Genomic DNA, 72,089 nt, shown 5'->3' with positions numbered 1-72,089 from the left:
AATGTGTCAGTCTTAATCTATCTAAAAAGGTGCTGAAGTCTGTTCAATTCTCTGTGCTATGATTCATGTTTCCAAGTTATATCTTTTAGGAATCTTTTGATTTTAAATGTCAGAAGACTCAACTCAAACCAACTTAAACCACAAGAGAACTGGCTCACATAACTGAAAAAAAAAGTTGAGCAGAAATGTTGGCTTCAGGCACAGTTTGACCCAGCAGCACAAAAATCGTGCTACCGAAAACCTGGTTTCTCTTCATCTCTTTTCTCTGTATTATTCCATTTTGACTACAATTACACATGGTGGCCCCCCCTTGCCCAAGGTACCTCATTATGATAACCAAATGCTACCCAGCACCAGATCTTAAAGCACGTTCACATCACACTACCCAGGGGCTTTCTCAGAAGTCCCACCAAATTGCTTCTCACAATTGACCCCAACCCTGAGTGTGGAGGGGAGGTCTACCTCCACAAACCATACTGGAAAATGGGGAAGCAATCCCCTAGGGGAAAAATCACGATGATTTTTCTTGCAAGGGTTGAGAAAAGCTGGAGAAAAAAACCCAAGCTGGTGTATTAGTGCATTCTCACACTGCTATAAAGACATACCGAGACTGGGTAATTTATAAAGAAAAGGCATTTAATGGGCTCATGATTCCACAGGATGTACAGGATGCATGCCTTGGGAGGCCTCAGGAAACTTACAATTATGGCAGAAGGCGAATGGGAAGAAGGCACATCTACATGGCAGGAGCAGGAGGAAGAGAGTGAAGGGGGAAGTGCTATACACTTTCAAACAACCAGATCTTGTGAGAACTCACTCACTATCACACTGACATGAGAACTTCAAGGGGGAAATCCACCCCCTTGATCCAATCAGTCACCTCCCACCGGTTTCCTCCCCCAACATTAGTGAATACAATTCAACATGAGATTTGGGTGGGGACACCGAGCCAAACTATACTGGCTGGATTGTCCCACAGGAAGCCTAAGAACGTGCCCAGATCACAAACAAAGCAGCAGAAACAAAGATGATTTTTAAAAGAAGCAATTTTATTTTTAATATATATATTTAAAAAGCAGTGACGTTATCATAATGGGAAAACTTGGAACATTATTTTCATTGTAATTGTTTCATAGTTGAGCACTATTTCTATTGTGAATAGCACATGGGATTGTGTACAGCACACTATAATCATTTCAGTGCTTGAAGGTCCCTAAAATCTTAATACAACCTTCTGGGCAATCAACAAAGTACACCTCCTCCAGCTGCAGCCATGACTTCCAGCATAGTGTTCTGTGTTCCTTGAGGGCAGAATCACTGGAAAGGGGTAGGAATGAGTAAAGTGGTCTTTGATTTTATCTATGGTCTTTGATTTTATCTATCTGCAGGTTCTTACGAGTTTGGTTAATGTGGGTCAGTCCTGCCGAGGCTGATGATCCGTGTGAGAACTGAAAGTGTTGATTTCTGGGCCAGCCAGGATGAGGCCCAGACCTCCACCAAGGGTATCACAGGCAGACAGAGACCCTGAGAGAGCTGCCCCTCGCTCTCTCCTCAGCACTCTCTTGATGGCCACAGGACTCCTACTTCAGTCAAAATAAGGCTCAATAGAAGAAAGTCTAGAAGGAAATACAACCAGCCATTAGCAATGGTTATCTTTGAGTGCAGAGATATAGTGATTTTTAGTCATTTATTCTGCAAATATCTATTGACAGCCTACATTGTACCAGGCACTTTTCTAGACACTGTGAGTATAGCAGAGTACAAAGCATAAATAAACCACCTGCCTTCACAGAGCTCACATTTGAGTGAAAGAAGACAGATAAACAAATAAATAAGCAAAATCTATAGTATGACAGAGATAAGACTAGGAAGAAAAAGAGATCTGGGGAAATGAATGGGGAATTGGGAGAGGAATGAGATTGCAAATTTAATTAAGTGTCCAGTGAAGACTTCACCAGGAAGGTGGCATTTGAATAAAGGTATGAAAAACACTCAGGAGTGGGCTATGTGGCTGTTTAAGGGAAGAGTGCTCCAGTCAGGGGAGAGGACCAGTGCAAAGGCCTTGAGGCAGGCTATGCCAGGCATGGTCCAGGGGCAGCAAAGAGACCAGTGCAGCTGGGACAGACCTTTGGTGGGAGCGGGAGAGTAATAGATGAAGCCAGAGGTGAGGAAGAGTGGGGCAGACTGTGAGACTGCACAGGACCTCGTAAGGACTTCAGCTTTTGCACCGAGACGGGGAGTATTGGAGAGTTATGGGCAAGGAGTGCCTCTATCTGGTTTAGGGTTTAAAGAATCCCTCTGGCTCCTCTGTTGAGAATGGACTATGTATCAGCAAGGGAGGAACAGGAAGACTGATTGGGCCATTGTAAAAGCAGGTACAATGACAGTTTGACTAGGGTGGCAGTGGTGGAGTTGGCAAGAAGGAGTCATGTTCTGGATAGATTTCCTTTGTTCATGTTTCACTATTTTCTACAGTTCCCCCAATGAAAGTATAGGAAAGAAGACAAGTCAAAGCTACATGCATTAATTAATTGGGGTGCACGGTGAGTTGCTGATATGGTTTGGCTCTATGTCCCCACACAAATCTCATGTTGAATTGTAATTCCCAATGTTGGAGGTGGGGCCTGGTGGGAGGTGATTGAATTATGGGAGTTGTTTCTAATGGTTTAGCACCATCCCCCTAGTGCTGTCTTGAGACAGAGTGCTCATAAGATCTGGTTGTTTAAAAGTGTGTAGCATTTCTCCCTTCTGTTGCTCTCTCCTGTACCGCCATGTGAAGATGTGCCTGCTTTCCCTTTTTCCCCTTTGCCTTCTGCCATGACTGTAAGTTTCCTGAGGCCTCCCCAGCCATGCTTCCTGTATAGCCTGCAGAGCTGTGGTCAATTAACCCTCTTTTCTTCATAAATCACCCAGTCTCAGGTAGTTCTTTTATTTTGTTTTATTTTTATTTATTTAGTTTTATGACAGAGTCTTGCTGTGTCGCCAGGCTGGAGTGCAGTGGTGCGACCTCGGCTCGCTGCAACTTCCATCTCCCGGGTTCAAGCCATTCCCCTGCCTCAGCCTATCGAGTAGCTGGGACTACAGCTGCGTACCACCATGCCCAGCTAATTTTTTGTATCTTAGTAGAGATGGGGTTTCAGCATGTTGGCCAAGACGGTCTTGAGCTCCTGACCTCTTGATCCACCTGCCTCAGTCTCCCAAAGTGCTGGGATTACAGGGATGAGCCACTGAGCCTGGCCTCAGGTAGTTCTTCATAGCAATGAGAGAATGGACTAATGCAGTTGCTATAAGTCTCATTGTTGTTGTGAGCATGGAGACAGCTCTATCCTGGAGACCTGGGCTTGGGGCACCCAGAGAAGACAAGAGGGCTTCATACCAAGGGTGGCCTTCCCAGCACCACATCCAGCCCTCCTGCTCACTGCAGGGCAGCTGTGACACATTCATCCAATGAAAGGGTCACCAGGGGAAGGTCACCATTGAGCAGAAGGTGAGATGGGGGCTGGGTCTCTCACAGTGCCTCCTTTCTCCAGCCTCCTCGGCAGAGACCATAGGGACAGGAGGAGGTGATGTGGTGGCAATTCCAAACTAGTCCCACTGATCACATGATGCTGGGGCACACTGAACGGTTGTGGGAGCATCTGGACCTATGACAGGGCCCTATGACTTAGCCCTAGGAGGGCTGTGCCCATGCTTCTGCCCCTTTGCCTGTCGATGATGGAGAACTGTCCAGTGATCGCCTGCACAGAGGTCGGTCTGCCATCCTCTTGCAAGGTTAACGCCTGTAGTCCCACTCTCTGCTGGAGGTGCTGTCCTCTATAGGAGCCACTAGCCACATATGGCTTTTTAAATCGAAATATAAATTAAAAGTAAATAGGCCCAAACAATCAGTTTCTCAGTCCTACTGGCCACATTTCAAGTGTTCAGTAGGGACCTGCGGCTGGGAGGCCACTATATTGAATAGCACAGATCTAGACCATTTCCATCATCATAGAAAGTTTTGTTGTATAGTGCTGAGTTGGAGGATGGGACAGGCTGTTTGACATTTACTTGCTGATGCTCACAGTAAACTGGCCACCCCAGGGGTAAGGTTTGTGGGGTGGGGCAGTGTGCCATCAGGGAATTCTACTCGATGCCTGCCTCTTCATTCCTCCACAGCCTTCACGGTTCAACTCAAATGTCACTTCCTCTGTGAATGACTCACTTCATTCCTGGGCTCCCATGACACTCACAAATACAAATAAGATACTATTCCATGCTTGGAATTATGTAGAATCATGTATGTTGCAGTCTGCCCCCATGTGACTGTCAAGTCTTTCGATGGCAGTGACTGTGCCTTATTTAGCTGTGTATAGCCAAAGCTTGTGGATGCTCAATAAATGTCTGTCGCATTACACGTCACAGAGCCCATTCTCCCTGCATGAGTGTGTGTTCGCACAGGTCACGTAACCTCTCTGAGCTCCAGCTGTATCGGCGTTAAAATGTAGGTGCCTGGGACTGGTTATATTATTGAGACATGCAGTGAAAACCATGCATAAGATTGGCAGAAGCTTCTTTGGGTGTGATGTAGTAGAAAATAGATCTTGGTAGCAGGCATGTTTCTTTCACTCACCAGCTGTGTGACCTTGACCAATGTACCCAACAGCTCTGAGCCTTTCAATTCCCACTTGTGACGAGGAAGTGAGGAGAGTTATTGTGGAAGTGGTGCTGGGAACAGGGCCTGGAATATCATGGGGGCTTACTACCCATTAAAACCTAACCTATTTGCAGATAAAACCACAAAGTCTCTGAAAACACGGGTTGGTGGTCCTGGGACAGCCCAAGGCAGGGCTTGGAGCTGGAACTCCCCCCAGTACATGGCAGTCTGCCTCCGCGAGTTGTTCTTCTCAATGCACCTGATGGTGGTGGTGAGCATAATTCATCCCTGCTCACGGTTAATGGCTGGTGACATTTTGAAGACGGCTGCCTGGCTTTGGCTTTGCGGGCAGCAGGGGGATTTAAAAATGCCCAATTGATGTCAGCTTCCAAGAAATACAAAATAGAATTGCACACAGCACCTGAGAGCAGACACAAAGTCACAAGAGTGAGATGAAGGCTCTCAGATTCCCCCGCAACCCCCTGACCTTGCCCCCAGTGACTGAGAGGTGGTGGCCAGAGGGGGTCATCTGTCCTACCTGTTCGGACATGCTGAAATGGTGGACCAATTTACCATGGACAGAAGCATTTCGTGGGAACTTGGGGATTAAAATTCCACATGTCTGGAATCGATATTCTATGCTGGTGTTATAATTCACTTTTCGAGAGAGAGGACGTAGCTCTCTGAATTCTTGGGTGAAGTAAATCACATATCTATGGGATTAAGGGGATTTCCCTGCTTATAAATCGCACCCAGCAGTGGGCTGGTAGAGGGTGTGGAGGAGGATGGTGGGTGGGGGGGCAGAGGAATGGAGGCTCTGAGTCCCACTGGAGACCCTCGATCACAGCATTTCACGGGAGGCCAGCACGCCAGAGTGAGCATCAGACCGGTGTGATTTTTCTGATGAGAATGACACAAAAAGGTGGCCTGGAGTACTTGGGTTGGCAGAAGCAGCCAGAAATGACTCTAAAGTCAGGCAGGCTGTTTAGGTAAGCACCATAAACAGCTGGGCCCCCTTTCTGACACCAACATTAGCTACTGCATCTTAAAAGGAAACAAAATGGACAGATTTACAGGATATTTTTTTTCCCCTTAGACTTGCTACCGAGTGTGAGTCTCTGCTCATTTTGTTCTGCTTTGCGGGGACAAATTTGGATCAATGACCTTGAATGTATCAGGCTCTTTCACACGGGGCAGAGCCAATTTGGACTGACTCCCAGCTAGTGTCCTTCACCCTTTCCCCTTCCTCACGGGCCCTCACAGACACTTTTTCCTTTGGGGAGAGAAACCCTGGCAGAAGCTCTTAAGAGCTGGCAGGAGGCCCGTGTCCCCGGCAGGATCACTGGAGCTTCCCTGGACTACAAGTCCAGGGAGGGCCAAGACTGGAAGTGAAATGCATTTCTTGTTGTCAGCCTGTTCCCTAATGGGTAACAGTTGATGTCGCAGAATCAGCCTGATGATTTGGCATGATTAGAAGGCGCCGCTTCTTAGGCGGGCCTGGGGATCATGGCTTGAGTGTGGAATTAGCTCTCAGCCCTCCAGGGAGGGAGCCAAACCCCGCTAGAGAGAAGCCCCCACTCCCGCTAAGGAAGCAGAGGTAATAACTAATAACCTTCCCTCCGCCCCGCCTTCCCCTAACCTTGTCGTGAACCGTGGTTGTTTTGTTCAAAGAAGTGCTCGTGCAACCAGGCTCACTTTAATGAAAAGCAGACCCTTGCTCACCGTTGCCCCTCCTTGGGCAACAGAGATAAAAACCTAATGGCATGTCAGATCCTTGATGGCAAACTCGCCAGGAAAACAAAATTATCAGGGTAGAGCGGAGGCAGCGGACCGTATCTGCTTTTGTACCATAAAATAACATAACCCGATGACCCCCTCATTTGCTGAAGGGGCACCCGGCTGGAAACAGGGAGGCCTCTCACAAAAGTTCCCACTGCCTGTCAGGGCCACAAGTCGGCTTCGAAACAACCTTGCTCCCAGCTCTCTTTTCTTCCCCTCCCCTCAGGCATCTCGGCCCTCATTTCGAATTTCCAAGGCACAAGCCCTTGATGACAACACGTTTATTACCACACAAATTGTGACACTCTTGACAGGAAAAAGTCCTCAGAAGGTTTCCTGTGCAGACACACACACCCACTCACACACACTCTACTCCACACTGAAAAACAAAATTCCCAAACTATCTCTATCAGATAACAAAGTCAAAGAGTCCCTTACCTATCAGGTCACTGAAAGACTCTCTTGACAATTCACACAGTGATGTTTAATTGCATCCAAGAGATGTTTTGAAACAATGTCAGAAGTTGAAGAATGGTGAAAGTCCTTTAAGAACAACGCTCTTGTCAGAAGAGCATAGTGACCGCAAGAAAAGTTTCCTGAGTCATGAGGCTGGCTGCCATGGCTACTTCTCTCTTTCTTCTGCTCTCCCTCCTTCCATCTGTCACAAACATTTATAGAGCACATATCATGAGCCAAGGTCCAAGATAGATTCTGGAGAAACATCCTTAAGCAAGACAGGAATGATCCCTGACTAATTTCTGACCACTCATCTGTAGCAGAGCTGCTTCTTGCCCCCCAACATCCAATATCACTTTCTTTCTCAATAATAAGATCCCCAATTTTTAGCTAGGCATGTGAGTCTCCATCACAAAAAATACATGTCCCAGCCTCCCTTTCAGCAAGGTGCAATCATGAGACTAAGTTCTAACTAATGGGATGTAAGCAGAAGTATTGTGTGACATTTCCAGGAAGTGTTATTAAAGCGAGGGAAGTGTATAATTTCCTCCATCTTCCTCCTTGTGGGTTGGAATGTGGATATGATGGCTGGAATTCAAGCAGCCGTATTTTACCATGAGGTAGAAGTCATGAATGGCTAATGGTAGAAGAGCAAGATAGAGCCTTCAATTGTAGAATCACTTTGGAAAACCGGCAATCTCCTACAAAATTAAACATGTACCTATGCTATACTCAGCAATTCTACGCCCAGTCATTACCCAAGAGAAATGAAAACCTATCTCCACACACAGATTTGCACACAAATGTTGGTATCAAATTTTTTTCATAATAATCCCAAACTGGATAAAACCTAAATGTCCATCAACAGGTGAATAAACAAATTATGGTGTATTCATACCATGGAAGACTAATAAGCAATAAAAGAACTACTGGTACAGCAACATCAGTGAATCCCAAAAGCATTATATTGAGTGAAAGAAGCCAGAAACAAAGGAGTAGCTACTGTATGACTCCATTTATATGGAATTCTAGAGCAGGCAAATCCATTCCTTGGTGATAAATGTCAAATCACCTGGAGAGAGGCACAAGGAAACTTCTGAGCCTATGGAAATGTTCTCTTTTGGTTGGGCAGTTAATTACATGGTGCAAACATTTGTCAAAATTCATCAGGATCTGTGTATTTCACCGCATGCAAATTATACAATAGTAATGACAATGATATTGATAACAATAATAGCCTGGTCCTTTTGACTTTGTCGTGCCACCTTTTCAGCCCTCAACCGTCCACCTCTGAACCTGATTTATTATGAGAGAAAGAAACTTCAGCCAGTCTTCTTTGGCATTTTCTATCACTTTTAGCTAATCCTGTCTTGACAGCACTACATCTTCTCCACGCCAGTCACTGGTCATGCAGCTGACTCCTCTCTCTGCTCTGAGTGGTAAAGTCCACAAGGGAGTAGGTCCCAGGAGCTATGACACAGGTGGAATTTGACAGCAAGGTTAATCCAAGTGCCACAGTTTTGAAAAGTCTCACTCCAGCCCTTGTTCCAGGATTTCCCCAGCCTGAACACACAGCCAAGTCTCCTCACTCATTCTCAGCCCACCCAGGAGAGTAGAGCATTGCAGACTCCGTGCCCTCACACCTGGCAGCCCATTTGGCAAGCAGGATCCCACCTTGTGAGGTTCACTTTGGTCAGCCGATTATTCTTGAATGCCGGTACCAGGACTATTCTTAGCACACCGTCAATCCCCAGGAGACTCTGAAGATGCACGCGGCTGAGTAACAGCTGCATCGCAGCTATTACCAATGCCATTGTCATCATCATTATTCAGAGATTCAGCTTTTGTGGTATGCCAATCAGGGGATGTTTGGGGGCCTTTTCCATAATTGGAAGAACCAGTCCAGGGCACATGTGGGTTTCCATTCAGAGTGGGTGTGACCTCACGGGAAGCATATTTTCTTGTACATAGCTGGGGCTGGCATTTCTGGTCCAGTAGGCAACGCCTGTGTGGAGGAATTTCAGGTTGATCTTCTGTCCTCTCCTATCTTGCCCAGTCCTGCCACCTCTGTCCCATCAAGTAGTCCCCTCACCAGCAACCACAAATCCTACAATTAGGGATTCATTCCTTTGACTTTACATTTTCTCTGCCATTAAAATGCAAATCCTCCTGCTAGCTTTCCAAGAGTTGTATTTTCTTTCTTTCTTTTTTCATTTTTCCCTTTTAAAATAAGGAGGTAGAATACATAAAGGGCCTCATGAGAGGGTATTATTGTGGAAGGAAGAGCATGAAGAAAAGGGAGATGGGGCAAGGTCAGTGAGCACAAAACAGCAAGAATGGCGAGCACTTCCTGTGTTTCCAGCATGGCCTGGGTGTCGGCTCACATGATGTTATGAGAGTGACCCTCTTCCTGAAGTTTTCTTTAACAAACGCTTGGTGCATACTATACACCCAGGCACTGTTGCAACAGCTGTATGAAACTTAACTCATTTCATTCTCATGTTAACCCCAAGAGGTGAGTTTATTAGTATCCACAGATTACAGAGAAGGAAACCAAGGCACAGAGAGATTAAGTAACTTGTTCAAGGTCACATGGCTGGTATGTAGCAGAGCTGGGATCCCAATCCCTGCCAACTTGCTGCAGAGGCTGTGCTCATAAGAATTTTTATGTAACTATAAAAGAGCAGGTTATTGCTCTGCCATCATTGGATGATCTCAATTGCCCAGATATCTCGCTTTTTTTTTTTTTTTTGAGACAGGGTCTCACTCTGTCACCCAGGCTGGAGTGCAGTGGCATGATCTTGGCTCACTACAACCTCCACCTCCCGGGCTCAGGGCTCAGCCTCCCGAGTGGCTGGGATTATAGGTGCACACCACCACACCTGGCTAATTTTTGTAGTTTTAGTAGAGATGAGTTTTCACCATGTGGGCCAGGCTGGTCTCAAACTCTTGACCTCAAATGATCCACCCGCCTCAGCCTCCTAAAGTGCTGGGATTACAGGTGTGAGCCACTGCGCCAGCCGATATCTTGCTTTTTTACTCATACAATATTTCTTTCAAATAGATACTATTATAACTTTTTTACAATGAGATGTTTTCATTGTAAGAGAGCACCCACATATTCCCAGCATTTCACTTTCCTCCCAATATACTTTTCCAAAGGAAAAAGATGTGGTATCTCTTTCCCTTTAAAAAAAAAATGTATACAAACAAAACACCAGGAAAATAACAACAAACCCAACTAGTGGATGCTGTGCCATCAGCTCAGAGACAACCGGAACCCAGGGCGCATCCCCTCAGGCCTCTGAGATACATTTTCTGAGATTTTAGGGTGAGGGTTCTTAAACAACAAGAGGGGAGAAACCTAAAAATATTGTTCAACCTGGAGATGCCACAGGTGAAGAAAGGAGACACCACCCCGAGGAGCAGAGAGGACCAATATTGGAGTGTTTCTGATGGGAGAAAAGCCAATGTGTAGAACGGGTCTCTTGTGTTAGCTGTGGCAGCTGTGGAAGGTGCTGGAAGCTGTCGGCTCCAGCACTGGCACTTCTATAGGCCTAGGCAGTTGGGAGCCTGCCAAGGCTGGGAGTGGGGGGTGACATTTTGGAGAACAACACCTGGAGCCTTTTTTCCCCAAGAAATAAAAACCATATGTGTAACCAAGGGGAAGCAGACCATTCCACAGATAATTTCCTATTCATACCTGGGTGGAATTGGAATCTTCTGTGAACTTTGTTCCTGCCTCTGTATCCTTATGCTAATGACACTGGTGTTTCGTTGTTTGCAGAGGCCACAGGAAGGAATGGTTCATGCTTTGGAAAGATGGACCAGGTTTAGGCAGGGGTGAGACAGAAGCAAAAGGACACAAGCTCCTGGTGGGTGCAGGGAAAAGGCAGGACTCTGAACTGAATACAGGCCCTACTCCAGTGATAGGAGTTCTGATGACCTCCATGGCTTCCTGCCCCTCTAGCCCTCTGCTCCCTTACAAACTGGGGCTGCCAATCTCTGACTTGACAGCCTGGCCTTTCTTCTGGGCCAGGGATCAGTCGAGGCCAATGTATCACTTGATCCTTCCCTGAAATGCCTCTGCCAATCTATAGCCACATCAGTTTAGCCTAGAGTCCCTCAGAACTTGCTACCAACAAAAACCTCTTTCCACCACGACCCTGTTACCCCTTCACACTCCCCCATTTTCAAGGCCTCTGCTCTCTGTTGCCACTCTCAGAATTCAGAGGGACTTTCTACTCCTTTTTGTAGGTGTTCTACTGCCCAGAGCCTGCCCAATCCAGTGTGTAAATCTCCTGTGGCCCAGATCCAACCTATCCCATGCTACGGGAGCCCTCTTTCTAATTGAGGTCCCAGATGAACTGAACTCATGAGTGAATAGGCATCTATGTGCACTTTATCTCATGTCAGACCCCCTAACCATCCTCTGAGATAGATACCATTGTTCCTGTCCAAATAACCTGGATACCTAGGCCTCAGAGATGTTAGGGCACTTGGTCATGAGCTATAGCAACCTTTCTCAAAGTGGGTTCGGTGGAACACTAATAGCATGGTGAAAAAGAATCAGAAAACATCATTTCACATACTATGCATCCCAACTGTATTCAAGATGGACATACTCACTAAAGGCTCTGAGATCTGTCTCACATGTTTAAAAAGATTAATTGACATCCCCCGGCCACCTCCAACATCCCAACTCTTTTTCATCTTATTTTAAAAACGCAGCATTTCCCTAACTTATTTGACCATAGAACATTTTCCCCATGTAGCTTGTAGATTAAATTACCATACCACAAAAAATTCACTCCATCTCTCTAAATCTTCATGGGAAGAGTAAACTTCCTTGTCTCATAGATGAAAGGCTTGGCCATGTGACTTGCTTTGCCCAGTGGGATGAAGGTGGGGATGATTGTGTGCCAGTTTCAAGCCTAGGCTTTAAAAAATATTGCATGCTTCCATTTGCCCTTTTGTGACTTTCTGTGCTCAATGAGAGAAGCACACCCCGGGGGCTGCTGCCCCACCATCCTGAGCCCTGGAAAGAGACACATGGAATATAGCTGTCCCAGACAACCTGCAGATGCACAAGTGAAGAATAAATGCTGATCATTGTATGCCACTGAGGTTTGGGATTGTTTGTTACACAGCATCATTATCAATGATGCTGATGCACCAATATACCAGTCCTATTTAATATGCTATAGAATTATAGCACTCAATGGAATCCTCTTTGGAAAATGCTGAGTTGAAGTCAGTAAATGGCCAATCCAGAGTTTCACTCAAGGCTTCTAAAGCCAAAATTCTAAGGCCTGCTTTTCTCACTGCATCAAGCTGACAGAGATGAGCAACATCTGCCTCCAAGGTTGAAAAAGCTGCCCTGAGACAGTGTGATTTTGGGGATTTTTTAATGAAACAAGAAATACAGGGGATGGGGCAGCTGATGTTCATGGAGTCTCCAGGCTGGCACTCTGAGGCAGGTCTAGAGCCCTCAGGAAGGTGTACCAGAGGCAGGAAACATGTGCAGCTGTAGTCCCTCCCAGGCCAAATCCTTGGAAGCACTGCATCACAGAGGTTCTCATCTCAGACTCTTAGCACTGCTTTTGAGTTCTTTCTTTCCTTAAACCTGCAGAAGCCACATTATTTTCTGAGGTCCTTGTCAGTAGCCTAAATTCATACCAACTTGCTGAGTTCGTACAAAGTGCAGAATTGATGGTACAGAAAGACATTAAACAACCTACAACCCTTTAGACCATGTCAACAGATCATCCATAGCCTCCACTGAAGAAACATTTCATTAAATCCTTGCAATTTCTCCCCAAAGAGTAGGAATGCCCTTCTATTTTTTAAAAACAGATGGAGGCCTGGCATGATTTTCATTCCAGCTGGGACGGTGGATTCACCTGAGCTAAACTCTAGAGAGGGTCAGTTAATCTTCATTCAAGAAATACATCTTGAGTACGCTAGGCCATGGAGAAGCTGGAATACATCATGTCTGCAGGGAGTGGGTACAATCCGAGCCCAGAGGGGAGAGAGGCAGACCAATGACAACTACAGTGCAATGTGCTGAAGGAGTGTGTGAGTCTGAAGGTTCTTTGTAGGCAGAAAAGTACCTATCAGGGGCCGTCCATATATGAAGGCAATTGTGAAGCCCCCCTCCACCCTAACAAATAGTGGCTATTTTACCCAGGTAAACTGGTACAATGTGCATAGAATGGGACTGATTCATAATATATGGGGTGAAGCTTCACCCTGTGATGGTGATTGGCTGACAGAAGAGTGAATGAGCTCCAAAATGCCAGCTTAAGCTGAATAGGGGTGTGCCCTTGGAGGCAGCCCTGGAATGAGATAGGAAATTAGGAAATGCTAAGTTAACAAATCAAATCCCTTGTCTCATGCTCTGTTTGGAAAGACACTGTGAAAAGAAAGAGGCTAATCAGCCGTGGAGGATTCCAGAAAAGTGAGACCTAGAGGCAGAGGTCGGAGGGACCCACTGAATAACTCCGGGGGAAAGAGTGCCTTGGCTCAGGATCCTTGAGTGTGTTAGTTTCCTTGGTCCCTTAGCTAAGATCAGGGCTCTGGGACTCGGGTGACTTGAGGAAGGTAACCAGGGCACAGCGTGTTGAGGAGGCAACTCACTGTCAGGGTTGTAGAAGTTCAGTGTTAGCACTTGAGAGTGAGTGCTTTCTTAAGTTTTGTGCCCTGGCTGTCTCACTGTCTCACCTGAGCCCTAGCCCTGGCAAAGAGGCTCAAAGCAGCAGATTCATGAGTGGAAGGTGTGTTTTGAATCTTGCCTCTGCCACTTATTATTTCTGTAATCTTGAGCCAGTTCCTTAACTCTCTCAGCTCCAGCTTCCCCTTCTGTGAAATAGGGATACAGTTTCAGTCTCACAAGGGGATGTAGGAGGATGATGCTTGCGGAGTACTAAATGTGCAGCCTCCAGTAAATAATTATTATTGGCTTGGAAAGATATCCTCTCCATGAGGGGATAGTCCTTATTCAGCATTATCTGAGAGATGTCTCTTAATGTCATTGTAGTGGAGGCTGTGATGTGTCACCCGGGTTTCCCTTCGGGACCACAGGACTGCTTCCTCCAGCTGCTGAGAGAGCCACTTGGCATAAAGGCCTCAGCAGTCTACCTCCTGCAGGAATTGCCTCAGCTGAAGAGAGCTACTTTGTCCAAGGTCCACTCACTTCCTGGGGCAGCCTACATCCAATGACTGGCCATGTAGGGGTATAAAGGCCCTGACCTCTTGCCCCAACTTGGGACTACTCTGAAGGGCCATCTCAGCTCCAAAGCCCCCAGGGTGTCAGCTGAGGCCTCTCAGTGGAGGGATTGTAGCCCAAGGTCCTCCTCTCCTCTGCTTTGCTTCCCTCACTCCCCTGAAGGCTCTCCTCCACAAACTTCTTGCATGTCATGTGGTAACTCATCTGGGGAGTCCACTCATGGGGGAGCACAGCCTGAGATAATCATTCCACCCCCTCCTTGTATTTCTGTGCTCACCTTATTAGTCAGGATTGTTTTGGTTGTAAACTTAGGCAAAAAACACCAATGCACCAGATCACAGAATCCCAGGAAAGTTGAAAGTTGGAGAGAGCAGGGAAACCATTGGTCTCCTTTCCACTATGACTCTTTCTCTGTGTGCATGTTACTCTCGCTCACCTGTAGACTGCTTCTACTACATGGTGAAATATGTGCCTGCTTAGAGCTTCCCAATTCTGCACCTTAAATTCCAGACCACTTGAGAAACACTGACTCATTTCTAGTTTAGAAAACTCCAGAGAAGACTTGTGATTGGCCCATCTTGGGTCAGGGGTCATCCTGAACCAATTAACAGAGCCCAGTACCATGTTAAAAAATACTCACTCCCAAGGGAACTACCATGTTTTGGCAGTTAACAGACGAAGAAAAAAATAAGAGTTTGGCCGATAAAGAGAAAAGCACCCGCTAGTAGAAACTGTTGTCAGATTTTTGGTTGCCTGGCATCTGAACCCCTTCTCTCTGAATCTAGGTGGGAGGTAGAGCCCACCTGTCACTTGAGCAGCTAAAAATGCATGGTACTTATTGTAGCAGGCACTGTTGTGCCCACGAATAAATGCTTGGCACTCACCACTTCTGTATATGCCAATATAAGCACGTGTAACTCTTGATACAGACAAGGTTAGATGGCAGGGAAGTTGACTTCACTCAGGAGTTAATGCCACCCTCAATCAATGACGGGTGGGAACTGGTCAATCAAAACTCCAGTTTCCCTGCCCCTCAGGTAGGATAACTCCAAGAGAATCTATACTATCTCCCAGAGGTCCCCAACAAGAATGAGCCCCAGTTGCCCTCAGTGGTGACACGCCTACAGTTTCATGACCTGTCCTTTATCAGCATCTCTCTTTTCCTATCTCAATACCCCACTTCCTACTGGTTCTTCCTGGAATCATTCCCAAGTAAATTATCCTTACCTCAGGATTTTTACCTGGAGAAACCCAAACTAAGACACTTGCCTTTTCAATTTTCCTGGTGGTCAGGCCACGCGTGTGTGATGTAGACTCAGCCAGTCAGATATACCTGCCATAGATTGGAATCGGCAGCTAGGAACAGTGGGAAATCCTTTCTGGCAGTAGCCATGGTGGCTATAACATCCAGATCCCAGCAGGCACCAGTGAACAAAGGAGTCATGTCTGTCAGACATTGGCAGTACATGCTGGTGTTCTCACTGGCTTGGGTCTGCCTCCCCAGCTGCTCTCTGACCTCTACCTGCTTTTCAAGGCTAGTTCAGCAGTTTTACCAGCAACTTGGCAAATCACCTAATATTGCTTCAACAATTCCTTCAATGCTCCAATTAAGCCAGACTTTGTTCTAAAACCCAAGCTGCCATCAGCAAATATGGCCACCCATATCACTTGTTCATAGGCAGAGAATGCGATGTCAGGCTGGTGAGAAGGTCTGGCATCACTCTGCCATTAGTCTGATTAGTCATCATGGCTTCCATATTTAAGTCTCTGTTGAGCTGGATGAGTGAGTTGATCCATTCTTGGGGTGCTGAGAGCATCCGGTTTCCGAGGCTGCCTGGCTGAAGATCTGACTGCCACCCACGGTGGGTTCACCAAAATGCCACCTCAGAGGAGAATGAGCAGGTTTCAGCCTGAGTGACCATCACATTCTTCCCAGACATCACTTTCCTGCATTCCTCAGAATCAAGGCCCTTCTTATTTGAAAGAGCAGCTCCAAGATTCCCCCCACCATCACCGAATCAGAGCCACTCACAGGTGAGGTTCCCTTTTCAGAGCAACACAACAAGTGCAGAGAGCTGGGGAAAGGGCCAGTAGGAAAATCTGTGGATACTCTGTCCAGAGGAGAATAAGCACAGAAAGCCAATGTGCAGCTTTGAGCTACCACTAAAACCTCAGTGTGGAGAAGAGAGAAAAAAAAGGCAGATTTTTTCTTACTTTTCTGCCTTCTTCCTGGCCTTGATCAAATTAACATTGCTAAGTGCCAGTCTTGTCTGAACATATGCAGAAGAAACATTAGAATAGAACAGAGTAAGAATAGAATAGAATAGAATAGAATAGAATAGAATAGAATAGAATAGAATAGAATAGAATAGAATAGAAAGAATAGAAACAAGCTGAGTTCATGATACAGGCAAACAATACCATCTTGCTGCTTCATGATTCCTGCTTCAGTCTTCCCTTTCTTCCATGAAACAAATGCCCTGTAACTTTACCACCAGCAAAGAGGGTGAAAATAAGCAAAAAAAAGTTCCCTTGTTGCCTCCAGGTGACTGTGGGAGGTAGGTCAGAAAGACCCGCTTACGCTGAAGCACGCTGAAGCCGCATTTACACACTGACACACTCCTCTCTTGTTAATATTTGCATTGAACAAGCCATTTTCTGTGCTGACATTTTGCATCTAGTTAAATGCCAGCAAATCCAGAGAGATGTGGCTTTGACCTGTGGTTCTGCCCTTTTGGACAAGCGTCTGATGCTATGGTACTTTCATTCTGATTTCTTATATTCCACATTTTGACTTATTTCATCTCTAATATTTTTAACTGGATGAAATGCTTCAGACTTAATATTATCTCTGCTGAATACTTAATTGAGAAATGTTGTTAAAAAGGCATTTGGCTTAAATGATCTAAGTGTATGCATAGATATTTCTTTTCTGACAGTAAAGTGGCTTTGAATGATTTTTGTTATTATTAGGAAATTAAAGAAAAATTTGCCTTAAAATGTTTAGTGTAGTTTTTTTTTTTTTTTTTTTTTTTGAGTGCATGGCTTTGCTAACCATGAGGGAGAAATTGCTATTGAGGATTTCAAAAGTCTAGGGAGATAGCAGGGTGTAGCGATGGAATTGTATGGGCTCTGGAAGAAAGAAATCTTCAAACCAGGCACCCTCTACTCACTACATCTTGGATATGAGGAAATGAGGTGCAGAGAAGTTAGGGGGCTTTCTACCTCTCACGGTGGTCCAAGGTTTTCAATGCCAGGTCTAATTCCATGGCTTCTCCATGGCTTTGAGGTGGGGATGGGGCGAGGACGCACTCCTCTTCCAGTTTACTCCACAAGCCCTGCTCTGTAGTTCTGAGACCACATTCTGTGGCCACAGCTGAGGGCGAGGAGGCATGGACAGTCAGCCAAGCTAAGTTCCTTCTAACACTTTGGCATTGGGACACAATTAGTTTAGTTGGTCTCCTTAGTCGGATGCTTGCTCCGGGCAGCAATGAACTACTAGTCTTATGCAGGAGTGTGTGTAGAAGCCCCAAGCCTGTAACCTGGTAGGTTAGGAGGCCCTGACCTCAGCTCTTACCCTTCCAGCTCTTGGCTGCCATTTCTTCTGAGATCTGCTTGTGCTGCATGACCTTGGGGCCTATGCCCAGCCTCAGCTTCTTTACCTAAAGGCTCTTTCCTTTAGCTAGCTCTGAGTTTTTTATTTTCTGAAATCAAGCAATCTCTGAATAAATAGTGTAGTCCTCTGAATTCCAGGAGAGTTACAAACCAAATTGCTCTAAAGCAGTTCTATTTTCTTAGCGACTTTCATCCTAAAAGATATGTTTTCATCAAAAGAAGAAAAGGGTTTTTTAATAGATAAAGTTTCATGTGTTTTGGTTCACGAAACTTTAAAATTTTGGTCAGGCCGTAGAATTCAGGCTTTCAAAACCCAAGAACAATGTGGAAATTCTCCTTTAAATCTCTTTTATGTTCCTTTTCCTTTCTTGGTTCTGAAGAATTTCTCCCGTGCTTACATTCTGGTAACTCCAAATTCATAAGGTCTGTACCTTGGCTTCCTATTCCATACATTCAATCATTCAATCAATAATTTATTCATTCAACAAACCCTCATTACCTACTAAGCACCTGGTATTGTATTATATGCTGTGAATTCAGAGATTAGTAGGAAAATTTCTTCAGGGTACTCAGTTATTAGGGGAAGCAGACACGAAATTGCTGAGTATAGCAGAATAAAAGTGCTCTGGTGGAGGTGGTTACAAGGTTGTCTGGAAGCACACAGAAGGGGCCTGAGACATGGCAGTTACCTCACTTATCTGAGTAGAGCTGGGGGAAGGTAGGAAACACCTCCAAGAAGTGAAGCTTGAGCTGAGGCTTGATGGTTAAGTATGTCAGTTCTTTGGAATGTCAGTATGGGAAGCAGACACCTAGATGGAATTAGACACCTGTGAGGGATACATGAGGGAAGCAGGAGGAGGTGAGGAGGGCCTTCAGACAGAGAGGCAGGTGTAACCCTGTGGAAGGAGAGGGGAAGGAAGAAGGGGTGGTTTGGGAGAGCCTCAGCTGGCAGCACAACTCTGAGAAAGTCTCAGCCAGGTTGATGGGAATCCCCAGAGCACAGACTGCCCATCAGAGAGGTCCCATGTAAGACAGGAATGACCCAGGACTAGTCCTGACCACCTCTCCTCCCTGTGCTTTGTCATGGGTGGGAACAGCCTGGAGAGAGGGTTGCCCCGGCAGGAATTCTTCAGTGGATCCTGAAGGTGTGGCACTCGGAGGCTGTCAGACAATTACATTACTCCCAAGGCATTTTCCGCTGAAGGGAGGTCTGGGCAGTGCCTTCCCATGGCTGCCACACTAAATGAAGCCTACCCTGGTGGAGAAGATGGAGAAAGATGTTTCCATCAGGAATGAATAGCATGAGCAAAGGCCTGATGGCAAGAGTGAGCACGACAAAAGAATACACAAAGGAGAAAGGACAATCTTTTTAATAAGTGATGCTGTGAAGACTGGATATCCACATGCAGAAGAGTGAAATTAGACCCTTATCTCACACTATACACAAAAATCAACTCAAAATGGATGGATGAAAGGTTCCAGTGTAAAACCTGAAACTGTAAAACTACTAGAAGAAAATATAGGGGGAAAGCTTCATGACATTAGTCTGGGCAAAGATTTTTTCAGTATGACCCCAAAAGCACAGGTAACAAAAACAAAAATAGACAAATGACATTGCATCAAACTAAAAAGCTTCTGCACAGCAAAGGAAACAATTAACAGGGTGAAGGGAGAAAATATTTGCAAACCATAATCTAATAAGGAGTTAATATTCAAAATACATAAAAATGCAAACAACTTAATAGCATGAAAACGAATACCTCTATTAAAAATGAGCAAAACAGCTGGGTGCGGTGGCTCACGCCTGTAATCCCAGCACTTTGGGAGGCTGAGGCAGGTGGATCATTTGAGGTCAGGAGGTTGAGACCAGCCTGACCAACATGGTGAAACCCTGTCTCTACTAAAAACACAAAAATTAGCCTGGTGTTGTGGTACACGCCTGTAATCCCAGCTACTCGGGAGCCTGAGGCAGGAGACTTGCTTGAACATGACAGGCAGAGGTTGCAGTGAGCTGAGATCGTGCCACTGCACTCCACCTGGGCGACAGAGTGAGACTCCGTCTCAGAAAAAAAAGAAAAAAAAGGGCAAAATGCCTGTATAGACATTTATTAAAAGAAGACATACAAATGACCAATAGGTAGATGATAAAATGTTCAACACCACTGATCATCAGAGAAATGAAAAATCAAAACTGCAATGAGATATAATCTTACAGCTGTTAGAATGGCTACTATCAGAATACCCAAATATAACAAATGTTGCAGAGGATGTGGAGAAAAGGGAACCATCTTACACTGCTGGGGGGAATGTAAATTAGTACAGCCATTATGGAAAACAGTATGGAGTTTCCTCAAAAAAACTAAAATAGAATTACCATATGATCCGGCAATCCCACTGCTGGGTATATATCCCAAGGAAATGATATCAGCGTATCAAAGAGATGTCTGAACTTCCATGTTTATTGCAGTGCTATTCACAATAGCCACGTATGGAATCAACCTTAGTGTCCATCAACAGATGAATGGATAAAAGAAATATGGTATACATACACAATGGAATACTATCCAGCCTTAGAAAAGAAAGGAATCTTGTCATTTGTGACAACATAGATGAAACTGGAAGACATTATGCTAAGTGAAATAAGTCAGTCACAGAAAGACTGCATGATCTCACTTACATGTGGAATCTAAAAAAGTTGAACTCCTAGAAGCAAAGAGTAGAATGGTGGTTACTGGGGGCTGTGGGATTGGGGAAATGGGGAGATGTTGGTCAAAGGGTACAAAGTTTCAGTTAGACAGGAGGAATAAGTTCTGGAAACCCAATGTACAGCATAGGGACTATAGTTAGCAATATTGTATTGTATACTTGAAATTTGCTAAGAGAGTAGAACTCAATTATTCTCACCCAAAAAAGGCAACTGTGTGAGATGATGGATATGTTAATTAGTTTGATTGTGGTAATTATTTCATAATGTATACATGTATCAGAACATCACATTGTACACATTAAGCATATACAATTTTTATTTGTCAATTATACCTCATTACAGCTAGAAAAAAGAAAAAAAAAAGACTGAGTGTGGCAAGCTTGGGAGAATCACAGGTAGTTCAGTGGACCAGAGGGAAGTTTGACTTTAAGCTTAATATAAAGGGATTAACTGAAAGCTTAAAAGAAGGAGAATGATAGAGTCAAATCTCCTTGACTGGAAGTTTATAATGTCCATTGAAGCTGGGTTGTGCGATGGACACTTTCAGCCCCCAAATGTACCATCTCTTCCTTAGGACTAAAGGTGTCTGCCAACTGGATGGGGAGACTCACACACTACCATCGTATATTGAGTACCCAATTTGTACCTGGCACTATGAAGCCCCAGTCCTATAGTAACTCATTTAACCCTTTCAACAATCCTGTAGAGAAGGTCCTGTTATGTCCTCATTCACAATTGTGGAAACTGAGGCACAGAGCGATGTAGTAACTTGCCCAAGGGCACACAGCTGAGAATCCTGGGACTGAACACACTCTGTCCCCAAGCCTCCACTCTCAACCAACATACTCATCTTTTTTCAAAATGTTGTCTCTCTAGAGAGGCACACAAGTGAAAAATTGTCCCATAAGCATCTCCCACTCACTCCCATCAGCCTATGTAAGAAGGCTGCTTAGAAATGTGAGGGGGTTATACAGATGTGTGTAGGGGTGGGGGGGTCATCTGGAGGGAAACATAGTGTTTTTTCTCCTCCTACGTTCCACTTCCCACAACACCTCTGCCACCAACCAATTGAGGGTCTTCAGAAGAAGTGTTCTTATCTGTGCAATAGAACCCGCCAGAAGGGGCACCTGGCCACCCTCTTCAGAGGCCTGATCCTGTGCTGCAGAAACCTATGGACCTGCTCAACCTGTGCACTGGAATTCTAGGGATAGCCTGAGCTCTCCCTAGGAGGCTGGGAGCATTCTCCAGCAGAGACCAGCAACTGCCTCCTGCCTGGAGAATCTGGAAGGAGGAAGGGCGGCTGGAATCACTTGTGATGGCAAGTGAGGGAGAGATGGCAGAAAAGGGTAGCAAAACTGCACTCCTAGGACTTGGAATGGCAAGGGTGAGTGAGCTTCCAGAGACCAAGTGACTTCTGTAGAAGGTAACTGGGCTGGCACTGTTTCAAAGAGTCCCTACCCAAGAGAGCTGCCTGCTAGAGTGAGGGGTCCCAGCAGAGAGAGGTTGTGGGGGTGAACCCAGACTGGGCAGGAGTTGAGAGGGTGCCTTGTTACTGTACAGTCCTATAGTAACTTATGTAAACCTCACAACAATCCTATAGGGAAGCTCCTGTTAGGCCCGCAACAGAGACAGTGCAGTGCTAAGGATGTTTCAAGGCTTCCCAAACACCTGTGGAAATGCCCCAGGAGGGGGCATCATTTGGGAGTCTTCCTAGAGACAGCCAATGATGGGATTATTACAGAGTGGACAGGGAAGTATGACTGTACTCTTCCCCCACCTCTCTGCTCAGACTCCAATGTGTCAGAGAAGACAGGAAGACCAAGAAACAGCCAAGGAGAGGGGCTGAGGAATGAGAGATGGAGGAGGCAACAGATTGTCCTTCCCATTGCCAAACCTTAGGCCGGGGCTGAGGGGATCGGACTGGGCAATTGAATTCGCAGAGGTTCCTGGAAGGTATGGGCGCTGAGTAAGATGTCAAGGGATAGCGAAGGGGGAGCTGATGGTGACAGGTGCAAATGCAGGTGTTGGAGCAACAGTCTGTTTCCTATTACTACCCCATCAACTTCAGTCCATGGAACAGGCTAGTTTTACATGCATCTACGGACCAGCCACATATACATTTAGTCCTTTGAGGACACTGAAGCTCAGAGAATTTAGGGTACTTGCCCCAAATCTTTAAATTCAAATCACTTCCTTATTGGTTAACTTCATAAATTTAGGATTTTTTTATGTCATAAAATAGGAAATGACCACACTTACGGTGTCAGTGCAAAGTCTAGTGAGGCTCTGAGCAGGAGTGGGAAGGGACATCTGGCCATGGGCCCCTCCTGTGGCAGGGGGGCTGTAAGGTTGGAGACAGTCTAATTGCCACCCTGATGACTTAACCTCAGCTGAGGAGGGCATGTGGACACATAGAATGATTTCACCTCTTATTTTCGTGGCGACTGATGCCAGTGAGCAGTCAGTTGTGGGAGAGGCACGGCAGGGAGGGTGCTGTGTAGAATTCACAGCATGCCTGGAAGCTACCCACTCTCCCACCCACCTTAGCAGGCTCCAGGGAGAACAGCCTTTGCCTTCCCACATTCCCTTTAGGTTCCTCTGTGATCTGTTATGATCCACAGATGTGCACACACACACATATGCACACAAATGCTAACACGTGCACATGCATGTACAACCATGAATACATGAACACACATGTACATGTGCACGCACATGAGCACAAACACATGCACACATAAATGTCTACAAACTGGCGTGCACACATGCAAATGCAGACCCACATGCCCGTATACATGCACACACATATGCACGCAGACACATGTGCATACAGCACACCCCAAAGACAGACACACACACGTGCCCCCACACCCAGGAATGCACATACATGCACAAGCATACATGCATGCATGCAAGATGCTTTTTGTAGCAATCTAGAAATCAGTTTCACGACCCTGTAGACGTACCTCCTCTATGAGTCAAGGTGGCATAGTAAGCTCAGAAGGAACATTTTCCTTCTTGAGATAGGTGGGTTTCCCCTGAGGAAATGATTCAGAACAATGTTTCCTTCCCAAATCAGAACAAATCAGAAGGGAAATTTTATGCCAAAATACTTGTTTTCTTGACATGGAGACAAGTGAAGCAGACCCCTCATCCCTTTGTGCCTTTGGCTTCTCTACCTCATAGTGCCTGATGCGTGCAGCTGCATGGCTCCAGGCCCCGGCTGGATGGGTGCCCTCTCACAGGGCTCCATCATGAGCCAGACTGGGTGGCCACCCTGCAGAGAAAGACCTGGACAAATGTGTATCCTTACTGAGCATGGTTATTTGATCCCTGTTCTAGCTCATTCCTTCTCCTGTTCTTAGGACTACTTAGGAATTGAATGTGCTGAGACTTCCTCTCAAAGGAGCTCCTCTTTCTTAAATGAATCCAGGAGAGAAGTTCTGAAGACTGTGGTCTATGCTAAAGGAATGCAGACATTTATAAATGGTCATCTGCAGTGAATGAACCAAGTCCAAATGACAGTCAAGGAGAACTGTAAACATAGGAAAACAGGGCCGAATGCACACTTCCAGGGAAGGAAGAGAGAGAGAGAAAGAGAAGAGAAGAGAGAGAGAGAGAAAGAGAGAGAGACAGAGACTGACTTCTGGAATCAATCAAGGGAAGTCTGGAAATGGTGGATGAATGGAACAGAAATCCCCAAGCCAAGTGTGAACAGGTGACAGGCCTCTCTCAGGCCAAGGGGCTAGACTCTGTAGCCAAGCATTGAGCACCAAATGTGAACATGATAGAGTTGTCAGTCAAAAGAAACTGCTTGCCTATTGTCTAGTAAGCTGCACCTTGAACAACCAGCTGGAGTGGTGGTTCTGGAGTAGCTGCCTCTTCTGGCCTGGAATTCATATAAACACCACGAAAAAGGCCCAGAGCTGGGCTGGCAAGGAGTCTTTCCCTGGGGAGAGTAGACCACCCACACCATTTGGGAGACTACTTTAGGCTCATCCAGGAGGCCTTTTGATGTGTCTGTTATACTGAAGATAGTGTTTTGAGGTCCCCAAGCTTTCTTTATGTTGTTGGCTGTCATAAAAAACAAACATCAGGGAAGAGAAAAACTGTTTTAACTCAAGCAATAGCCTAAGACTAAAAATGAAATAAATTCAGGTTTATTAACAAGAATCTATCAGATCTTCTGCTAAAAGAGAAAAAGAGAGAGTGAGAGAGAAAGAGAAGGAGAATGGGAAAGTGGGGGAAGGGAGAGAGGAAGAGAGGGATGAAAAGAGAGAATGGAGGAAGGAGCGAGGGTGAAGGAAGGAGAAAGAAAGGACTATGAGAAAAATCAGCACAGATCATCTTTGGTGTGTATTAAAAACAATATAGGAAGTTTTTTATGCCCATAAAAACTGCCTTTTCCCATTTGTGTTGACTATGTGGCCCTCAAGGTCTAGTGTTATATTCTCTCACTTTTGATAAACACATGGTAGCAAGATACAAAAACAAAAGCAAGAAAAAAACCAATATAGCCATGTGGATAAAGGAGTACTAATATTTAATTTCAATGTTAAGGGCAATAGGGCTGGGTAGGGACTGTGGCTAATTGGTACATATCGATCCTATCTAAAGGGGGAAGTCACCATTCAGCACCAGGCTGCTGTTGCCTTGAGTGAATGCAGAGCTTATATTGCCAGATCTGATTTTGTAAGAGATACTAAAAATTCAGTTTTATATGAAATCTCCAACTTTTAAAGTATTGAACCAGTTCTTTGTAAAGCCCATGTCAGGCTCCATTTATATTGGGGACTTCTGGTATGTCACCTGAGCCCTGAAAGGACAACTGAAATATTAAAAGTGTGACATCCATTACTCTTCTCAAATGCTCCACTCCCCCCCCCCACCCCCCAGACATAGTAGCAGAAACAGGTTGGTGTTTTAGATGTTGGCATAATCAGGACTTTTAAATTAAGTAAAATAAGCAAAGTGTTTTTCTTTTTTAAACACTGTAGCCATGTTTAATTATGTCCCCCATATTCTTTGGCACTCTTCCCATTGCAAGGTGGCATCTATTATGCCCTTTCCTCTAGAATCTGGGTGGGCTTGTGACTGCTTTGAACAATTGATTATGGAGAAACTGATACTATGTGACTTCTAGGCTGGGTCACAAAAGGTCATGAAGCTTCTGCCTGATTTCCCTGGAACGTTTCTTGAATGCTTGTTCTTGGAATGTTCAGCCTCTCATGATCCTCAGGACAGTCTCAGAACCCAGTATCCATGCTGAGAGAAGCCTGAGCCCTGTAGAGTACTCATGCTGAGGCACTCTACTGGACAGCTCCAGCTCAGCTCCCAGTCAACAGCCAGCCACTGGTCTAGAATTGCATCCTCCCACTTTTGAAAAAGACATGATACCAAGATAAATGTTTTTCTGACTAAAACGAAAACAAAAGCAAGAAAAAATCACGGAAGTCCAGCCTTGTTGAACCTCCAGAAGACTCCAGCTCCAGCCACCACCTGGCTATGATGGCTGGAGAGATCCCAAGTGAAAAATATCTGGCTGAGTCCACTCAATTCACAGAACCTAAGAGACAATAACACTGTTTTCAGTCTCTAAGTCTTAGGGTGGTTTGTTAAATAGCAACAGTAACTGGCAGAAGCATCTACTCTAGTTGGTATAAGCACGAAGGGCTAGAACGAGATCCCTCTAGCACTGCAGCCTCACTTAGTGCTTGACTCATTGGCATTTGTTGTGTTCTTGCCCCAATTCTCATGGTGCTGGAGGGAGGGGCAAGGCATTCCGCAGGAAACCTAAGCATCAGCTAGCTGGGAGGGCTGCCAAGCAGGCTAGGGGAGCCCCAGCTTGGAGCAGCCTCCACGTGAGGCAATTAAAATGTGAAATGTAACCTTTAAGGAAAGAGCCTGACTTTACCTTTGCATCTCGGAGACTTGGGATGCAGAAGACCTGTCAAGTCCTGTCCTCTCCCCACCCCCCACTCTCTCCCCAGCCCTGATCACGTTTCTGTCTTATGTTTGGACACAGGACTCAGACTTATGTACACATGGAGAATAGCGTCTGGCGCCAAGAACGCAGAGCGGCTGAGAACTGGTGTTTCTCCTCTTAGGAAAAAAAATGACAGGGAAAGAAAGAAAAATAGGAAAGAAGAAAGGAAGAGAGAGAAGAAGGAAAAAAAGAGGGAGGGAGGGAAGGAAGGGGTAGGAGTGGAAGGGAAGAGGAAAAGAAGGAGGAAGAGGAAGAGATGGAGAGAAGAAAGGAAGAAAGGAAAAGGGAGGGAAGAAAAGGAAAAGAGGGAGGAAGGGAGAAAAGGAGGAAGGGAAAGAAGGCAAAAAGGAAGAAGAGAGGAATGGAAGGAAGAAGGGAAGGGAAAGAGGGAGACAGGTAAAGAGGGAGGGAGGGAAATAAGGAAGAGGGAGAAGGAGGGAGAAAAGGGGGGAGGAGTAAAGGACAGAAGAAGGAAAGAAAGAAGAAGGGAGGGAAGGGAAAATAGAGGAAATGAAGGAAGGTACAGGGAAGGGGAAAAAGGAAGAAGAGGAGGAAAAGAGGGAGGGGAGAAGGAGGAAGAAAAGGAGAGAGGAAAGAAGGAGGGAGGGAAGGAAGACAGGAAGGAAAACCAAACGTCGAGGTAGCACTGTGTGTTTGGATTTCTTGCTTTACTGAAGTATTACCTTCATCAGAAGCAGATGGACTGAATCACGTCAAAGTCTACCTAGGCAGGAAGCATCGTTTTAATTTACCCAGGTCACGGCAAATATATTGTCATTCAGCATGTGAAACTGTTTGAACTTACAAGGAGTAACCCAGCAACAGCAATTACCCCACGTGTCTGTTGTGCTCTGATGATACAAACGCAACTGGAATGGAGTCTCATAATTTCACAAGGTGACAAAAAATTGAATTCTGATGTTTCACCTCCACCTGAGAATGAGCAGGGAGGGGCTGAGAGGCCAGCTGAATACACAAATTCCTTGGGCCCATGGGCACTGTACAGAGGCCGGCTGCACTGGGGCAAGCTTGCCCTCCTCTCAACCTCAGGCCGGCAGCCAATGCAGAGCAGCCCCACCGCGGGCTTTTGTCTGCTGAGAGCACACCCCCTGCATTTCTTATCAGATTTACTGTGACAAGGACCTGGAGAAAAGTAAGATGCTGGTAAGAGCTTATCAATTCAGACCCCACTATTCAGAAATTTGGATTTATTTTTTTGTCATGGAGAACTAGAACTGATGTGAATCTTGGCATTATCCTTGAAAAAAAAATCATTCATAATAACACAACAATAATATATAACATTTACTGAGTTCTGACTCTGAACGAGGTACTGTCTGGAGTGCTGTTCGTGGATGTCTCATTTAATCTTCAAAGCAACCCTGTGAGGAAGGTCTTATTATTCTCTCCATTTTGCAGGCGATTACTGTGAGGCACAGAGAGGTCAAGGCCTGCCCAAGGTCACACAGCTAATGAATGGGAGAGCCTGGATTGAGAACCCCAGCAGTCTGATTGATGCCAGAGCCATATTCTCAATCACGCTTTGAAAGGCAACTCCCAGCTCGGTCAAGAATTCAGATTGTTTCTACTGACCTGAAAATCATTTTAACAGTACCCATTTCTGTTGTTAAAAAAAAAGACAAGACAGTGACCTAATCGATGATTCTTATCCATTCATTGAGTCAAAGTTGCTCCTTGACCATGCTGTTAGCCCTCATTTCATGCATGTGAAATGAATAAAACTTCATTTTGTTCAAAAAGACCCTTGGATTCAGACTTCCTATGCTTTTAGGTGGGCTTTCTTACTATTATTCAAAATCACCGAGGTTTTTCTCAAAGACTTCGGAGACTAAACTAATCACAGCTGCCTTTGAGGGGATCACCAGGGATGGGATGTTTCAAAGCGCCATCTAGATTGGCAATCAGGGGACAGCCCGTGTCATCAGCTGCCGACTCCTAGGGCAGCTCAGCAACGGGGCTGAGAGCCCTTGACTCCCACTTCTGTTGATAGGCACAGTTGGTGGCCTCTGGCGTTTGGCTGGAACCCAGTAGCTGGAGAGATTCTTTGAGCTGGAGTAACCAACAAGGAGCCGATGGAGAATACAGGAAAGAGCAGAGGAATTTGAGGTCCTATATTTGGCACAGACAAGAGCTGTTTCTGGGTTATAAAATGTTTCTGGGCCTGTGTTTCGGGGCAGGTGTGGAGGAAGGAAGATGGCTCTCTCACCGTCTCCGGGAACAGATGGCTGGGCCTTCCCTGCAAGCAGCCGGCTTGCCAGCTGATGCTACAACATACTGGCTCTAAAACCCTGGCAGGGCAGGCTGAGGCTACCTGGATTTTTTAAAACCAAAAATTCCCCACTCCTCAGCTATGTGAAAAGGCAGAAAATGGCATTGTCCTGTACAAAAATCACAATCACAAAACCCCCAAACCATGCACAAAATAAACAAACAAAAACACTCTGAACCAAAAACCTTTCAGAAAACAGGAATGGGAGAGAATCTGCCCACAAGCCGTGAAAGGTTTCCCTTAAACCATTTTACTTTGGCAGAAAAGAGGAACGTCGAGATTCTCAGAACTACATGGCATTGGGGATCATCTAGTTTGGGGTCTAGAGTTGCCAAATATTTTTCTAGAGAACATAAATAGTCATGTTTTCATGCAAAAGTTCATGATTTTGAGAAGTTGGTTCAATTAAAAAATTTTTTAAAAGCCATGAAGGCCAAACAAAATCCACCCAAGTGCCTCATTTGGTTCTGAGGTCTTTGGTTTGCAACTTTTGAAGAGCCTTGGGCTCTTGCAGAGATGGAGAAACTGAGATGGGGAGAGGTGAAGAGGTTGTTACACTGGAGAGCAGCAGATGGCTTACCAACATTTGGTCTGTAGCAGATACCATCAGCACCCCACCAGTGCCCCTCCCTGTTTCCCAATTCAGTTGGTTCCCTCTAACCCTCAACAGCCAGTGTCTGCAGATCTATGCCCAAGGATATTTTCAAAACTGTGAAAAGTGGCTTTCCCTGTGAAAGCTGGAAGCACTGAGGAAGTAATATCCCCTGGAAGCAGCTCACAAGAAGTGACTATGGGGGTTGGTGTATAAATGCCCCACCTCCCTCACCCCTTAGATGGGATAACTCTGAGGCACATGCTCTACACCCTTTCCCAGAGCTTCCCCAGGAGATAGAGACCCAGTCACCCACTGTGGTACCTGGATTGATAATGCACCTGTCATTGTCTGCCTCCCTTCCCTGTCTCACTGCTCCATGTCCTTCCAGGTATTTCCTGCATTTCCCAAATAAACTAGCTGCACTTGAATGCTGTGTAGTGGTGTGCCTCAGGGAGAACCAAAACTAAGCACTGGTCTGATTAGCTGTGATGTGTATAAAGAAGAGAGCCTTTATTTCTGGGATGCCTTCTGATGAAAACATTATAAATTATGGAGGTGAAATATTTCTCTATATCAAGTGTCAGGTACCACATGCCCAGTGTGTGAACTCTGGGCCTGATTAAGGGTGCCTATTGGTTTCATGGAGGTAAGTGGGGAGAAACAGTAGAGACTGTTTACCTCTCTCCATAGCCTGGGGAAAGGCTGCCCTGGAAGAAGACATGCTGGTTCAACTGTACTCAGGAAAAGAGAATGTGCTGGCTCTGCCCAGCACAAATAATTACTGGGGCCATGTTTCTGAATATCACCTAAATGCAAAATAATGAGAATGCCATTTCTATTTAATAATGCTTTTATTAAAAGCAAAGTTCAATTCAGTGATGTGAAAAAGCAGGAGAAATTATCTCTTCGTTTCTTTTCTCCCTTTCCCTCCCCTTTCCTTCCTTTCCTTTGCTCCTCTCCTCCCTTGTCCCTACAGGAAGGACAGGCACTAGCCGCTTTGGCACCAGCACCAGCTGGATGACAACACAGTGCTGGGGACACCATTTAACTCCTTCTTGGCCAGTGAGGATGGTGCAATGGAAAGTCTAATAGCGCATTTTCTCACCAATCCTTGTGACTTAAAGAAGTACTGATAAAACTTATTTAGGGGTGAGTCTTAACCTTTGCTGTGCCATTGAACCCCTTTGGCATCTGGTAAAACCTATAGACCTTTTCTCAGAATAATAGTCTTAAGCACATGAAATAAAATACAGAGAATCACAAAGAAAACTAATGATGGTGAAATACAGTAATAAAAAAAGCCAGATATGTGATAAATGCACATTTACTAACACATTAAATATGATCTACTGGCAAGTCTAATAACTACTATAATTTCCATATAGTGCTGAGCATATTTCAAGATACCTGCAACAACTATAATGTGATGTAAAAATATCTATGATTTCTCTTTGTCATAGACTCGTAGATACCACTAATACAACTGTGGGCATGCTAAACTGCAGCCAGAGGTTAGTGCAAATAAATATGATTTTTCCCCATCAAATTGACAAAGTCCACTCACCCAATATTAACCCCCCCAGGTATGATGCATGAGGTGGAGAAAGCCATTCTTTTGCAGACTTCTAGTTTCTAGGGAACGTGGCAGGTCTTTGTGGGAAATTGCCCAATTGTCCCTTCAGTCACATTTTTAGCAACCATTTATTGAACACCCACTGTGTTCCAGGCACTTTATTTACTCTAAAAAAATCTGTTTAGGCTTTCTGGTACGAGAACGTGATTAATCATACTCCTCAGTTCATAGCACATAATAAACCCTGGTCTATGTTAGGCCCTGCTTGTGTTTTATTTCCTCTCCCACCCCCACCCCACCTCCATCATCCCCAATCCTCATCTTCGTGCCCCACCCCCATTCAAGCATCCCCTCTGTGTCCTTGGTATGTGTCTTGATATATGCAGGCTTCTGTGTCAAATAGGCAAAGCCTTTTTGTGAGTGGGATTTTAGTTTCCATAATTGGCATCATGTTACAAATCTCATTTATTTTCTTACCTTTTTTTCACTCAATGCATTATCATGAAGAACTATTGCCATTGTTGTATGTCCATTTTGTGTGTTGCTTTTTGCTGCTGCGTGGTATTTCATAAGGTGCATCCACCTTACTTTCCTTATCCATTCCTTTAAAGATGGACACTCAGGTTGTATCCAACTTTCCTTCAGGTTGTCACCAACAAGCTCAGTGAACAGCCACATAAAGATGTCCTTATAAACCTGTACATGAGTCAGTTCCTCTAAGCTCTATGCCTGGGATGTGGGAGGTCACCAGATCATAGGGCATGTACCAACTAAACTTCACTGAGACAACTCAGATTGCTTTTTAAAAAGTCTGCACTCGTTACACACCCCACAGCCATGCACGAGTACTCCCCTCCCCACATCTTCATCAACGCTTGGTATGTTCACCTTTTTAGTTTTGGCCATTTTGATGGTTATAAAGGGTCAGGTACTTTACACACGATAGCAGATGCTTTGGGGCCCCAAGTTGCATCTTGGAGCAACTTTGATATCTATCCCAGTGGAGATGGACCCATCTGTGTGAGTTCAGAGTCACATCAAGCCCCCATTGCCTATATCAAAGACTTCAGTAATCCATTTGTGTCATGACTTCTCTTCTGTCCCCTCTTTCTCTCTCTTAGCTCCTTGAGCCTACCCCCCAAGTAAACTACCCATAACCAAGTCCTCTGCTTTTTAGGGTACCCAATCTGAGACATACATATTGTTCCTATACCCACAACAACTCTGTGAAGTAAGTGTTCTTCCCACTTTAAAGAAAAGGAAATAGGCTCAGAAAGAGTAAGTGACTCGCCCAAGGTGACACAGCTGATAACTGACTGAGCTGGGATTCAAGCCTGTGACCATCAATCATTCTTTCATTCAGGTATGTTTTGCCATTGTGATGTGTGCTTTGAAGGATGCCAAAGAAGACTGGGTCTCAGCACCTGGTGAATAATCTCACTGGGGAAACTAAACAATGTACATTAAGTAGTCAAAGATGAGTACCATTCTTTGTTCATTTATTCATTCATTCAACAAGAATTTACTGAATGTTTACAGTGCCCAATATTAGTGAATAGTAGTAAACAAACACAATGATTACCTTCATGAAGCTTATATTATGGCAGGAGGTATAGAGAAATAATATAAATAATAATTGCAATTAATAAGCTGTGAATTCTTCCAATTACTTTCCATCAGCCTGGATTACATTTGGCTGCATAGAACAAAACCAGACTCCAGGGGCTTAAGCACAAAAGGCTTTATTTTTCTTCTATAAATAAGAAGTTTTGAAATAGGCAGCCTAGTCCTGATGCATTTGCTCAGGAAATTCAGGAATATAGACTGCTTTTCACTTCTGGTTCTGCCAACCTCAGATGGCCAGATAGTGGCTGCTCCACCTCTCAACATTGTGACTGTGTCCCAGGCAAAATAGGATAAAAGTTAAGGAAAAGAATCAAAGGGTTCACTTCTGCCAGGTCTTTCCCTTTAACAAAACAAAACCAGAAACCTTTCCTGGGAGTACTACTCAGCAACTTTCACCTACGTCTCTTTGAGCAAAGCTGGGTCACATGCTTGTGCATAAATGCAAGAGAGTTTGGGAAGAAGTAGTTTAACTAAGTACATCATCACACCAGACATAATGGGGGTTCTATTAGTGTGAGAAGGAGCAAATCGATAGTGGGTAGTGGGTAGGCAGTGTTGGGCACAATTCTATTTTGTCTCTTAGTTTACATGTTGAATGAGGTTGGAAAAAGTCATTGAGTGTGAGGAAAGGAGATACCCGTGAGAACCAAAGACCTCAACTGCTTCTCTTCTCTCATGCTGTCTCCTGCTGCTGTCCTGGAGTATACTTGCCAACAGGTCTGTGAGATCTGAAGAACTAAGAGAGTGAGTACAGAGTAAAAAACACATCTTCAATTGAATGATGCAGAGGGGTCCTTGTCTCTTTAATTATTATCTAACGTCACAAAGATCATCTTTCTCTGGATTATGACAACGTAGCTGATGCTGTGAGTACCCCACCCACATTCCCCTTAGCATTTACCAGTCCTGTGCATGCCAGCCTAATTTCTGACTGCAGGCAGCTGTGTCTCGCAGCCTGTGGGCTTTCTCTGGCTGCTGTAGCCCACTATGCCTGCAGCAGGACTGGAGGCTTGCAGGACTGATACCCATTCCCCAGAGCAACCCTCAACCAGTGACCATCAGGAGTGGGTGGATAAATATCCCAGCTCTCTTACTGTTCAGGTAGAATGGCTCTAAGATGTATTTTCTACATTGTCTTCCAGAGTTCCCTAGTGTGATTATGTTCCACTTGCCTGTAGTGATAACCTGCTTGATAATGTACCCTTTATTGGTGGTCTTTCCTTCCTTGCCTCACTTCCTGTGATGGTTAATTTTATATGTCAATTTGGCTATTCTGTAGTACCCAGTTTTTGGACAAACACTACTCTAGATGGTTTTGTGAAGGTATTTTTTTTTGAATGAGATAAATATTTAAATCAGTAGACTTTGAGTAAAGCAGATTACTCTTCATAATGGGAAACCTGTTATGTGGATGGGCCTCATCCAACCAGCTGATGGTCTTAAAAATCCTGAGGTTCCCAGAGGAAGAAGGAATCTGCGTCCAGACTGCCTTCCAACTTGGATTATGGCAAGTCCAGACAGCAACATCAGCACTTCCCTGGGTCTCCAGCCTGTCAGCCTGCCCAGAAGATTTTATACTTGCCAGGACCCAGGATCATGTAAGCTAATTCCTTAAAATAAACCTGTCTCTATCTCTATCTCTGTCTCTCTCTATATCTCTATCTCTACATACAAACATCCTATTCTGTTTATCTGAAGAACCTTGATTAATATACTTCCTCATTTCCTTATTGGTCTTTCCTGAATAAACTATTTGCATTCAAATTCCTGTCTCAGGATCTGCTTTTGGGGGAACCCAAACTCAGACAGGTCATGTGCCAACCTGTGGTCATCTCTATTATTAGTATGGATCATGGGAAAGGAGACTACACCAATACTTTGGGTAGTCATTCAGGACCACAACTTGGTTCCCCAACAATGGCCTGGACATCAGAGCCCACTGTCTCATCTACAATAAAACTTCCCACCAAAATGCTGTTATTAATGCAACTCAACAACTAACTTACAGTTTCTGGATGTCTCCATTCATATTTTGAAGAGAGAGAATCTCATTCAGTTTTTATCATGTATTTGCCCCTGGGCAAGTCATCTATGGTCAGAAAAGTAGAGTCATATAGCAAAAACATGAGTATTATGTATGATGGAAGCAAACCCTGTGCATGACATGGACAATTTTTAAAGAATAAGGACTGGGCAGACACACCAATAAGCATCTGCTACACTGATATTGAAGCATTCTGCCAATTCTAAAACATAGTGTTATTAGCAATTATAATGACAAAGAACATGAGTGAGACTATGTAAATAGGATTGCTTATGGATAAATCCACATCCTTATAAATGTCAAAGGACAGCTCACTGTGAGGATGGACTTGTTGCGAGGAATGATAAAATTATTGCAAATTTCTTTCAAGGGAGGAGCTTCCACAGATCTGGGCTTCCTGCAGGTGAGGAAAATTAAACATATGGAAATGGAATGAAAGGTGAAGAAAGTGTTCTCTCTGCATGTGGAGAAAATATTATAAATAGATCTCTGCCAGGCAATAAGATTAAGGCATTTTGTGAGTCTGAGCTTCTATGCTTGTCATCTGTCTATTATACGATGTCAATAACATCTAGAATGCCTCTCACATCAAGTCAACCAGATATGGTCTTTCTCCTCCGCCCTCCATGGTGCTTCTCCTTCCTTTGAAGATGTCCATCATTGTGACTCTCTCATAAGGTCAATAGCTTATTTGAATTCTTGTCTAGAGGTTAAATATTTTTGGACCTACTTTTATGCATATGTCAGTATCTCTTCCAGAGTCCCATCTGCCATTAAGGCCCCAATGAAGGGGGAAAGATGCCTGCTTTCTTGGGAAGGAGAACGCTTTTTAAAATTTTTTTATTTTTTTTTGAGATGGAGTCCCACTCTGTTGCCCAGGCTGGAGTACAGCGGCATGATCTCGGCTCACGGCAACCTCCTCCTCCCGAGTTCAAGTGATTCTCCTGCCTCAGCCTCCCGAGTAGCTGGAATTACAGGCGCCCACCACCATGCCCAGCTAACTTTTGTATTTTTAGTAGAGACGGGGTTTCACCATGTTGGCCAGGCTGGTCTCAAACTCCTGACCTCAGGTGATCTGCCCACCTCACCTCCCAAAGTGCTGGGATTACAGGCTTGAGCCACCGTACCTGGCCGAAAGAGGCTTTTATGTAGAGGGAATTCCTTCCAGGCAGGAAGAGAACCATCTGCCCCAGCAGGGGAAGCACATGGTTCAATCCTTGCTTCCCCACACTAGGCTGAGATTCTGAGAGTGGAAGGGAAGATCAGTGACAGTGGGACTTTTGTGCTCCGCATTTGGAACTCGGATGTGGGGACTGCCAGACACGGCGGCCCCATGATGCCCGCTATAGCCATATAGCTAGCAGCCAAGTAAAAGTTGCAGTGCAGTTTGATCAGGCAGTGTTCTAATTACCTACTGCTATGTAAAGAAAGCATCCCCAAATTTAGTAACTTAAAGTAAGGACCATATTGATTTTGACCATAAATGTGAAATCTGGGCAGAGCTCAGTGGGGACAGCTTTTCTCTGTTCCACAAAGTGTCAGTTGGGGCAGCTCAAAGGCTGGGGGCTGGAATCATCTGAGGGTTCACTTACTCACATGTCTTGCAGTTGATGCCGGCTATGGCTGGGGCTTAGTGGGGACTGTCATCCCTACATGTGACCTTCCCATGTGGGCTGGGTTTTCTCACAACATGGTGGCTTGGTTCCAAGAATGACTGTTCCAATAGGACCAGGTGGAAGCTGTATTGCCTTTTTATGGTCTCATAAGTCATCTAGCATCACTAGAATCATAACCACCATAATTATAGGCCTGTCAAGATTCAGCAAGTGTAAATAGAGGCCCCATTTCTTGAAGAATTAGTGTGAACTTCACATTTAAGAAGATCACATGGGGTGGAATATTTTGGTGCAGTCATCTTTGGAAAATACAATCTGCCACAGGCAGAGAGAAGGCAAAGAGACTGAGCTAGCATGTGGAGCCATCCTCAACTTCCTGGTGCTGTGTATGGAAGTCATAAATTCCACAGGCCCTAATAGGACTGCAGGGGACAACTGAGAGTCAGTTTGGGGACCTCATCAGGGAAAATTGCTGCTATCAGGCCAAGGGCTGAGTGAATGTCATGGCCACACCTCAAGGTGTCTGCATCACCATCAAGAAATAAGGCTTAGTCATCCATAGGTTGCTGTGGGGTGGAGGGTGGTTTAGATTCCTGGTTGCTGAGGAAGGTCAAAAACACTGAGTTGGGGTGAATGTAAGAGTTAGGGAGATGCAATAGAAACAGCAGGAAGCCCAGGACTGGGGCTGGGCATTGCTAGTAGAACACCCAGAACAAATGCCAAACACTGATGGGGAAGTCTGGGGAATCCGTCTTGGGCAAAGCAGGTGAGAACAACACAGTTACAACAGCTTTGAGAAAAAGAAGATGGGTCGGAAGCAGGGAAAGGATTCTGGTGAAAAGAGGAGCTGAACTGGCTTTCCAGGTTGAGGGATGAGGAGTCAGCTCCCTTTTGGGGAGCCCAGGAAGCAAGGAGTAGAGCACTGGCCTGTCTTCAGCATTTCTACTCACACGGGCTCCCTAAATTCTCTCACACAAAACCATTGTGAGGCAGCTGTGATTATCCTCATCATACAGCTAAGGAAAAGGGAGCTCAGAGAGGTGAAGAAACTTGCCCAAGTCATTTACTAAATGACAAAGGCAAATTGTGCTCTTTCCCTCTCAGCCTTATCTAATAGAACTTTCTGAGATGATGGAAACGTTTGATGTCTGTGCTGTCCAGGATAGTAGCCACTCATCACATGTGACTATTGAACACTTGAAATGTGCCTAGTGAGGCTGAGGAAGTGAATTTTCAATTGTATTCAATTTTAATTCATGTAAGCTTAAATTTAGATAGTCACAAATGTGGCTAGTAGGTACCATATAGGTGAGGGCTGATATAGATCATTAGCAAGTCACTGCCTGCCTTAATGGAGTGGTGCCTTGCATCTGTCTGATGGGGAGCTTTTGCACCTCTGTGTGTGTGTGCACATGCTTTCATTTTGAGAAAAAGTCAAACTTGCAGAAAATTTGCAAGAGTAGTAGAATGAATTTCCATGTATTCTTCACCTAGATTTACCTATGGCCAACATTTGTTCATATTTCCATAATTCTTTCTCTATAAACATAAACATATACATATATACATTACACATACATATATGTATTATTATCATCATTATTATTTTGATGACAGTAAATAGCACATATCAGGACTCTTTATCCTAAGTGCTTTAGTGTGTATCTCCTAAGGACAAGAGCATTTTCTTCTAAAGCCACAGTATAATGATCAAATTCAGAAAATCTAACCTTGATACAATCCTATTATTTAATCTACAATCCATATTCAAAATTTGCCACTTGTTCCATAATGCCTTCTGTAGCTATTTTTTTCTTTTGGTTCCTAATCTAAGAACCAGTCCATGAGCATACATTGCATTTAACTACATCTTTTTAGTTTCATTTAATCTGGAACAGTGCCTTAGCCTTTTGTTGTCTTTCATGATAAATAAGAATTCTGGATAGTCATTTTGTAGAGTGTCTTGCAATGCAGGTTTGTAGAATACTTCCTCATGATTAGTTCAGGTTGTGGATATTTGTCAGAAGCATCCCAGAAAGAGTGCTGTGTTCTTCCCAGTGCATCCTATCAGGAGGCACATTATATCAGTTTGTCCCAGTATTCATGATGTTAACTTTGATCCCTTGTTAAGAAGAATTCTGCCAGATTTTTTCACTGTAATAGTATCATTTTTACTTTTATAATTAATTAGTAATGATGAAGAGATATGTCAAAATTGTGTAACTATCAGGTTTCCCAGCAAACTTTCACCCAATAGCTTTTATTATCCATTGAGGATTATCACATGAATCAACCATTCCTCTGATGGTTGCAAAATGGTGATGTTTTTAAGGCTATCATTTCTGTAAATTTATTGGCTGGTATTCCATGTAAGGAAGAACTTTTCCTTCTCCCCTGTTTTTTATTTTGCTTTGTTTATCTATGTCAGTATGGACTCAAGAATTTTTAAATTCAATTTTAATTCAATTTAATCATAATTCATTCCTGTCATTACTTATTTTGATGTTCAAATTGTCCTAAGTATGTCCAGAAAGATCCTGGTCAGGCTGCCTCCTGTGTCTTTTTGCCATCTCCCTGTCATTCTTTCAGTGCATCCTTGTGGTGCAGCGAAAAGTTCTAGGCTCATGTTGTGCTTTCCTAGCCCCAGTCCTGAAATCAGCTATTTCTTCATAATATTTAAAGAATCCAATTCCCAAACAGTTTTTAGTAACCAATATGTAGTGCATTTGTATTCCTTGGAAACTGTTTAGAAAGAATAGTACAGAGTTGTAAATAAGTCAAGTTCCTATATACCTCTTGTATTGCTAATGGTTTGGAGGAAACAGCTCCAGTGGATCATTAAAAATTTAGAATAATTTTACATCATTAAGATTTCAGAATGTAGGTGCTATCCAGCAGGAGAATGCCAGAATGGACTAACTCCAAATTGTGTCAGGAAGTTACAAGCAATCTACGGGGGCTTAAGTGACACCTGCCAACATGAATTACTCTGTTACTAAGATCAGGAATGATCAGTCCTCAAACACTAGGAGAGGGAGAGATGAGAAGGAAGATTTAAAAAAATCTCAAACTAGTATCATGGCTTAATTAGCCACCAAACTAGAATTTGTACAACCTAAAGAGGGTTGCCTTTCAAAGTAGGAATTGAAGGAATGTTGAGAGTAATGGCAGCATCATCATAATCAGTACACAGCTTCCATCAATGACTTCTCTGAAAGAGAAACAGTCACTTAAAGGTTTTATTTATTTACTTAAAATTCATTCATTCATTCATCCATTTTGCTTAAAATGCAGAACCATTCCTTTCTTAACACATCCTTTACTCAATAAAAATAAGCTAATCTTGCTTGATTAACAACATGAGCTCTGAGACATGCTGAAAAACAGTGGTTATTAGAGACTTTGCACCAAGCTTATTTAAAGACAACCATTTCATAAAAACAGATGAAACATTAGGCAGCTCCATACATTGTACAATTTGTTCAGTGACATTTATTGGAACTTGAGTTCCTTCTCCAGATCTTACAACCAACAGATTTTCAAAGCACTGGAACGGAGAGCCTGTCCCATTTTTTTCCTGCCGTGTCCGGATCATGCCATTTGCCTTGCTCAAACTTTCCCTTGTCTTAATGTTGCAGACTGATCATGGGAAAAGTATAAAGAGGTTGGGACTTTGAGATTCCATTCTTGTTTTCTGAAAGGTGCTGTTGCCTCCTGTTTGATTTCTAGAAAGAGGGAAGGGATAGGCTGGCCCTAAAGATAAGGCTACAGACTTGGAAGCACAAAAGAAATAGGTAGAAAATTAAGGCAAGGACTTAGGGTACACAGTTGAAGACAGGGGTACAATGTCGGGGCTGAACTAGAGGCAAGCAGGAACTTGTAAAAGTCAGGAGCTTTGAAGTCATGAGTGACTTGAAAACCGCGTCTAAATAACTTAAGAAAAAAGAGAATGTATTGGTGTATAAAGCTGGAAAGCCCAGGAGTAAATCATCAGGAATAGCTGGGCCCAGGCACTCAGTTGATGCCATCAGACTTCTGTATCTTTCCTTTCAGTTTCGTTGCCCTCTGATTTTTAGGCAGGCTCTTTCTTCCCGATGACAGCTGTAGTCTTTTCACCTAGGAGCACAGAAACTCTGTTAGAAAGACTTTTTCTTCTTTCTAATCGTTTCTAGGGAAATTTCCAGGATTATATATCTTGTTGACCTAGCTTGGGTCACATATAGAGTCTGACCCAGCTCTTCTGGCTAGAGGGATAGAATGCTCTGATTGGCTACGTCTAGAGGATGAGTCCCAACCCCACACCCCAGGAGTGGGGTCTTCCTCACCAGAATCATGAGGATGAAGGGTGGAGGAAGTAGATCTCTAAAATAAAATCCATGTGCTCTTATTAGAAGGAGTGTTTGATGCTGTTGTTGCCACAATAAAGCTGCATAAGAAACTACCTTAAAACTCAGAGACTTAAAACAACTCTTTAGATTTTAGCTCATGGAGAACATCATCCATAATTGGTTACCTTCCTGTCCAAGTGTTAGAAAAGGGAACTGCATGTGCAAAGGTTTTGAGGCAGGAGAGATCTTGGTGTGCTTGAGAAACCACAAGTCAGGCAGGGGAGGATGGGAATAGTAGGGAGGGGCTTTAGGTGAGAGACTCATTGCAGGTAAAAAGTGATTTCTTCAGATTTATGCCTTAGTAATTTCCCTCTGCCTGTTGGGCAGAGAATTGGGTAATTAGATTGGAAGGGGCAAGAGAAGAAGTGAGAGGTCTGTTTCCATAGTCAATGCAAGCAACCAGCTGGAAATGGCAGAGATGGTGTGAAGTGGGCAGATTCTAATGGTATTTTAGAGGAAACAGGGTTGACAGTTGCTGATTGGGGGTGGTGAGGGGAGGCAGGACTAGCAAAGATGCCTGATACTGGGCAGCAGTGTAACGTCAGGGAATGCCCAGGAAGCTAGTGGGTCATAGGACAATTGCACACTCCCAGGGGGCTGGTAGGAACATTAATTAGTTCATATTTGTCTGCATATTCTCAGATAAAAGAGGCTTTATAATCTTCAAACGAAGCATGAAATTTTGAGCTGAAAGAGGCCGTATAGTGCAAATGAAGATGGGAATGGTTGGAATGGTAGACCAATTACAAGGAGCTTGAACGTTCTTGGTCAGCATCTCTCAGACAGCGGGTACTTCTGGTGGCCACAGAGGGTCTTTTCATCACCAATCTTCCACTCCAGCTGAGATGAGGTCTTTTATTTTAACCTGAAAATAAAAGCCCTTTCCCTGAAGACAGTACCTGCTATCAGGTTAATTTCTTCAAAAAGGAAAGAAGAACAAAAAGGAAAGACTTACAGGGTCTTGGGAAGATTATCAAACTCATTAAAACTTTATTTAAACCTGAGGCAGCCTCGATGTTATTCAGAGATGTTCTGCCAGGTTTAGGGAGAGGGGTAAAAAAGGAGGTCTCAGGAAGGCCTGGGGTGGGGTGAAGGTAGCAAGAAATTATTCCCAGGAAGTAATTCCAGTGGACTAACATTAGATGGTAGTTTCTTCTCTTGGAAATTTGACATTTGTCCATTTCTTTTATCTGCATATTCTTTCCAGTTGCTCAGATGAAGCGTCAAAAATTATATTAAAATGCTAGTTAGGAAACATCACCCCCAACAAACCCTGTTCATCAAAATGTTAGTGGTCTCTCTGGGGGCCCTGTGTTCGGTTTGTCAACAAGCTGAAGCCGTGGAGCTGGGGATCCGTGAGGCCCAGGAGCATGATTTAATTAATATCCTACCCATAATACCTTGCTGGGTTTAAGCAAACAAAGCCCTGTCACTCCTCACCTTAGGATTTACCCTCTCCTTGAAGCAAGTATTTATTTACCCACAGTTTGACCTCATGATGGTGTTCAGCAGATGTGGATCTTACTTATTTGCATTGTTTTGTGACAGTTGGAAAATTCATTAGTGGTTCAGGGATAAATCCTCTGTGGACCGCCCCAATGATAGGTGAAGTAAGAGGGTTGTCACTAATTAATCCTCCTCTTCAGCGATGCTGGATATTGATGATAACATAGTGCCCCTTTCAGAAATTGCCTGTATCTGTTTGAAATTTGGGGGACAAAAGTGACAGAAACTGCCTCTTGGCTACCTTGGGCAAAAGGGACTGTTAAAGGATGAAATTGGGAGCTTAGATAAATGACAGGGAGGCAGGAACACCGGGTGGGAACCCAGCTGTGTGGCAGGCACTATACAGGCTGGTGCAGGACAATGCTCTTGGGGCAAAGGAGTGTCCTGCAGACCTTCTTCTGGCTGTGTGTCACTCTGCTCACTGCTCAAGATCCTCTCAGAAGATGAGGTCACATAGCTGCCCTTTGCTGGATGAGGGTAGTGAAGGAGAACCCTCTTTGGCTTCCATGGGGAGTGGCGAGGCCCCTTGGGTACCATCCCACCCACCCACATGACACAACGGGAAAGAGGAAATTCCTCACCAGCACAACTGGTAGTGGGAGAAGGTGTGCAGAGCCAAAGTTTGACCAATGTCCAGCATCCTGCGTGTTGTCTGTGAATCACTGCCAGTTCCCAAAGCCTGCAGGCATCAAATGTTTTCCTGCAAAATGTCATATCTAAGGAAAAATGAGGGGAACTGGGATTATTCCACTCAACAAATCAGACTTTGGTTGGAGTAGAGCTTAATGGTGTATCAGCCCACTGTCTCTCTGTAAAGCCCAAAGCACTGTTAGGCTGAGGACTTTTGTTAGCTCTTCATACCAACTCAGTTGTAAAGTGTGTGGTGTGGGGATTGTCATCCTGTTTTATACAGATGAGAAAGATGGGGCTCTCTTCCCACGCTTTTCACTCTGCAGCAAGCTACATCTCTATGAGGAGCGTTTATTTGACAAGTGCTTGCCTGGAAAATAATGGCCAGCTTGTTTTCATCTATGCTGAAAGGCAAAATAGAAGAGATGGGCTTTATGACAGACACACTGATCGGGCAACCAAATAATAAAATGACCTTATACATTCAACACACGTTTACTGCATATCTGTGATGTGCAGTCTAGATATTAGCAGGCAGAGTGTTTTATGGGGAGCATTTTAGGGTTAGGCAAGCAGAAGGGCAACCCTCCCAAGTCCCTGGGCTGTCCTGGAGCAGGCACACCTGCCTCCTCGGAAGCAGTTGATCCTAAGGACAGAGAGAGTCTTATCTGTAAGGGTGGTAGAGTGTACCAATTACTCAAAAGGCTCATCATACAAAAGTGTATTTTGGTTGAAGGGCAAAGCTAACGATGGGAGTAGGGAGTACACGGACCTCTCTCAGCACCCTCTGTCTCCTCTCCACCCGAGAAGATTCCCTGGAATGAAATAAGGCTTTAGAAGCTTTGGGGGCAGGGTGCGGTGGCTCCTCCCTGTAATCCTAGCACTTTAGGAGGTTGAGGCAGGAGGATTGCTTGAGGCCAGAAGTTCAAGATCAGCCTGAGCAACAGAGTGAGACCCCATCTCTACAAAAAATTTAAAGATGAGCTTGGAGTGGTGCCGTGAACCTGTAGTTCCAGCTTCTCAGCTGAGGCAGGAGGACCACCTGAGTCCAGGAATTTAAGGCTGTAGTGAGCCATGATTGCACCACTGCCCTCCAGTCTGGGCAACAGAGAGAGACTCTGTCTAAAAAAGAAAAAAAAAAAAAGAAAAGAAAAGAAGAAAAAAAAAAGAAGACGCTTTTGGGAGCATAGAAGTAAGAAGAAATAGAAGATGGCCTGGAGGGAAGGGGGCAGTTCCTTAAGCTTCCTAATATGCTCCCGGGGCATCTAGTACCCTGGGAATGTTGATAACTTCCCTGTTATCTCCTGGCCAGACCAGTCTTCAACTCCAGGTTTGTGTATCCAACAGTCTCAAAACCCACATGTCCACAGTTAGGCTCTTGATTTTCACCACCGAATTTGTTACTTTACCTGCAACTGTTATCATCTCAGAAAAGGGCAAATCCCTCTACTCAGCTGCTTGCCTTTGATACCTTCCTTCCTATCACCCTCCTCCCTCCAAGATCTAATCCGTCACTACTAAGTACTGCTCATTCTCCCTCCACAAACTGCCAGGACCTCTCTTCCACTGCTTTTCATTCCCGCAGCCACCAAGCAAGAAGCAGCTCCCTCCAGCTATTCCCTCGATTGACTGCAGTTTCTCATAACTGGTATTCTGGCCTCTCCAATCCATGCAGCAGTTACAGTGAATTTTAAAAACCTCTCAGCATTATTTCAATGCAGTTAGGATAAAACCCCAGTGCCTCCTAAGTCACACATGGTATTGTAGTTCATGTCTCATTGCCAGAACTCTCCCTTCCCTCTGTGCTCCAGACAGACTAGATCTTCCTTTGGTTCCTCCAGTGATTATGATGAGCTCTCACCTGCCTTGAGGCCTATGGAAGGCTGGATTCTCCAGGAAGATCGCAATGCAAATTTGAAGAGTTCCTGTCAGCCTAGTGGCAGCTCTGAGCAAAGGGTGCCCATGAGAGCGGCCCTTTGTTGGGCAGAAATGGCCAGCCGAGAGTACCACCTCCTTGCTCAGCTGCTAGCCCAGGGCCGCTCTGAGAGGGATGTGACCTCAGCTCAAAAGCTGAGGCTGACCCTGCTGAAGCCAACAGCTGCAGGCTGTCAGCTAACTGCAATTCTCGTAGATGGGCAGCAAATCTTTCCCTGAAAGGGGATCTGAACAGTGCTTCCTCATATGTGCCATAGGAAGTCAACTCATGCTCTTTCCCTCACTCCCACCTCTCCCATTGATATCTGTCCCTCCAGTAGACTGTCAGTTCTATGAGGGTGTGCATCCAGTGCCTAGTACAGTGCCTGGCACGCAGTGGGTACTCAATAAATATTTCTCTAAAAAAAAGTGAAAAAGGTAGATAGGGAGAGAAGGAGGGATGAAGGCAGAGAGGGAGAGGGAGAAGGGATGGAGTGATGGGGAAAGAAATAAAGGGAGAGAGGGAAGTAGGAAGAAAGGAAGGAGAACAGGGGAAAGGAGAGGTGTAGGGAACAAATGTATGGGTAACTGAATGGGATCTAAGCTCATAATGGCCATCCTTTACCTGTTTCCCCTTTGTATCTGCCCTAAATTCCTATGTTCTCCCACCTCTGGGCCTTTGCATATGCTGTTCTTTCTTCTTGGAAGAGATGAACCTGCACTCTTTGTCCACTCACCATTCAGATATCAGCTTATTTTCACGTTTGTAGGGAGGTCTGCCCCTGAACTCCTTTATCTGTTAGGGTGAGTTTACCTGCAAGTAACAGAAGCTCAATATAACAATGATTTAAACAAGATAGAGGTGTGTTTCTTGCTCACACAAGTGCCCAGAGGTAGGCAGTACAGAGTGGGTTTGGCTATTTTGCTCCAAAAAGTCTTCAGTGACCCAGGTTCCTTTTATCTTTTTTCATCCCCTATGTTCTCCATTCTCAAAGTCACTTATGGTCCAAGACAGCTACCCTGATTCCAGTTATCACATTCATATTCTGGCCAACAGGAAAGATAAGGGGGAAAGAAGGGCACTTTCTGGAAGTTGCATACACCATTTCTACTTATAGCTATTGCCCAAAATTTAATGGTCGTAGCTAGCTGCAAGGAAAGTTGGGAACTGTTGTCGTTATCTGAGGTAGCCATTGTTCCGCTACAATTTAGGATTCTGACTGTCAATTAAGGAAAGGATATTGGAACACAACCCCTAGGAACCTTTGCAATAATCCTCATGTAAATGAGCTATTTATCTTTTTTGTTTCCATAGCTTCATCCACCCCTCCTTTAATTCATTCCAGTTGTATATGTTCAGAGCCTGTTTTCGACTTTTGAGTTACACAATGACAGTGATCTGTCTTATTTTGTTTTTCGCTTCATTTCCAATGCCTATGCACATAGTAATATGAAATAGATATTTGTTGAATGAATAAATGAATGAATGAAAAATGTCTCTCATATGGGTTCTCATAGCACTGGAAACACATTTATGTTACAGCAACCCTTATATTATAGTATTGTGTGTGTGTGTGTGTGTGTGTAAATTTTTTAATTGGCATATAGGAGATGGGTTAGGAAATATTACCTTGGGGTATGTTCATTCTAACCTCCCTGAGACGAAAATCCTTGGATGCTCAAGTCTCTTGTATAAAATGGTACAGTATTTGCATATAACCTATGCTTATCCTCCATATACTTTAAATTATCCCTAGATTATGTATAATACCTAATACAATGTAAATGCTATGTACTGTCAACCCTCCGTATCCACAGTTAAATCCATGGATCAAAAATACATTTTAAAAAATTTGTAAGAAACAGTAAAAAATAACAATACCATAATGAAAAATAATACAAATTTAAAAACAATACATTATAACAATAATTTACATGATATTTACATTATCTTAGGGATTATAAGTAACTAGAGATGATTTAAAGTATCTGGGAGGATGTGTGTAGGTTATATGCAAATACTACACCATTTTATATAAGGGACTTGAGCATCGAGATTTTTGGTATCCACAGGGATCCTGGAACCAATCCCTGTGGTTACAAAGGGACAACTGTAAATGGCTGTTATACTGTATTGTTTTTCTAATTTGTAACATTTGTTGTGTTCTATTGTTACTTTTAATTCATTTTTAAATATTTACAATCCCTGGTTGGTTGAATCCATGGATGAGAAACTCGTGGATAGAGAAGGCTGATGGTATTTTTAAATTGGAGTTTTAAATTTAAAAATAATACATGCTTATCATTTAAAATTAATATGCAGATACTTCACTGTAAAAACTGAAGCCTTCTGGTGTAGAATAGATTATTGGACACAATTCTTCACCCCTTCTGTATCCCTCTCTACCCTTTGCTCTGCCCCTTGACTTTGGAGCATGGCCATGTGACATGCTTCAGCCAATGGGATGTTAGTAGAAATGAACCAAGCAGCATCTTGCCATATGCTTATGTGGTTGTGCTTTACCTCTTGTGTCTCTGCCAGCACCATGAGAAGAGCTTCTTCCCTGGAAATGGCCACTCGCACTTGTGGGTCCATGACTAGCCAACCTGAACCCATTCCACAGTGAGGACCCAAGCCCACCAGATCTGCAGCCAAAACCAAGTTGCTCAGTGGGGCCCATGCCACATAAGCCAGCCCATGGCCAACCTGAAAATAAGTAAGCAAGAATTGTTGTTTTCTAATCATTGAGGTGTGGGGTTGTTTGTTACAGCAGCAATAGCTGACTAATAATCTCTCTTTCCTCTCCCTCAGACTTTTATTCTGCTTGTGCACACATATTTCTGTGTAGATATATGGCTAGACTATGAATTTCTTAAAAGTGGGGATTGGGTCTTCTTCATTTTTATCTTTTCCCCTTAGAAGAGTGATTGAAAACACAGTGGAGTGGGAAGACAGGCCATGGCATATGACATTTCCAATCAATAACATACTGCTGTGTCACCTTGGCTAAGCTGTGTGATCTTCCTGTGCCTCACTTTTCTTATTTATAAAATGGGAGTATTAAAATCTACCTGACACGGTTGCAGAGAGGAAAGTTTGAATATCCTAGCAGGGTGCCTGGCATGAATGTGCATTACAGAACTGGCATCTTTCATAGTTGGTACAAAATACATGTGTGTTGTTGCTTAGGTAGATATGCCTGAGATGAATAAGGAACTGATGTGAATAATGAGGTGGCTCAGAGTGCCTTGGTGACAAGTCAGTGTCCACCCTTTAGTACCCTCCTCATTGAGCCTCACAGCCAAGTTTCCTGGGAAGACAGACACACAGCTTGTCCTTTGGATGTCAGCTGCTGGGGTGAACACCAGCCAAGCAGTCAGAAGCCCTAGATTCTGAGGGCTTCTTCAGTCCATTAGGTAAACCATTCAGCTGTCATTGCCTGGGCCCAATACCAACCATGAGCCAAGGAGATGTTAGTATTCCCATTTTGCAGACAAGGAAACTGAGGCATGAAAAAATGTAATGACTTACCAAAGAATGAACATGAATTACTGTCTGAGACAAGGGTAGACTCTTAATCTAGTGCTTTTCTTCTATACCCCACTGCCTCCCAGACTGTCAGGAAAATGATGTAATCCACTCCAAGAATTCCCCTCTGGAAGCTCCCCCAACCCCAGCTTGTCTTTCTGAAGATAAAAACAACCACAAATTCAGTTTACATCTTCTTTTACTCCCTAGCCTGTTTGAGCCAAGGCTGAATGGTGCCAATTTGCCTATGGTGGTTTTTATGATGTGGGCTGGGATCACTGGGGACTGTTCTGAAACCATCAAATTCATTTCAATTAGAAGTGTAACTTAATGTCCAATTTTCAAACCAGATTCCCTAGGTAAAAGGAGGCCATTTTGTTTGCTGAGCTGCCTCAACCCAGTAAACAGTATTTCTGGGTACCAATTATGCCCAGTTGTGCATCCTGGTTGGGGCATTTTCTCCAAGTTAATAGGAGGCACAACTCAGTCAAAAGGAGGGGTGGGAGAGTGTGCATGGAAAATGGGGGGACGTGTGAAATTTGAGCCAGTATAGATCAATTCCAGAACACTGCCCAGGGATTCCTAAAAAAGAACCCAGGGAAAAATAAATACATCTCATCCTTATTAACACTCCAAGCCCTTAAATAAGTCCCGATGTTAATCCCTAAGAGATGCCTAAATGCCTATTTCAAATTACTGCCCCACTTGTCTTATAAAACAACTTGTACTTCTTTTTATTCTCTCCATGTTCAAAAATAAAGGAAATTCCTTTTTCAGTCTAGGGCCAAGGAACAAACCAGGCCTGGCTTTGATTACTGAAAGCCGGAGAATTTTGAGTGAAAGCTGCAGCCGGCTGCCAGCCTTGTTATTAGCAATAAGCATCAAGCCATTCTCAGGAGAGCAGGGGCCTTTTGAGAATGTCAGACAGCAGCCTGCACCTCCTTTTGACAGCACCTGCAGTCACTGCTGGAGGTACAAGCCTGTCCAGAACTCCATTTCCCCTTGGCTGAATCAGCAGCCATAATCAACAGAGAAATAACCCCTTATATTTATATAATATCTACCTACAAGCAACTCAAATTGCCATGATCCTGTTTAAGATTTGACAATGGCTCCCCATTGTCCCTCAGACAAAGTCCAAATGCCTAGGTTTATTGTTCCAGGTCTTGTGACAACAGAGCCCACCTTAGTTATTCAGGAGCTTTTTTATTTTCTTTTTTTAAACAGATTTTCAGCCAAGACATTCTTTTGCAGCCTAAGAGGGTTATTATGGAGAGGTGGAAAGATCTTCAAACCTGGAAGGCTTGCTTCAAACCCCAGCTCTACTCCAACTACAGGATTGGGGCAGGCAAGTTACTCACTCTACCCAGGACTCAGTTCCTTTCTCATTTATAAAATGATGCATTCACAGTAGATGATCTAATCTAACATGTCCTTAGTGAATCTGAAATCTTATATATTTTTTGCTCCGTTAACAGCCCTTTCCAATCCCTTTCTCCCCACTCTGCTTCTATTCTAGAGGCTGGAAGAGCTAAAATGTTCATTTCTCAGCCTCTCCTTCTGCCAGCAATAAGACACTGGGAGGTCTGTTGATGTGGCAGATGGCTGTGGCGTGCCCTGTGTCCCATGCCCACAGTCTAATCACCTCTGACTTCAGTCACAGCTGTGGTGGACGGTTCCGTGTGTTCCAACTCACCTCATGCAAGACAGCATCCAATCTCAAGTATGTGCTGTGCATCTTCCTGCTCTCTGCTCCAGGGCCTTCTCTGACACTATGGAAGCCCACTGGGCCTGCACAAAAACAAAACCTGGAAGTGTGGGATTCATGCCCTTGGGATAGACCCTCAATCGATGAGGAACACAGCCTAGTGGATAGATGCTCCAGCCACCTGTCCTTTGGGGGTACACTCCTGGGAGGCATTGTGTACAGTTATCAGGAGGTCTGGGTGCAATTGAGCCTCTAGGACCCCAGGCAGCAACCTTTTTAATATGCCTTTATGTTGTCATTTTCGTCTTTACTCTCTCATTCTCCTTGCTTCCTCTTGTGCATACAGGGATCAGTTACCAAATAAACTACGTGCACTCGAAGTTTTTGTTTGGGGCTCTGCTTTTGAAGCTACTTAAACTAAAAGAACTGGCATCACCTCTCTGTCTTCTATCTTAACTGCAAATACAGACGTGATGGCTGGAGCTAAGCAGCCCTTTTGAGATCAGTCATATACCATGGCTGTATGTGAGTGAGTGTGAGAGGGAGAACAATTTAGGTGGTGGGGGGATGGTGGTGACTCCACACTGATTGCCTGGGATGGGAGAGGTTCCCTTGGTTGCTCTAGGCTCCTCTGTTTCTACCTCTCCTGATGTGACTGTCTCCTTCCATTGCATATGACTTTAATATTAAACACAGCTTATTATTGTTTTTTTTTTCAATATAACGTGCTGACACAGTGCAAGCCAACTACCTTCTCTAGTGGCTCACAGAAGAAAGAGTGATCTATTTGGACACCACAGGGATGGTGGCTGCTCTCCAGTGTGTTGTGCCTCTGTGAGAGATTTTGATGGCATGTGATGTTAACTGGCTGATGGAAGAACCCAAGCCTCATGCATGAGGGCCCCCACTTTTCTCATATCTGGAGCCACCTTCTTTGTGACTATAGCTCTCTGCCTGGGCCATTTCATTTATTGCCAAATTTAGTCCCTTCTCCTAAGCCTAGCTCCACATTGCCAGGGCCTGCTGTTTTTCCCCACGTGGTCTTGGTCATTTGGATTTAAACATCTGTGGGACTTGTTCAGTGAGCTCCCTCTTCTTGTCCTTTTGCCTGCCTCTGATACCCTGTGATTAATCATTTGGTTTTCCTTGCACAATGTGGCTCAAATGGATTGATCTTTGTTTATATTCCTACCAGTCCTGCCCTAGATTAGGCCCTTAATACTTCTCTCTCTTTTTTTCTTGAGACAGGGTCTTGCTCTGTCACCCAGGCTGGAGTGCAGTGGCATGATCATGGCTCACTGCAGCCTCAACCTCCTCAGGCGATCTTTCTCTCTCAGTCTCTTCAGTAGCTGGGACCACAAACATGTACCCCCACAAGTGGATAACTTTTTTGTATTCTTTGTAGAGGCGGGGTCTCCTTATATTGCCCAGGCTGGTCTTGAAATCCTAGGCTCAAGCAATCCTCCCACCTCCATTTCCCAAAGTGTTAGGATTACAGGCGTGAGCCACTGCATCCGGCCCCTTAATGTCCCTCCTAATTGCTTCCTTGCTGCCCTTCTTGGGTCACATCATGCTGCCCTATTCACTCCCAACAAGTTACCTCTTTCTAAAGGGTGTTGCTGAGCAAGACATTCCCTTGCTGGAGAACTTTCAGTGACTTCCTTTTCCCCATGGAATGAAACTCAGATTGCTCATTTTATTTTCTAACTAAAAGGGATCAACCACTATTGTGAGAATATATTACTTACAGAGCACCACATTTGGTTTATGCTATTCCTCCCCTCACCCATGAAATGCCACTCCTCCATCTCAAGCTTTGGAGGTTCTCCCCTCCTTCAAATGCCGTGTCTCGCCCTCGAGACTTTCCAAATATCTTCAGTCAAATTAAAAATTTCCTCCCTTTTTTTATCCAGAGCAGTGCATACTTCTACTATAGTTTTCATAGATATGCTCTTGCATTGTATTGATTTTTGGGTGTGGACTGTCTCTTTACTAGGGTTTTAATCATTTTGTATCCTGGTGGTTTAGGGTAGAAAGAGAGGTGATGGAAGGTGTGGTGGCAATGGTGAAAAGACCAAGCCTGGGTGGCAGCACACAAGCTTCAACACCAACTCACAAAGTGGTTCCAAATATTTGAATTCTACATGTGAAGAAAGTTAAGCCTCATTACCTCAACCAGTTAATTTCAAGTATATTTTCCTTTGCACAAGAGTGCTATATCATACAAATCTGTATAAATACATTTTAAAGTACTCTTTTAATAACTATACAATAAAAATTCTAAGTGGCATGAAAGCATTGAGTTATAATTTAAATGGTGGCATTTTTTCCCCCTGCTTGGTACATAAAATATTGGGAGGTCTTATATTGATGGATCTAAGATTCAATGAAATATCTTTGCCACAAAGGAAAAAAGACAAGCAATGGAGCTCCTGACCCTATCTTGGCCATCAGGGAGGGTTTTCCTGAGGAAGTGACATTAAGTTAAGATCCATGCAAAAACGACACTAGGAAAGGATTCTTCAATTTTCTTAGGTGAAGGAGATAAAAATATAGCCCCTGTTTCGTCCTACTTTCATGAGATTTCCCCACCAGAGGCCCATGGCTCCTCAGCAGGCCTGATTACCAGCTCCCTTAAATGTAGTTCAAGGCTGATTGTGCTGCATTCAGTCCCTACCTCTTAACCTGGGGATGAATGGCACTGACTGAGGCAAGGAGTACCCAACTTTTCAGGGAAGGCAGAAAAGTCAACAGCCTGTCCCTCCAGTGTATGATGTCCCCATTGCATCAATGTCAGTGTACAATGCCAGATTTTCACATTGATTTTTCAGATCTTAAACCTTCCTTTGGTTTGGGGCTTCATTTATGTGTGTTCACCACTTTGAAAGGTAGCACTAGAAGAAACGTTTTTAAAATGCTGCCTTGCAGCAAGGGGAAGGGATTGCTTATCTTGGACACACACAGAAAGAAGTGAACCAGAGCCTTTGGAGGTTTCCAAAGTGTACTTCAAACCAGGAGCTAGATGAAAGTGAAATAAACAAAATGGCATCTTTATCATAAATATAAGCCAACAGGTTAACCAATAAACAGATTTGGCAGAGATAGTGATGTCTACTTCCTTACTTCTGGAAGATTTGGCTCATCGATCATGGGACTGTCTCCTACTATGTCCAGATTGAGCCTCAGAATCCTTCTCATCATACTGGTGCCAGGCAGCCTCTGCCAGTCAATTAGGAAACTGATTGATTAGGGCTTCACTTCTAGGGGAAGGAACACTGGAATCCCAACCAAGAAAACTGGCCAGTATGTCTGGCTGTGCTTCCAGCCAGCTATGTGGCTGTGGGAAAGTAAATTAATTTCTCCGAGCCTCAGCTTTCTCATCTGTAAAAGGAGGGACTTACTCTGATTTATTTTCTAGTTCTCACATTGTAAAACTATGAAAAGCAAATAGTGGTAGCACTGGAAATCCATGTGGGCTTAGAAATCACATCAACATTTTGAAGGTCTACTAGATGCTCAGTGTGGCTGTTAAATAATCTGTAAGGAAACAGAAACGTAAACTTAAACAATCAAGAGTCCACCAGTTAGGTCTGGGAGGTGACACTCGTGAATATGAAAGAATTAGGATAGTGAGAAAATCTGATACAGAGACAGCCGATGGGAGTTCACAGAGAGAGAGACTTCAACTTGGGAGGGATGGAGTTACATCTGCCAGCTATTGCCACAATAATGCTGTGTAACAAAAACCTCCTTAAAATCTCAGTGGCATATAATAATAAACATTTATTTCACTTCCAGGTCTGTAAGTTTCAGCCACTCTGGGCCACTCTGGGCAGGACTCAGCAGGTCTCAGCTGGGTTTGCTTATGTGGCTGTAGTCAGCTGTGGGGCAACCAGATGGTTCTGCTCACCTTGGCTAGGCTCAATCATATGTCTGAGGGTCTGCTTGGGAGGTTATCAGATGATCTAGAATGGCTTTGCTTGGGATAACTAGGGTGACTTGGCTATGCTCCTTACATCTTTCTTCCTGTAGCTTCTTGGCTCAGGCATGTACTCATGACAATATATTTGATAACAAGAGCACAAACAGAAACACACACATGCTAATTCAAGCTTTGCTTGCCTCATTCTGCTAACTTTCCAGGGTAGGATGAAGGCCATCTACAAACAATGCTTTGATAACTTAAAGGATGCATTGCCCTGGGGCTAAGGGACTATTTTCTTCAAACTCATACTTATGATAATGTGGTTCAGTGAAGGATTGTCGAGTCACTTCCACACATGACAGACCATCTGTGCAAGTAATTTGGATGTTAAACTCTAGAAACTTTCCAGCATCATCAGATAATTTAGGGCATCAAAAGGGGAAGAGAGGTGGTGCTTTAGGCATTGACGCTGTGTAGGGATTAGATAGGAGAATCTTTAATGACTATTCTTTTCTGATTTTCTAAATTGGTGCTCAATAATCATTCCGGACCAGGTTTAAGCACCATCCCAATTCTACCCCAACCCCTCTTTCTTGGTCACTTGTGCTGTCTAGTCAAAGCGGCTTCAGCCACTGCTTCGCTTTCTGCAGTTGGGAAGTGCCACTTCGCTGGTTTTACTAGGCTTCAGTCTGATTTCTTTTTACCCACTGCAGGGTCTCCAGCACCAGTTTCAAATTATAAAGACTTGGCTTCTCTAAAAGTTCCTGGAGAGGTGAGGAACACAGCTGGGATATGTGGGGGAATTAACACCACTCTGGAGTGAGCTGTGACAAGAGAGAGACAAGCGGTAGGAAGGGACTAGTATCAGGGCCCTTCACTCTCATTGGCTGTGCATTTTGTGAAATGTACCACCTTGTGTTCATTTTCCTTTTTTTCTGCCTCACTTCTTCTTTCCCTTCACTCCTACTGTCCTGTCACTTGCCTCATAAAGCATCAGCAAGCTGGCCTCAGCCTCTGTTTTCTTGAGGACACCAGCTATGATACCAACCAAACTTCACTTACTTCTATAGTTTGACTTTTCCAGTACATAAATGCAGGGGAAGGGGGCCTCAGATTTACTGAGAGATTTTATTACACAAAACTTCCTTCATCTCAAATGCATAGACACTCATGAAAAATGGCATTTGGATTTACAGATGAGTTTCCAATGAGGCTACATTAGGAAGGAACACTCACTAAGAATAGATCACTGGCCAAGAGATATAAGTCACTGAGCCAACAAGTCTGAGTTTAGAGCTTGGTCTGAAGACTAGGTCACGACAAAATTGCAAGGCAGTATGAAGACTTTGCTTGGTATCTCCTTGCCTGTCTTTACAAAATACCTCTTCCCATCTTCCTACCAAAGAGATTATTTTCCTTTTATGTTCTAAATTCAGGCAGCGGCCGAGGTCAGAAAGAATGCAGTAATCGTGGGTTAAAGTGATAGCTTATCACAACTTGAGGTCTAACTACCAACTCAGGGTAATTTCATTTTGTTGGGGAACCCTTGAAAATAGAAGGTCATCTCTACAAAGATCTGAATATCTAATAGTAGGAATTCAGGCACTCTAACAACTGGCAGGTAAATTACTCTGTGGTGAGCTTTTGCGTATTTGACCCTACAGAAGTGACTCTTAACGGTCCCTTTTTTTGCAAGGTGAACCAGAAATGGTTATCTCACCAGGAAATTGAGCCTCAGAGAAGTAATGAGACTTTCCCAAGATCACTCAGCTGACTAGTAGCAGCTCTATCTCTTCTGCCATTACTCTGGGAGAGATGAAGGAGATCAAAATTTGGGAAGCCTTTCCTGTGATACTATGCACTCATGAAAAGTTTCTTTTTTCAGTCTGATGGATCAAGAAGGTCAACAAATGGGGGTCAACAGCGGGTGGGCTCAGAGAATTGTTCAGTGTAAGACTGCCCCTGAGAGGGGTTCTAGCATGGCTGCCTACACCAGGTCTATGATTCCAAAGGATGGGGCCTCAGTCCCTTGAGGGTCTTCCCAGTCCCAGGCAGAGCTGCAGCTGGAGTGGCGGCATCAGGAGGCTAAAGACTTGCTTCTGAGTTAGAAGGTCCACAGCATGCAGGCCGTGCACTGCCAAAAGCAAGGCAGAAGGGTTCTAGCTAAAGATGTTGTTTCCTCTGCCAAGGTTCTAAGCAGCCCAGGAAAAACTCTTTGGCTCCTCTGAGTCTTGGTTCTCTGGGAAAGACAGAGGCAAAACCTTCTTTCCCTACCCCGAAGCATTGTTGTTGTGTCACAGGGAAATTTTTTTCTAAATTTAAGTGCCGCACAAACACAAGATGCCAATGGCAGAGATAAACTTCTTACCACAGGGCATGCAGTAACTTGATGGAAGAGGCCTGTATTCATTTCTTGTTGCTGCTGTAACAACTTACCACAAACTTGGTGTCTTAAAACAATACATATTTGCTCTCTTACAGTTCTGGAGGCCAGATGTCTAAAATCAGTCTCACGAGGCTTAAGGTACCAGGAAGGCTGGTTCCTTCTGGAGGCTCGGAGGGGTGAACCCGTATCCTTGCCTTTTCTAACTTCCTCACATCACTCCAGCCTCTTGCTTCTGTCATCACACCTCCTGCTACAGACTCTGATCTTCTATCTCCTCTTCTAAGCACCCTTGTGATTACATCCAGTCTACCCAGATAATCCAAAATGCTCTCTCCAACTCAAGGTCCTTAAATTAATCACATCTGCAAAGTCTCTTTTGCCCTGTAACGTAACGTATTCACAGGTTCTGGGGATTAGAATGCGAATATCTTTGGAAGCAATTATTCAGCCTATCATAAAGTCCATTCTCCCCTCTCTAGCAGAGCTACTTTCCACACTATCGCCAGAAAGTGTCCTACTGTGAGCTGTCAGTATCCCAACCATGCTCCTACAGTACTTAGCATTTTTGTGTATGCGGGTTGGCCTTCCAACTGCCAGCACCTGCATCTCTGCCTAAGGACTTTTGGTCACTGGAGCCTGCTCTGCCTGTGCAAGAGGGAGGTGCCAGGGAATTGAGGTCCCCATGTCCTCCCCATTTCCTGGGAGGAGTATTTAACCAATGTCTGATGGGATCTGATGGATACATACCCCAACCCTCTTGGCCCTTGGTTTGGATAACTGAGGTGTGTTCTACATACTGTTTCCCAGAATTGCTCTCCGGTTGCCCACAGTGGTAACTAGCTTGATAACACACCCTTGGTTGGCTGCCTGCCCTGTCTCTTTCCCCCCACTCTTCTACATAAAGAATTATTGGGGCTGGGCATGGTGGTTCACGCCTGTAATCCCAGCACTTTGGGAGGCTGAGGCGGACAGATCACGAGGTCAAGAGATTGAGACCATCCTGGCCAACATGGTGAAACCCTATAGCTACTAAAATACAAAAATTAGTCGGGCGTGGTGGTGCATGCCTGTAGTCCCAGCTACTCAGGAGGCTGAGGCAAGAGAATCACTTGAACCCGGGAGGCAGAGGTTGCAGTGAGCCGAGATTGCACCACTGCACTCCAGCCTGGGGACAGAGTGAAACTCCATCTAAAAAAAAAAAAAGAATTATTGGGAGATAACTTTTAGAATTATCTCTCAAATTAACTACTTGCACTAAAATCCCTGCCTCCAAACTAAGACACAAGTCTGGCCAATATTTCTTCTAAGCCTTGCTCACGATGTTTTCTTGCCTGAAGTGTCCCTTTTCTCTTCCTGGCCATCTGTTTGTTTTTCCAAGCCCCTCTCCTCCCTGGGGTCTTCCCCAGCACTCCTGTGTGCTCACCAACCTCTCCTCTTGCTGTCTATTCCATGCAGTCCCAATAGGTTGTTATCTGTATCAAATAATTGGGAGAGACAGTGCAGCATACAGGTTAAGACAATGGATTCTGAAGCTAGACTATGTCAGTTCAAAGCCTCCTCCACCACTTACTACCTGAGCAATAGTGAACAAGTTACTTACTCTCTCTAAGACTCAACATGGGGTGGGAATAAAACCAACCTATTGAGCTTCCTGTGAGAAATAGATGTTAGCATAGACAGTTTTCTTAGAACAGTGCTTGGCATATAACAAACACCCCATAAGTCATATCCATCATTAGTCTCTTTAACAGGTTAATAGACAGTGCACTTATAGCATTGCATGAGCTTCTTTCATATACTTATTTAACCTGCAATTAAGCAATTAGTTTTTGTGGGTTCAGTATCATTTTCTCCTCTAGACTATAAGCTCTTTGAGAGCAGGGACTAGTTCATGTTTATCCCTGCTTAGCCTCAATGACTGGAGCAGTGAGTTGGTGTTTTATAGTTTTTTTAAATGAGTATCATTCCCTAAAGGAAAGATGGAGAAAGAAACAGAGTCTGATGAAGGATGGAAGGAAGAAGGGGCCACGTGGGAAAGAAAAACAATTTCTATGTAGTTCTGCCTGGTGCTCAGTGGATGCCTCAGTGTGTCCAGCCAGGAGGCTCGGAGCAGTCAGCAAGCCCTGGGCAGCACTTAGAAGCACTTAGGCCCCTGAGCCTGTGATAGACAGATGCACTTCCCAGCTTCCCCTTCAAGGAGGGCTTCCCTGCCCAGTTGCGAGGAGCATGGTCCTGGGGTCAGTTCCTTCTGGGGAGCATCTCAGCTGCTGGGTGCTGTCTGGCCCTAGGTCATGCCTTTCCCTTGGGTGGTCCACGTCCCCCCACTGAGCAGTGGAGGAGTATAAAGGTCTAGCCATTTCTCTACCCAACATGAGACTTTCTAGAGGCGAACTTTGTCCACAGCACTTCACTGGGTTGGCTAAATCTTAACCAGGTGTGCAGGGCAGCTTGAATCACACTCCTTGCTGACCTCTGCTCACTCCTGCTTCCTCTCCCTCCTTTTCACAGGTGTGGACCTCTAACAACCATCTTGTATCACAAACGTCATCTCTGCTTCCAGAGGGCACAGCCTGGAACAGGAACAAAGGTTTGACCTCCTTCCAAGTTCAAGTTAACGTTTGAGGCTCTCTTTGGAAGTTCAGGGATCCAGAACCACGTTATATTTTTCCTCTCTAGGGGCTCAACTCCTCAGTGATGTTAAGTATCCTGACTGAAGCCTGGGAATGTTCCGCACTCACTGTCCTGTGGCCCGGACAAACGAGAGCTGTTTATCTTTCAACTCCACTTAGAAAAGTAAATTTAAAAAACTCATTAATTCAGACTGTTCTTATTTGGAATTTGTGATGATCCAAAGAGGGGCCCTCTGGGGGTTTGTTTACTTTTGCATTATCAGGGCAAAGGAGCTCACCAGGAAGATGGAGAATATAAGCAAGATTGTAAGGGAACCATGTCAACAAATTTAAAGAGAGAGGAGAAAACTTCTATCACTTTAGAAGCACCAGTTTACAGTCCCAAAATTCATGTGACATTCTTATCAGTTTATTAAAGCTGATATAAAAATATTTTTATTTTTATTTTTTTGAGACAGAGTCTCACTCTGTCACCCAGGCTGGAGTGCAGTGGCACGATATCGGCTTACTGTAACCTCTGCCTCCTGGGTTCAAACAATTCTCCTGCCTCGGCTTCCTGAGTAGCTGGGACTACAGGCACGCACCACCATGTCCAGCTAATTTTTGAATTTTTAGTAGAGACGGGGTGTCACCATGTTGGCCAGGCTGGTCTTGAACTCCTGACCTCAAGTGATCCGCCCACCTCGACCTCCCAAAGTGCTGGGATTACAGGTGTGAGCCACCTCTCCCTGCAATCAAAATACTTTTTAAAGCAACCCATTGCTTTAAACTAATGGTCTAGTTGGCATTACTCTATGAACTTAAGTTCAATCTGACATTTACTGAACCCCTAGTTCCTGCAGAGCATGAGATACCCACAAGGAGTTTACAATCATAGTGGATGCTATCACCACATTAAAAATTTGCATTTCTTTTTTCTTTCTTTTTTTTTTTTTTTTTCAGACAGGGTCTCACTCCACTGGCCAGGTTGGAGTGCAGTGGTGCAATCTTGGCTCACTGCAGCCTCGACCTCTTGGGCTTAGGTGATCTCACCTCAGCCTCTCAGTTAGCTGAGACTACAGGAGCACCTCACCTTGCCTGATTAATTTTTTTTTTTTGTAGAGACAGGGTTTCACCATGTTGCCCAGGCTGGTCTCAAACACTTGGGCTCAAGCCTTCTGCCCTCCTTGACCTCCCAAAGCGCGAGAATTATAGGCGTGAGCCACTGCACTGGGCTTTTTTTTTTTTTTTTTTTGCATTTCTTTTCTAATGTTTAAAAATGCTTCCTAAATATCTAGCCCCGGCCTCCAACCTGATATATATAAGTGAAGTGATGTATATGAAACCAATTATTTTTTCTTATCAACGTTATTAAAAATAACATTGAGCTTATTCAAGGACCTGCTGTATGTCCTTTCACTTAAAGTCAATTTCCAAGACCCTATTGACGTTAAGTGAGGACTTACAGTACTAGTTATACAGTAACTACTTGTTAAATGAAAGAATTCTGAGTCAGCTTGACCTCTCCCAGTCACTGATCACCCAGCGACTGAACAATTTGGTCCCTAGAGCCCCAGCAGGTTGTATGTTCACTACTGTGGTACTTTGGGATGCCCCAAACAGCACACACACTCTCCCAAGGCTGTATATATCACAGAGGAAATCCTCACCCACAACAATCAGCTGTGATCTAAACGTTTTTGAAAAAAGACCCTGTTTAAAATGGCAGTTGTGACCTTGGCTCAGCGTGCTTCCCGGGGACAGAGCTGGCTGGGTTTTTGGCCTGCGGCTCAGCCTGCAGGCATCCAGAACTTCCAGACAATTACCATTCCCCTGGAATTGCCCTCACTCCTGATTGCTATTGGTTAATTAAAGAAATCTAGGCTCCAGACTATATTACCCCCCCCATATGTCACATCCGATGTAACTAACGAGTTCTCAGCAGTGCAGGATTTTGTGTGTGTGTGTGGCAATGTTGTTAAATCTGATGCACTTCCACTGCCAGCGTGCTTCTCTCCATAGAGAGGATTCCCTTTCTCCCCTGTGACTTTTCAGTGCTGTGCAAAAGCTTGAGCTCTGCCAGCTGTAATTCTGTAACTTTTCTCGAGTCATCCATGAGGTTTTTAACCTTAGTCCTGGTGTCTCCACTTTGTGCTTCTCCTTCTCATCCAAAGACCCTCAAACACTTCCTAAACTCTTTAACTATTACCAGTCTAGGGAGACAGTCTTTCTCCCCTTCTGGCAAAGTAGACTACTAAAATGGCTGGTTTAGGGAGACTCATCTAGTCAGAATTAAGTTTCTTCTATTTAATTCAATTCAACAAGTTTCTGTCACCAATCTGGGTGCTTTGGGGACAGTAAACAAAGATAGGGTCCCTGCACTAAAGGTACAGTCTTGTCAGAGAGATAAAATGAGATTCTGATAGCATTTGCAGGCACATCGACTTCATTCATTCATTTAACAAATACTTACTGAGCATTGTATTAGTTAGGATAAAGGCTAAGCCACTGTAACAAAAGATCCCCTAGTGCAGAGGCTTACAAAACAGAGAAATTCATTTGTCTCTCATATAATAATTCTAAGGTTAGTGGTCCTGGTTTGCAGGGCAGCTTGGCTCCATGTGGTTCTTCAGGAATCCAAGATCCTTCAGTTTTGTGTTCTCCTATCTGTTAGAGTGTTGCTGTTATCAGTAAGGTCAAAGCCAGGCCATGGGCTCATTTGTGTTCTAGCTTGTGGAAAGGTAATAGAGGAACTTCAGGGCAAGCAATTTTTAAAGCATGTGAGGCAAAGTTGCACACACATCTTCCACTTTCACTCTATTGGTGAAAGCTTAATTGCATGGCCACATTTAGCTGCAAAGGAGGCTGAAAATGTCATCTCTATGTGGAGGGTTGGTGTGTCCAGAAGGAAAAGGGGAATGGATTTGAAGGAGCAACAAAAAGTCTTCCACAAGCATATACTATGTGCCAGAGACTTCCAGATCCCATGGTTACAGCAGTGATCAATAAGACATGGTCACTGTGTTAGTCTGTTCCTGCACTGCTATAAAGAAATATCCGAGACTGGGTACTTTATAAAGAAAAGAGGTTTAGTTGTCTCGCGGTTCCACAGGCTGTACCGGAAGCATGGCTGGGAAGGCCTCAGGAAACTTATAATCATGGCAGAAGGCAAAAGGGAAGCAGGCACATTTTACATGGCTGGAGCAGGAGGAAGAGAGAGAGAATGGGAAGGTGCTATAAACTTTTAAACAACCAAATCTTGTGAGAACCCTATCATGAGAACAGCACAAGGAGGATGGTGCTAAACTTAGAAACTGCCCCCATGATCCAATCACCTCCCACCAGGACCCACTTCCAACACTGGGGATTACAATTGCACATGAGATTTGGGTGGGGACACAGATGCAAACCATGTCAGTCACTGACCTCAGAGAGCTTAGATTCCAGTGGGAAAGAGAACAAATAACTTCTTCTATAGTTGTGAAGCAGGAGAGACCCCAGATTTGATACCAAGACTTACATTCTTAAGCACTGGGCTCTGGAAATCCTGGACTTTAAAGCTCTCTATATATTTTAATTTTTGGAATTATTAAAAACATTTATTTTAGGCTTGGGGGTACATGTGAAGGTTTGTTACATAGATAAACACAGGTCATGGATGGGGGTTTGTTGTACATATTATTACATCACCCAGGTATTAATCTCAGTACCCAATAATTATCTTTTCTGCTCCTCTCCCTCCTCCCACCCTCCCCCCTTAAGTACACCCCAGTGTCTGTTGTTTCTTTTAAAGCTATATCTTTTAAGCACTCTTCCATTTAATATTTGCCAAAGACTTCCCCCAGTCTCAGGATAAAACCTAGATTTTTGTTAGTACTATCCTGGGAGAGCTGGTTCCTGCCTGCCTGCCTAACTTAGTTTTCTGGGCAGATTAACATTATGCTCTTGGCTTCAGTCATGAGGAACTACTTGTAGTTTCCTGAAAACAAAGCATGCTTTCCTCCTTCTATGCCTTTGCCCAGGCTTTCCCCTCTGTCTATAATATTCTTTCCCCAAGATGCCAGATGCCCTCTCTCTATCTTCTTACCCTTACCTGTCCAGTGGCTTTGAAGTTCAAGCAACTGGACATGCTCTTTCCAGAAACTCTCCTTCCATCACAGCTGGTGCAAATCTTAGTTAGGCTTTGAGCCACTGTGTGAGGTGGTAGAAAACACTCAGGCTTAGGAATCAAACAGATCTGGCTCCGAATTCTAGCAACTCACTAGCTATGTGGCCTTGGAAAGATGTTTGTCTTAGTTTGATTGGGCTGCTATAATAAAGTTCCATAGACTGGGTGGCTTACAAACAACAAAAAATGATTTCTTAGAGTTCTAGACTCTGGGAAGTCCTAGATCAGGTTACTGGCAGATGTGTCTGGTGAGGGCTCACTTCCTGGTTCATAGATGGTGTCTTCTCACTGTGTCTTCACATGGTAGAAGGGATGAGGAAGCTCTCTTAGCCTCTTTTATAAGGGCACACTTCCATTCATGAGGGTTCTGTTCTTATGATCCAATCATCTCCTAAAGGCCCCACCTCTTAAATACAATTACCTTGGGGGTTGGATTTCAACATGTGAATTTCATGGGGAAACAGATATTCAGTCTATTGCAGTACTGAATTATCTACCTGGAGATAATACCATGAAGAGGGAGAGTTAGTTAGAACTGATTTTTATTTTTTTAAATCCAGTGCCCAAAGCAGAGAAGATGCTCAACAAAGGCCATTTCTGGTATTGCCATCATACGTCTGCCTCCCCTAAGAGATCATGAGCTTTTCAAGGCACAAACTTCACTTTGGAGTCCCAGAGTCTGGAGAAAAGAAGATGCTCAATATCTGTCTGTTAAAGGAGTAGAGGGGTTGATTGTGTTAATTCATGCTAAGATGTAAATAAATTACTTTCATACTGTCTCCTTCAGGGGCATTTACGTAGTTTAAAGGACCATAGAAAGATAGAAATATTTACTACAAATATACTATTTCCTAGTGGAATTTAAGACAAGCTTTCAGAGCAAAAGCACCTGAGTTCTTGCAAATCCTGGGAATTAGCTAGTTACTCCTTCCAGCTGTTAGTGAGTCCTGTCTCACCCAAGCAACCAACATCCATCTCTCCAAAATTGCCCTCTCCTCTTTCCTACCAGGGAAATATCTAACTGGTTGGTGTCCTGCCCACAGTCAGAGGGTAGAAATACATCAGGATAATTAATTTATGCAAGGCTACCAAACACTGGGGCCTGGTGAAAGGACAACTGGGGTTGGGGGAGTGAAAAGACCTGGGTGTTCTACTATCTCTGTCCTTCCCAGCCGTGTGACTTTGACCAAGGCCTCCTCAGTCTCTCAGCTTCACTTCACTCACTTGCATATTAAAAGGGTTCCTTGGGACAGCTGATATTTAAGGTCCAAGAGGATATCCCTGGTCCCACAGTGAGGCTGTGTTTAGATACATGAAAGCATACACAACTTGGCCCATTTCCAAAAGAGTAACAACAGGCAGATTCAAAAGCTCAGTGATGCTAAGAATGCTCTAGAGACTGCAATCTTCCACGGCCCAGACTTGCAGAGCAGCAGCTTGGCCCTGCCCTGCCCTCTCCTGCGTGCCTCCTCTTCCCCTCTCAGCCTCTCCAGATGACTCTGGAAGAGGCCAGTGGTCTCTGGGCAAGACTCTTGCTTTTCTTTCCAATGAAGCCCCAGCCTTGCCTTCTCAGCCCATGGCCTGCTAGCAGACACTGTCCTCCTTTCCTGCAACTCTTTGTTTAGGCCCATGTCAGCCTTGCTAATTATTATTCAGCCCAAACACCTCCGTCATTCTGGCATTTTCATTGATTCAAATTAAGAGCCAGACTAATAATTAATGCAAACTGTCCTCTCGTCTTCACCCCCTGACTGATGGATTTTCAGTGTCAAAACATTAACCTTTAGGTTTGGGACCTTGATGCATTCAAACCCCATAAGCACCTGATAAGCAAGCAAACTATAGAATCTTTCCCTAAATCAGCTCTTTCTATCTTACCAGCCCTTATTTGTCTATGCAAAAAATATTTATCTTGGGAAAGAAAACAAACTTATATTCACAAAGACACACACACAGAGAACCAAACTAGCCATTATTACTGCAAAGGTGAAATTTGAAAGCTGTTTAACAGTTCTCCTGGCCCACCACAATGGGATTGAAGACACTCAACTGAATCCCCAGAGGAAACCCCATGAGGCAGTATGGAGACTCCCCTTAGGAATTCTTTCAGACCCAGAGAGTCGGACCAGACTCCTCTGAGCATGAACAAGGTGTCCTAGTTATCTACCACTATGTAACCAAACAACCCTATACGTTGGCGGCTTAAAATAACAGCAATCACTTATTTGCTCACAATTCTGCAATTTAAGCAGAGCTTGTCAAAGAAGGCTCGTCTCTGCTCCATGTGGCATCCACTGAAGTGGCTCAATCTGGGGTGGAGGATCCACTTTCAAGATGGCTCACTCATGTGGCTGCCAAGTTCGTGCTGGCTTTTTGCTGGAAGCTCAGTCAAGGTTGTGGCTGAGAACCTTAGTGCTCTGCCATGTGTCCTCCTCATGTGTCTTGGGCTTCTCCTAGCATGGCAGCTGGGTTCTGAGAGGGGGTACTCAAAAACTGAGTGTACAAGAGGACAAGACCTAATGTGCAAGTGATGATTAAGCCTTGACTTGCTTCATGCTTGCTAGTGTCCCATTGGCCAAAACTAGTCACAGGGTCAATCTAAAGTCATTGTGAGAGGGGACTCCATAAAGAAATCAGTAATATGAGACATAGTTCATTAGGGGAGGAGGCGAGGAAAATGTAACAGCCTGCCACAGATGACAACTGAAGATGAAACATTAAGATGAACTTTTTTAAATACAACAACCACATACTGTATAATTGGAACTTTTTTTTAGCAAGTGCTGTACAATAATCTCTTTTAAACAAGAAGAAAAAATGGGGCCACTTTTAGTTCTTTCTAGTTTTCTTGTTTATAACATGAAGGAGTCCAGTGGCTCTAGAGATCTTTAAGGTCCATTTTGATTCATTTGTGTCATGACTTCTTAAACCAGTGGCTCTGTTCTTTGCTTTCAAATTTCCTGTTGGCTCCTACTCAGGATATCTTTCTCATGCTGCAGCCTCAAGATATGGAGGAAAATAAACTTGCTGGGTGTTTGAATTTAAAACAGCTTCTTAATGCATGGACTCAGAGAACTGGAAGGGGGCCAAGCCATCATTTGGCCCTCTCCCTTCACCTGAGAGATGGAGGAAAAGCTGAGGACCTCTCCTTGGGGAGGAGCAGAAAAGATCTAGCCTAAAACAGCTACAGAAGAGGCCACAGAAATGGGATGGGACCCCCAGAAGTCAACCATTCTCCAGAACCTTTTTTGTCAGACCTAAGTCTGGACTTTCCTACAAAGCCAAGGATATCAGAAACATATCAAAGAGAGCAAATGTAATGCCATAACAATTAGTAATTTCAAAAAAGACAGAAGATATACTTGCCAAGTTGATAAATATTGTCTTGAATCCTCATTCTGGGGACATACTTGTGTTTTGAGTGAATAAGAGCATTGTTTATCTAAGGCTCTTGAAGCAAACTTGTTCTTTTTCAGTAGGTCCGGATAGATACTCATTGAATAGAGATCTGAATAGCATCTCTTCTGCTGCTGGAAAGAATGGGTTGGTGTGGTTAACAAGGGCAGATTTCGTAGTCAGCTCAGCCCCTAGTCCTTAAAAATGAAGTGCACGTCTCTAGTAGAAGTAATGAACCTCTGAATGGCATCATCCTAGGGTACTTGTGGGATAAAGAGTAAGTTTCTTAATTATTCTAGTGGATCTTTTCACAGCAGTTTGTAAAAAGTATAGCTAGATACTTTCCAAACATGCAAAGTAGGCCCTAGCCTCTTCTGTGCAGTGGCAGCCCCATGATTTGTACTTGCCATGAGGTGGCCTGAGCAACCCCGGTTCCTGCTCTTCACATGAGCTGGAAAGAATTGGGACCCTCTCATTTCCATCAGGATGGAAGAATTGGATCTTGGTTTACATTTCTTTAAAAAAAAAACCCTGAATAATGTGGCTACCCTTGGTTGAGATCTTGGGCTTTCTAAAGTTACTGCCCTCTCACTCTCCGATGGGCCACTTGTCTGCAACTTGCTCAGCATCTCCTTGATTTGGTAGTGGGGACTGATGGCTGCAGGGAGATTGAGGGAGGGGCTGCAACATCCACCAAACGTCATGCTTCATACAGTGGTTGAAGCAGATACCATCACATGTGTATGACTTGCTCCATTCATCCATCCATCCATCCATCCATCCGTCTATCCATCCATTGAACTTGTATTTAGTGATCAACAGTGAAATTTAAAGCACTATGTTTAATAACTTGAAAATGAGCTCATATTCCAGTTGAGGAGAATACAAGGAGAGGTAAAAATTTACAAGAAGACGATATTGTTTAAAGGCAGCACATGGCAGTCCAAATATAATTGATTGACAAAAATTTCAGATTATAAGAACTGGTGTTTAGAGGAAGGTGAGGATGGGAGGGGTTAGGAAAGGGTCATGGACTCAGCTGGACTCACCTGCATATTCCTTACCTTGAATTCTCCCCCACATTTTGGCAACATATAATATCTCCACTCTACAAATGAGACATTTAGAAGCCAGAAATTTAAGTGACTTTAAACAAAGCTATGTAGTTTGCACATAGCACATAGTGGAGGAGGAATTAGAGATCAAGTTTGTTTGGATCCAAAGGCCCTTGTGTCCATTACACCATGATGCCTCCTTGAAACAAATGTCAAACACGCTTTTCTCATCTACTGCATGCTCCAGCCTGTGGAGGACCCTTGCATTTGCAAACATGTTAAGGAGACAGGTGTCTAGGAATAAATCCTGGTGCTCTTGGGCCATGTTTCACAATTGACTGCAGTGGTTTAGGCCCCTGCTACTCAAAGTGTGGTTTATGGACCAGCAGCATCAGCATCATTTGGGAACTGGTTGGAAATTCAGAATCTCAAGCCCTACGCAGACCTACTGAATGAGACTTTGCATTTTAACAAGATCCCCAAGTGACTCATATGTACATTAAAATTTGAGAAGCACTGGTTTCGAAGGCATACAGGTATACTTCAATTTTAGTACTTTTAGAGTAGTGTGCCTCAAGATTCAGCTTAGAATAAAAGATAAATGAGGAGGGAATTCTGTGCTTTAGGAAATTCACCACTCAGCTCTGTTAAGCGTTGATTGTCATTATGGCATTCAAATTAGGATGCCATGTGTAACTTCTCAGGAACCTATCTTGCACCTACATTCATGCTGGGCAGAGGGAGATAGCTTTCATCCACTAGGGGAGAGGAAGCTTAAATTTGACACAGAAGACATAAACTAGCAAAAGGAGAAGAATAAAGATAATGTGTGCTGAGGAAGTTCAGAAACCTAGATGTAAAGAGGGTCTACATGTGCCTCTGGGATGGACAGGACTCCAATCCTTCTGGATTGCAAAGCCTCCTGTCTTCTCCTCTGCTCCCGACATCCCAAGGACATAGTTGGTCCTCAGATACAGGGCAAGAGACCCCTATCTTCAGCTCCTCTCCCTGGTAGGCTGAGGCTACACAGAATCCCTTGCTCCCAGGAAGAGGGCAGGTGTGTCCTGGGCAGTACACCGCCGCCAGATTCATCTCCAACTATTGGGTTTGGCTTGATCCAGCCCAACCTGGTTGCAGAGAGCAGCCAAATTTTCTCCCTCACTTCTTAGAAGCTGCAGGAGTTCCTCTAGCATGTCACCAGCATGGTGGCACTGCATTTATAGTTGGTGATTTTCTATGTCTGAGATTCCTGCCCCCATCCCTCCATGCCCAAAGGCATCTTCTTGGGCTTCTCCTGGTCTGGCTTCTCTCCCACCTGCTGATACCTGGTTTTGGCCTGCTGGTGTTCTCTCTCCGCCTCTTTACTCTGCTATGTTCCTATTAGCCTCTCCAAGCCATTTGCTGGAGCAGGTGTCCCCTTTTCTAATCAGGTGCTGCTGAGAGGGATCCACAGTTCAGCTTTGCCCCTGTACCTGCCAGACTGGCTTCAGGCCTCGGCCCTCACTGACTTGGAGACTCTCTGCAGCTCAGCCTACAGTAATGCGAGTGGTTTCAGTGTACGGGTGAGCATTCTGGGAAAGGGGCCAGGGGAGACTGTGCATGAGAGGGGCCTCTGGGAAGGGAGCTGGAGGGAAGGAATTTAGCCCCACTCCCTGTGGTGGGCTCAATGGAACCCAGTTTTTCAATGAGACCGAGCCAGGGAGATCTCTCCCACCAAAGCTTTCCCTCTCTTTGCCCTGGGAGCCTAGGTGAGAGTTGGTTTTCATTCTTCCTGTCTGGAGTAAGTTACTATAGTTTCTGGGATCCGATGATAAAGAAACAGGGTAATTTCTAAAGAAAATGTTTGGATTTAAAGAAGGGGTTCTGAAGGAAACTCATATCTTCTTTACCAGCATCGAGTTTCTTTTAGTGTCTGGACTCCCAAGTTCAACCTCTGTCTCTCTCAGCCTCTCTTTCTGTCTCATTGTGTCTTTCTAGGTCTCTGCCTGTCTCCCTCTTAGTTGCTCTTTGTCATGTATGTCTCTCTGTTCTGCCTGTCTTTGCTCCTCTGTGTTTCTCTATTTGTTCTTCATGTGTCTTGCTCCATCTGTCTCTGTCTCTGTCTCTGTCATGTCTGTCTCTCTCTGCTTGTTCTTTTTTCTCTTTCTCTTAGTGTTTGTTCTCTCTCTCTCTCTCTCTCTCTGTGTGTGTCTGTCTTTCTGTCTGTTTTTTCTCTGTCTCTCTTTGATCCTATCTGACTCACATAGTTTTGTTCCCTCTTTGTGTGTGGATGTCTCCACATGTCTCTCCCTGTCTCTGTGGGTATGTGTGTCTATCTCTCTTGCTTTCTTCTCTCTACCCTCTCAGAGTTTCATGATCCCTGAGCTGCTCTCTGGCAGAGCATCTTCTCCTCTTTCTGTGTCTATGCTTGGCCTACCTGCACAGTTTGTTCTCAGATCCTGACGCAGGGTCCCTGCCCTGCCAGCTGCCAGTGTGTGGCTCTGGGCCTGTGTCTGGCGGTTCTTCTGTGGGCAGGCTTGGTGCTCACAGCTGCCTTGCCACCCAGACCCTGCCCACACTGGCAGAGACAACATTGTTGGAGGGCCAATGGCTTGCATGGGCACTCAGTGCAGGAGCCCAGTTTCAACTGGGAGGGCAGAGATCACACACAGACACACCATACACTCACACAGACACAAACACTCACAAGGATCAATTTTGGTAAACACACTGACAACATATTCAGATGCACCATCAAGGAAGGACTTGTTTCCCAGCTGCTGGGAGTGCCATCAGTGAACACTCTCAGCTGTCAGCCTTTTCCAGACTGGCCTCAGTGGCACAAAGAACTTTGCACCTTCTTGGGGAAGCTCATATCCAGTGGGTGATTTCTACAAGATTGTAAAGGCTTGGCCATCTCGACCTATCTTGGAAGGATCATTCTAGCTCCACAGCTCCCCATGGAGTTGGCCCTGCTTCCCAGCAGCTGGTGAGCTCTGTCTGGCCATTCTAGCTTCCTTCCTCTCATTTCCCAGATGTTGATCCCAAGGTCCCTCCTTAATCCACATCCTGAACCTCAGCCTCAAAGTTTGCTTCCCAGGAAACCCAGCTGGTGACAGACACACACATTTATATTCTCGCTGTTTTCTTTCCTTCCCTCTTTCTCTCTCTCTCTCTCTCTCCACACACACACACACCCACACCCACACCCACACCCACACACACACACACACACACTCTGCTTAATTTTCTTTCCTCCCTGGGCATTAAAACTTACCTTTTCCCTTGGATCTCTCCTTTGTAACGTACTGAAGTTTTGTTCCCAGGAAAATAATTATGTCTGTGTTTCTCACCCCAACTGGCCCCAGCTGCCTGGTTTAGACCTTGCAATTGTCTCTTGGACTGTGCTAGAATCTTTGGCAGTTCCTTACTTTGCATTTTCTTCATCAGCACAGTGGGAAGAACATAGGTTTAGGAGAGACGAGACCCAGTTTGTAGTCCTAACTTCATCACTAATCAGCTGTGGGACCTTGTGAAAACCGTTTTCATGCCTATGCCTCAGTTTCCTTGTCTGTGAAAGGAGTTCCCATGAAGTCTACCTCACAGAGCGAGAGATGGTATCTGTGTCTGTACTGTGATGTGCTACATAATTTTTAGTTTTATTAAACACATCAGGTGGATTAAGTCATGTGACAGTTTTTCCCTTTACTCTCTTTCCTGATTTTTTTTTTTTTGGTTCCTTGATTGTTCAAAGGTAGCAGAGCCCTCATCACCACAAAACAGCAACTCTACTATTTACTGAGCCCTTACTATGACTATTCTTTTTAATGTCTCATTTGATTCCCACAGCCATCTTGTAAAGATGGCTCTATTATCCTTTCCTACAGATAGGAGCACAGAAATTTGGGAGGTTGATAACTTGAGAGTTTATTCAAGGTTAAATGGCAAGTGAATGCTGGTGCAACATCCACATTTAAACTTCATTGTGTCCAACATGCTTAAGGTAAAAGGGCAGAAAGAGATATTCCATACAAATGGACACCAAAAGCGAGCAGGAGTAGCTATTCTTATATCAGACAAAACAAATTTTAAGGCAACAGCAGTTAAAAAAGACAAAGAGGGACATTATATAATGATAAAAGGACTAGCCCAACAGGAAAATATGGGCATTATATAATCATAAAAGGACTAGTTCAACAGGAAAATATCACAATCCTAAATATATATGCACCTAACACTGGAGTTCCCAAATTCATAAAACAGTTACTACTAGGCCTAAGAAATGAGATACACAGCAACACAATAATAGTGGGGGTCTTCAATATACCACTGACAGCACTAGACAGGTCATCAAGACAGAAAGTCAACAAAGAAGTAATAGACTTAAAATATACCCTAGAACAAATGGACTTAACAGATGTTTAGAGAACATTCTACCTAACAACTGCAGAATATATACTCTATCAGCACATGGAATATTCTCCAAGATAAACCATATGACAGACCACAAAAGAAGCCTCAACAAATTTAAGAAAATTGAAATTATATGAAGTACTCTCTCAGACCATAGTGGAATAAAATTGGAAATAAACTTCAAAAGGAATCCTCAAAACCATGCAAATACATGGAAATTAAATAATCTGCTCCTGAATGATCATTGCATCAGCAATGAAATCAAGATGAAATTAAAAAATTATTTGAACTGAACGATAACAGTGACACAACCTATCAAAACCTCTGGGATACAG

This window comes from Symphalangus syndactylus, chromosome X (assembly GCF_028878055.3).
Source record: "Symphalangus syndactylus isolate Jambi chromosome X, NHGRI_mSymSyn1-v2.1_pri, whole genome shotgun sequence".
In the NCBI taxonomy this organism is placed as follows: Eukaryota; Metazoa; Chordata; class Mammalia; order Primates; family Hylobatidae; genus Symphalangus; species Symphalangus syndactylus.
This window is presented reverse-complemented; position numbering follows the sequence as displayed.